General features: G+C 49.8%; 17 protein-coding genes across 17 annotated transcripts; 8 read left to right on the top strand and 9 right to left on the bottom strand.

The window, feature by feature from the left end:
• The first annotated feature begins 3 nt into the window (after positions 1 to 3).
• BC939DRAFT_462521 (Rrp15p-domain-containing protein) lies at positions 4 to 1376 on the top strand. Its single transcript, XM_051557139.1, has 4 exons — positions 4 to 615; positions 714 to 980; positions 1077 to 1172; positions 1258 to 1376. The coding sequence occupies exons 1-4, from the start codon at positions 96 to 98 to the stop codon at positions 1323 to 1325; spliced, it is 951 nt and encodes a 316-aa protein (XP_051408561.1). The 5' UTR covers positions 4 to 95; the 3' UTR covers positions 1326 to 1376.
• A 1-nt stretch (position 1377) lies between these two features.
• Positions 1378 to 4019, top strand: BC939DRAFT_462518 (amidase signature domain-containing protein). The gene is made up of 9 exons (XM_051557138.1): positions 1378 to 1610; positions 1764 to 1905; positions 1992 to 2090; positions 2186 to 2282; positions 2392 to 2544; positions 2625 to 2800; positions 2894 to 3229; positions 3328 to 3445; positions 3540 to 4019. The coding sequence occupies exons 1-9, from the start codon at positions 1404 to 1406 to the stop codon at positions 3937 to 3939; spliced, it is 1728 nt and encodes a 575-aa protein (XP_051408560.1). The 5' UTR covers positions 1378 to 1403; the 3' UTR covers positions 3940 to 4019.
• Positions 4020 to 4897: 878 nt separating this feature from the next.
• On the top strand, positions 4898 to 7031 carry BC939DRAFT_506425 (uncharacterized protein; the record flags this gene model as incomplete). Its single annotated transcript, XM_051560783.1, has 3 exons — positions 4898 to 5268; positions 6049 to 6694; positions 6777 to 7031. 3 exons carry the CDS (start codon positions 4898 to 4900, stop codon positions 7029 to 7031), a joined length of 1272 nt encoding a protein of 423 aa, XP_051408559.1.
• A 739-nt stretch (positions 7032 to 7770) lies between these two features.
• BC939DRAFT_480237 (thioredoxin-like protein) lies at positions 7771 to 8578 on the bottom strand (the record flags this gene model as incomplete). Its single annotated transcript, XM_051558920.1, has 3 exons — positions 7771 to 7818; positions 7857 to 8235; positions 8325 to 8578. The coding sequence occupies 3 exons, from the start codon at positions 8576 to 8578 to the stop codon at positions 7771 to 7773; spliced, it is 681 nt and encodes a 226-aa protein (XP_051408558.1).
• Positions 8579 to 8978: 400 nt separating this feature from the next.
• On the bottom strand, positions 8979 to 9525 carry BC939DRAFT_462512 (uncharacterized protein). Its single transcript, XM_051557137.1, has one exon. It carries the CDS (start codon positions 9374 to 9376, stop codon positions 9089 to 9091), a length of 288 nt encoding a protein of 95 aa, XP_051408557.1. The 5' UTR covers positions 9377 to 9525; the 3' UTR covers positions 8979 to 9088.
• A 557-nt stretch (positions 9526 to 10082) lies between these two features.
• On the bottom strand, positions 10083 to 11562 carry BC939DRAFT_506423 (uncharacterized protein; the record flags this gene model as incomplete). Its single annotated transcript, XM_051560782.1, has 4 exons — positions 10083 to 10171; positions 10293 to 10690; positions 10808 to 10879; positions 11123 to 11562. 4 exons carry the CDS (start codon positions 11560 to 11562, stop codon positions 10083 to 10085), a joined length of 999 nt encoding a protein of 332 aa, XP_051408556.1.
• Positions 11563 to 14318: 2756 nt separating this feature from the next.
• Positions 14319 to 22236, bottom strand: BC939DRAFT_289471 (SNF2 family N-terminal domain-containing protein). The gene is made up of 8 exons (XM_051551281.1): positions 20294 to 22236; positions 20060 to 20203; positions 19401 to 19970; positions 19247 to 19303; positions 19074 to 19154; positions 18844 to 18974; positions 15959 to 18761; positions 14319 to 15856 (listed from the first exon to the last, which is right to left on the bottom strand). The coding sequence occupies exons 1-8, from the start codon at positions 21869 to 21871 to the stop codon at positions 14351 to 14353; spliced, it is 6870 nt and encodes a 2289-aa protein (XP_051408555.1). The 5' UTR covers positions 21872 to 22236; the 3' UTR covers positions 14319 to 14350.
• Positions 22237 to 23353: 1117 nt separating this feature from the next.
• On the top strand, positions 23354 to 24120 carry BC939DRAFT_506421 (Tctex-1; the record flags this gene model as incomplete). Its single annotated transcript, XM_051560781.1, has 5 exons — positions 23354 to 23374; positions 23495 to 23539; positions 23647 to 23770; positions 23883 to 23960; positions 24050 to 24120. 5 exons carry the CDS (start codon positions 23354 to 23356, stop codon positions 24118 to 24120), a joined length of 339 nt encoding a protein of 112 aa, XP_051408554.1.
• A 385-nt stretch (positions 24121 to 24505) lies between these two features.
• Positions 24506 to 26784, bottom strand: BC939DRAFT_531886 (uncharacterized protein; the record flags this gene model as incomplete). The annotated part of the gene is made up of 4 exons (XM_051561638.1): positions 26418 to 26784; positions 25711 to 26036; positions 25233 to 25497; positions 24506 to 25128 (listed from the first exon to the last, which is right to left on the bottom strand). Exons 1-4 carry the CDS (start codon positions 26509 to 26511, stop codon positions 24506 to 24508), a joined length of 1308 nt encoding a protein of 435 aa, XP_051408553.1. The 5' UTR covers positions 26512 to 26784.
• Positions 26785 to 27097: 313 nt separating this feature from the next.
• Positions 27098 to 32330, bottom strand: BC939DRAFT_289312 (uncharacterized protein). The gene is made up of 7 exons (XM_051551280.1): positions 31865 to 32330; positions 31232 to 31374; positions 30919 to 31136; positions 30124 to 30747; positions 29778 to 30016; positions 28809 to 29689; positions 27098 to 28719 (listed from the first exon to the last, which is right to left on the bottom strand). The coding sequence occupies exons 1-7, from the start codon at positions 31957 to 31959 to the stop codon at positions 27110 to 27112; spliced, it is 3810 nt and encodes a 1269-aa protein (XP_051408552.1). The 5' UTR covers positions 31960 to 32330; the 3' UTR covers positions 27098 to 27109.
• A 4428-nt stretch (positions 32331 to 36758) lies between these two features.
• Positions 36759 to 41438, top strand: BC939DRAFT_480230 (uncharacterized protein; the record flags this gene model as incomplete). The annotated part of the gene is made up of 3 exons (XM_051558919.1): positions 36759 to 37014; positions 37165 to 39192; positions 39289 to 41438. The coding sequence occupies 3 exons, from the start codon at positions 36759 to 36761 to the stop codon at positions 41436 to 41438; spliced, it is 4434 nt and encodes a 1477-aa protein (XP_051408551.1).
• A 132-nt stretch (positions 41439 to 41570) lies between these two features.
• On the bottom strand, positions 41571 to 42559 carry BC939DRAFT_289273 (uncharacterized protein). Its single transcript, XM_051551279.1, has one exon. The coding sequence runs from the start codon at positions 42230 to 42232 to the stop codon at positions 41705 to 41707; it is 528 nt and encodes a 175-aa protein (XP_051408550.1). The 5' UTR covers positions 42233 to 42559; the 3' UTR covers positions 41571 to 41704.
• Positions 42560 to 42885: 326 nt separating this feature from the next.
• Positions 42886 to 44809, bottom strand: BC939DRAFT_289258 (P-loop containing nucleoside triphosphate hydrolase protein). Its single transcript, XM_051551278.1, has 2 exons — positions 44462 to 44809; positions 42886 to 44368 (listed from the first exon to the last, which is right to left on the bottom strand). The coding sequence occupies exons 1-2, from the start codon at positions 44626 to 44628 to the stop codon at positions 42979 to 42981; spliced, it is 1557 nt and encodes a 518-aa protein (XP_051408549.1). The 5' UTR covers positions 44629 to 44809; the 3' UTR covers positions 42886 to 42978.
• A 415-nt stretch (positions 44810 to 45224) lies between these two features.
• BC939DRAFT_462481 (kinase-like domain-containing protein) lies at positions 45225 to 48780 on the top strand. Its single transcript, XM_051557136.1, has 6 exons — positions 45225 to 46273; positions 46687 to 46755; positions 46950 to 47116; positions 47283 to 47453; positions 47548 to 47833; positions 47934 to 48780. Exons 1-6 carry the CDS (start codon positions 45581 to 45583, stop codon positions 48582 to 48584), a joined length of 2037 nt encoding a protein of 678 aa, XP_051408548.1. The 5' UTR covers positions 45225 to 45580; the 3' UTR covers positions 48585 to 48780.
• A 72-nt stretch (positions 48781 to 48852) lies between these two features.
• Positions 48853 to 57689, bottom strand: BC939DRAFT_506415 (armadillo-type protein; the record flags this gene model as incomplete). The annotated part of the gene is made up of 19 exons (XM_051560780.1): positions 48853 to 49046; positions 49160 to 49285; positions 49383 to 49608; positions 49691 to 50599; positions 50693 to 51397; positions 51488 to 52810; positions 52910 to 53296; positions 53372 to 53986; positions 54076 to 54315; positions 54408 to 55480; positions 55583 to 55782; positions 55884 to 56212; positions 56305 to 56499; positions 56586 to 56719; positions 56809 to 56889; positions 56984 to 57103; positions 57217 to 57346; positions 57448 to 57493; positions 57631 to 57689. 19 exons carry the CDS (start codon positions 57687 to 57689, stop codon positions 48853 to 48855), a joined length of 7092 nt encoding a protein of 2363 aa, XP_051408547.1.
• A 4136-nt stretch (positions 57690 to 61825) lies between these two features.
• BC939DRAFT_401303 (AAA domain-containing protein) lies at positions 61826 to 64639 on the top strand (the record flags this gene model as incomplete). Its single annotated transcript, XM_051552598.1, has 5 exons — positions 61826 to 62538; positions 62635 to 62847; positions 62933 to 63714; positions 63820 to 64196; positions 64283 to 64639. 5 exons carry the CDS (start codon positions 61826 to 61828, stop codon positions 64637 to 64639), a joined length of 2442 nt encoding a protein of 813 aa, XP_051408546.1.
• Positions 64528 to 65696, top strand: BC939DRAFT_289250 (uncharacterized protein). Its single transcript, XM_051551277.1, has one exon. It carries the CDS (start codon positions 64807 to 64809, stop codon positions 65575 to 65577), a length of 771 nt encoding a protein of 256 aa, XP_051408545.1. The 5' UTR covers positions 64528 to 64806; the 3' UTR covers positions 65578 to 65696.
• The last annotated feature ends 251 nt before the right edge of the window (positions 65697 to 65947 follow it).

Genomic DNA, 65947 nt, shown 5'->3' with positions numbered 1-65947 from the left:
TTTGTTTGAAAGGGACCTGGCTGGCATCAAGTTCATTCACGACCCCTTCACTCTCGTCGCTCAATTTTTTTCCGCATACCAAATCCATACGTATCATGAAACGCCCCTCGACAGCCGCTTTACCTGCACGAAAGGTCCGGAAGCAGGCACCCATGGACGACCATAAGGCCGCTGCCTCAAAATCTAGACTGGCTGCAACTGCTTCTACTTCAGAACCCAAATCGATTCTCAAGAAGCCCCTTCGACCAAAGTCTACGGATAGCAAAGCGACGGCATTATCATCATCGAAACCGAAAGCATCTATGTCGGGCGCAGCTATCCTGAAGGCCAACACCAGTGCCAACAAAACGTTTACATCATCAAAAGCAGGTTCAGCAAGAGACGGATCAAGAGCGCATGGAAAACCGAAGGCTGTGTTAAAGCAAGCTGTCATGGCCAGCAAAGGCGACATTACGGGAGGCATGGGCAAGAAGAGGAGAGCACCTGTGGAGAGAGAAGAGGCGAACAGTGGCGATGACAGCGATAGTGACAACGACAGCGAGGATGAAAGGGAGTCTGACGAGGATGAGGATGATGATGACCTTGAGGGACTGCCAAGCACCCGTACTGGAAAGAGTAAGAGATTTCGACTCTTGATCTGAGTAAGGGCGTTCTGTATCTATAGTGACAAGCAGGCTCACTCGATCTATCTGATAATTCTGTTTCCTCTCTAGAAACATCCAAGAAGCACACGGAAGAGAACATGGCGGAGGCCATGTCCAAGATTTTGGGCTCGGCTTTGCGCAAGGCGGATGCCAGTACACCAATTCTTGCCAGGTCGCGTGGTGTGGAGCGCAAGTTGGAGGAGGAAAAGATGGAGTCCAAGGCCAGGAAAGCTATCACCAATGAGAAGAGGCGCCTCGCTAACAGGGACCGCGTTAAGCCGGAGTATACAGGGATGGAGTACGAGAAGAAGTTGCGCAAGGTTGCGACCCGTGGTGGTAAGTGCCCAACTGCATTTCTGTTTGAGTATTAATTGGTTAGAGATCGTATGGTTGCAGCCGTCATCTGACATTCTGGTTTATGATCTGCTCTAGTGGTTCAACTGTTCAATGCGATCAAGGCACAGCAAAAGGCGACCGAGGACTTGACGGAAAAGGCGCGCCCCATCACAACTAATGCCAAGGATAAGGGTACGGGAAAATTATTTATCGATTGACATTGTTGCATACATGTATACAAATTCGCTAACTGTGAAACGTTTCTTCTTTCTGATAGTTGCTAATCTGACCAAGGCCAGTTTCTTGGACCTACTCAAGTCCGGCACCAAGGTTCCGACCGTATAATGCAGGATACGCATAGCAAAAAGATACATTCTCATCGTAATAAAAGCATTCAAAAAAGACGACTTTTCAAATGTTCAAATGCGAGGGTGTGACTGTGTAGGTGTAAGGGCTCACTTCGGGATCAAGCGCGAAAGGTGGCCCCATGCCTTCATTCGACTACTTCGACAACTCATTCCGATGCTCTCAACCTCCTTGTTGCGGCGCACTATCGGCACGCAGCCTCTGAGGCGCTTTTCCACAGGGACAGGAGCAGAAAAGGGCATGGCTCGACCTATTTTCAATGAGGTACAACTAGGAACGGTCGCCATGACTTTAGCCGATCAGCATGCCAAAGGAACACCTTACTACATGAATGAATACAGGACGTATCATAGAACCGTTACTTAAGCGAATATTGGTAGTAACACGCTCAGCTGCTTCTGGGAAACTCTGTATTAGTCATACACGCCGATATCTGCCGCCACAGCAGCCTTGGAGAACATTTCAAAGTACAACAAGTACTTGAACGCGTTTGTGGACGTCGCGGATCCGGAGACCGTTCGGGACCAGGCCAAGGAAGCTGCACATCGATGGGAAATTGGTATGCAACGTTTAATTGCTTGTCGAAAGGATGAGTTGCTGAAGCGATTATAGACGACTCACAAACCAACTCTTCTTGTACACTAGGTCAGGCCAAAAGTGCTCTGGATGGGACTATCATGGGATACAAAATGAATCTTTGTACAAAGGAGTTGCGAACGACGTGTGCGTCAGCTATGCTGGAAAGTACGTATCTACAGAATCGTTTGCGCTCAAAGACGGGATCGCCAAGTCAGCAACTCCAGGTCGATCTAATACACAAAATTTCGCCTTGAGCCTAGATTTCCAAGCACCCTATACCGCTACCGCTATTGAACTGCTTCAGGAAGCGGGTGCAATCACTGGCGGGAAAGCCAACATGGACGAGTTCGGAATGGGGTATGAAGGCACAGATATTCGAGTGGGAATCATGTACTGCGACGAAATTTTGCTCAACCAGAAGACAACTAATTTTGAAAGCGTTCATCAAAAATCGGGATCGGGATAGATCGCACAACGTCTTCAGTAATGCGGGTCCAACTAGGAACCCGCACGGCATCATGGGTCGTGCGATCGAAACCCTAGACGAGGTAGAGGGCCGCTCCCCTGGAGGAAGTTCAGGAGGAAGTGCTGCCGCTGTAGCCAGCAACATGTGTTTTGCGTAAGTAAGCTGGGTTATGGAAGCCCAAATGCCAGATTCAAGGATGGACATTAACCTGATCGCTATCGCGTTGTGAACAGGGCATTGGGATCAGATACTGGAGGATCTGTCAGATTGCCCGCATCGTACTGCGGCATTGTTGGATTCAAGCCTTCATACGGCCGGATATCCAGATGGGGTCTTGTTGCATATGCCAGCTCCCTGGATACCGTCGGCACTCTTACCAAGACTGTTGATGACGCCAAGACGATATATGGTACGGCAAGACATTGACGCGTACATTGGGTGCGCAATGATGGGCCAAACAATGCATGTTATTAACACGATGCCTTTTATTGCCAAATCGTAGACATCATTTCTAAAGAGGACTTAAAGGATTCAACATGCTTGACACAGCGGCAACGCGACTCGATTGAAAAAGCAAAAAAGCCTATCAGAGACACAAAGCAGGGATCCAAACCACTGTCAGGTATCAGAGTCGGCATCCCACAAGAGTTCAACGTTACAGAACTCTCACCTGCTACGAAGGCATTGTGGAGACGAGGTATCCAAACTTTGAAGGATGAAGGTGCCACGGTCGTTCCTGTTTCATTACCGAACACAAAGCTGGCAGTAGGAGCGTACTTCACATTGGCGACTGCAGAAGCGTCAAGTAATTTGCAGCGATATGATGGAATCCGATATGGTGAGTTTCTTTTGCGGACGAAATGTCTTGGCAGTGTGGTGAACAGGAGTCGATGAACAGAGGCAGTTGACAAAAATTTTATTTCTTTGTGTATTCAGGTCATCAAAGTGAAGAGCGGGATGAAAAAAATGCGCTATATTCTCATACGCGAAGTGAGGGCTTTGGCAAGGAGGTCAGGCGGCGAATTCTTTTGGGGACTTATGTACTCACATCAGGGTAAGCCGATTCTCGCTCTTGCGGGTTGAATGTCGATTCCGAGCGCCATTGAATGCTATGTGTACTAAATCTTGCCTTTCTCAATGGGATACAGGTCATTCGACAACTTCTTCTTGCGTGCACAAAAGATCCGGCAGATGATTCGTAGGGACTTTGATTCTATCTTTGCGCGCCCGAATATGATTACAGGCTCACTTGACGGAGAAGGCGACGCCTCAAGGGTCCATGCACTCCTGACACCGGTCGCGGTGACAGCGGCGCCGAAACTGGAGGACGTGGTCGGAGACCATATTGACCCAATCAATGCGTATATGGACGATATCCTGACTATTCCAGCGAGTCTTGCAGGATTGCCGGCCATGAGTGTACCGTTTGCTACTTATGGGGATGATGGCTTCCCTGTGGGGCTCCAGGTGATGAGCCAGTATGGCGACGAGGAGATGGTGTTCAAGGTCGCGCGGATCATAGAAAAGAAGGGACGTGAGACACTATAATCGTAAATAAAGTGAATCATAGAGAACGAGCACCTCTTGCGTTTTTCCAAAGGTACTCTCCGCAAGGTCCGTGTTCACGGTGAACAGAGGCGCGTTTGTATTCTACTTCATGCTTGTATGAGGCAAGAGCACCTATTGCTGTACGCTGGCCTAGCCCCCCCCCCCCCCCCCCCTACACACACATTCACACAGGGGAATAAATCAGGGAGGGGCATTGCGGCTCCAAGGCGTCGTGTGACGAGTTGGCAGGCTTGTCGTGTATGCAAGTGACCAAGGTCTGACAACTTGCCGCTTTGTTATAATTAAATAATTGACGCTAGAGAGGGGCTTCTTGAACTGGAGGGCAAAATGCGCATGCGACGCGCTGTAAAGCCTCAACATCAGACGCGACCCAGCCTCGCGTTGTCCGAACGCTCCAAAGGAAGCGGACAGATCAAATCCCTAGAAAAGAGGGCGTTGAGCGGAAAGACTGTGCACAGCCTCCCGGAGGAGGCGTGTGGCTGCATCTGAGCATTTCATACCCTGTGCCGCAAATTTCTCACAATTGTGTTGCCTGCGGCTGCGGGGCTAACAAACATCCGAGAAGGAAGGAGGGGAAGGAAGGAAAATGGGAGCCCACAGAAGGTGACGAGCAATTAAGCTCTCTGAGCACGTTGTTTTCAGGTACAACGAATTGTTCCTGAAAAATATCCTCTGTGTTCCTAGAGGATTGCGACTATGCAAACAGGCAGGCGGGCAGAGGCGATCGTTACTCTTTGCTCTAGATGAAAAGAACAAAACTAGGCTGGGGTTCTATCTCCTCGTGTCCATCGTCGGATCACTTTTCTGGTATAAAAACATTCTCTCCAAAAAGCAAAAGAACCCCTCGTTTTCTGCTCATTCATCAAATCACTCAGCCAACAATTCTCAGCCACTCTGTTCTACTCTATCCAGCCTACCTTAACTTTACACCTTCAAAATGACTTCAGTCTCCATCCACTCAGCCCTCCGCGCTCTGTCGGCCCTCGTTGTGGTCTCTGTCGCCGTCCTCCTCTCGTGCAGTTCCGGCGTCGTCCAGTCTACCCCTACTCCCGCCCTTGCCTCGGCCATCGCGGATATCGGCGGCATTTCGAGGACCCACGATACTGTCTCTCTGACCAAAGATGAAATTGAGAAGTCTACCATGATCATCAACGGTATTGGAGCCAAACCCAGGATGCGTCGCGCCCTTGAGCAAGAGGATCCAGTCCAGGTTATCAACGGTATTGGAGCCAAACCCAGGATGCGTCGCGCCCTTGAGCAAGAGGATCCAGTCCAGGTTATCAACGGTATTGGAGCCAAACCCAGGATGTAATTGTCCCCAGCATCGGAAGGGCAACCTAGGCCATCGATCTCACTCGTAAATCAGGCGTTCCCTGGCGGATACGAACGTACAGGCTAACGAATTCATATGGGATTATGTAGTAATAACTCATCAGTGGAATAAAATCTTCAGTGCTTCGAGCGTTCAACTGAAATGTTTAAGGTTGGTGATAACGCCAACAATCGACTTTCTTTCCATTGGGGTTTTGGCCACAGTAACTGAACATGTTTACTTGAGGATGGCAGGATGGGCGATGCGCCCGCTATCATCACCCTCTGAAATAGCGCACACCACCTTAGGGCTCCTCAACTTCATTGTCATCCTCATTCTCATCCTCATCTTTATCCTCATCTTCATCTTCATCAGCATGGAATCATCCTTCAAAACTCAGAACACACCAAGTACTAGACCGCGGTACTTCTACCAGCTGCGCCCAGCTCCCCTGGACCTCCCCGAGATTATTTGTAATATCGAATCCCACCTATCCTACAATGATGTTAAAAAATGCATCCTCGTCTCCTCCGTCTGGGCCGAGAAGTTCAAATCTTTCCTTTGAAAAACCTCTTATTACTTCCGCCTCCACTCAAAGGACGGCTCTTTACTTCGTCAAAACGTCAAAACGGGCATTTCGTCCAGCATCTGCATGCCCCTTTTCTCAAGGATCAGAGCCTCAGGGACATTGCGGCTCATTGCTGCAATTTGACGACCGTTACACTCTGGATCAGCCAAGTTCAAGACGCGAGCTCACTGTACGCATTCGTCCGCAGTAACAGTCGGCTTCAAAATCTGGCCTTCAAACTATTGGACCCAGTTCGTCTGGACACGATTCAATGCGGACTTCTGGAACCCATCGCTCGAGGCAGGCTTGACAAACTGACGGTTATCTGTCTGACCGGAGTCAATGATCGGATGAAGGCGTCAACTTACATGACAAGAACGCTTCTAAGGTGTCTCCAGGGCTGTCCGCTCCTACAGCTACTGGAACTGAATGCTATTCGATTGGTGGACACGGCCGAAGAATGGAGCAACGCAATCAAGCTTCCATTCAGCAGCCCCAAAAGCCCCCCTCCGTTCAAAGTTTTCCAGGATCTCTTGTCTCGGATACCGTGGAGGAGAAGCAGGCCAACTCCAAATGCGTCTGATGCACAGGTCGCAGATGTTGCAAATGTCAACGCTATCACACAACCTCGCCCGTCTGATATCTCGTCTCGATCCGAGGCTTTCCTGCCCTCCGACCCCCTTCAAGAGACTTCGGAACTCGATGAAGACTACAAGGCCAAATACCTCACAACCATAAAACTAATCAAAATTTTCACCAAGGGCCCACACAGGATACACCTTTACCCACAAACTGTTCAAACGGGCCCCAAATCTCACGCATCTGACCGTCAATTCAACGCCGACCAACATCGAGTTCCTGGCGACACTGTGTCCGGAATTGGAGGCGGTCTCCTTTGAAAAATGTTTTACTTTATTCTTTTCGTCCTATCCGCAGCTTCAGATCAGCGAATCTCTCAACGACAGCAGCAAGATCGTGGGCAGTAGTAGCGAGGACGCGCTATGGTCGAGATTGACAACGCTCAGACTGGTCCATTGTCAGGTCGACGATCAGATGCTAGAGAGTATTTCGGACGAGTTCAAACGATACCGACTCAAGCACCTTATGGTTACCGACTGTGCGCATCACAGCACTTGGTCTGGCAAGGTTCCTGGGACAGTGCTGGTCACTCGAGACGGCTTATGTCGGTGAGCTATTGATACTCGTACAGCTTCCTCAAGTACTACCGCGCCGCGATCGACACTCCATCATCGCCCCTGCAGGCTCTACTATCAACACTCTGCCGGACGCGATCCGGTGGGAATGTAATCAGATCCAGACTCTAGATGTGATTAGACCTGTCGGTGACCTGTGGTCGTTCGACCACATCTTTTTGGATCTGGTGCCAAGACTGCACCAACTCCAGCTCCTTCGGATCAACAGCATTCATGTTTCGTGGCTTATGAAACTCAAACCACTGCGGTACCCTGAACCGCAGACTCCCTTTGGTGAGGCGGACGAAAACGGAGATAGCACTGCGCACGGCGTAGAGGGTGATCGGACGTCGGAGGAGCAAGAACCGCTTGAACTTGGGCTTTTTGGATCTGTCAGGGTGTTGTGGCTCCAAACAGGGTATGATACGCCGTATCTACCTCATCAGCAAATGGGGGGTCCTGGGGCTCGATCAAGTGAAATACCTATACCATGCATTCCCGGCTCTGGAACGGATTCTATATAACTGCTCCACGTTCCCGTGTAGGCCCGTGGCGCGAGACTGGCTGCAGCAGAGTCCACGGCACATTATTATCGAGAGGGGCGACAATAGAGGACACGCCCAGATGGCAGCTTTGGGCATTTATTAAACAGACATAAAGACATAAAACGAATAGAAAAGTGTTTTTGAATCCCAGCATTTATTTTGTAGTTACATATACAATTGACACCATACCCTTTATTCAGCCTTGGGAAGGAACTTGCGGTAAAAGCCCTTGATGAATTCCTTTCAGGCGTAGCCGCTTGAACGCTAGGTCTGCTCACAGCAGCATCGCGCCATTCCAGGAACCTCTTCAACTTGGGGTTCTCTTGCAGGGTCTCCTCGAATTCGTCATAGGTGATATCGTTTTGGTAGGCCGTGACCAAGAAGAAGCGGGCCAGCAGGGGTGCGATAGCGAGGTCCGCGAAGGTAAATTTCGATCCCAAGAAGAAAGGCCCATGCTCCCGAGAAGGGCTGCGAACTGCGTTCTGGAGGAGCACATCGACCTTCTCGAGCTCGACAATGACCTCCTGACGGAGCTTTGCGGCCTCAACAGGGTCGAGGGTGATGGTCGCCCTGTGGATCGCGGCCTGGGTACGTGCACCCCAGTGATGGATCAGGTAGCGGGCCTGGGCACGCTGCAATGGGTCCGCAGGGAGCAGTCTGAACCAATAAAAGAAGCTCGTGTTAGCACTTGAACAAATAGATCGAAACTATTTCATTTTTTTCTGGGTACATGGGGTAGCACTTACCCAACCTCGGGATGGAGGTCAGCAATGTACTCTGCGACAATGAGGGACTCGAGAATAATGTGGTTGTCGTCGATCTTGAGCGAGGGGACTTGGCCGTACGGGTTGATGTCCTTGAGGTACCAGTCAGGACGGGGAACTGTGATGTCAATTTCGACAGCCTCGTGCTCCTGTTGCGTCTCGGCCATGGCGAGGACCGCACGGGCTGCGTAGGGGCAGTATCTGCATTTGTAAAGAGTGAGCTTTGGGGGCGCCATGGCTGCTGTCTGTGTAGAGTGAAATAAGCGAAGAATGAAGGGAAGGGAGAAGGAAAGGTGGTGGGGGTGCGTGAGGAGACTATCAGCCACGAATCCGTGACAGAGCACCGCGATTCCATGACTGCGAAACAACTTTGCTGGACCCATAACCAGTTTAGGTTCAGTGCTGTTTTCCCATGAGCAATAGAGCCCCAGTGAACAGCTACGTAAGAGGCACTGTCGCGTAGAGGGAACAAGACCAGAGATTTTCGCCAATTTGCAGGCGTCTCTTTCTTTCATAGTCCAACGAATCTGACAAGGTAGAGGATGAACGATTGTTCAGTACACTTCAGAACGATGCGGCTGAAAAGGACCTAGAAGCACAGTTGCCTCGATGCTGCTGTTTTTTTTTTTTTTTTTTTTTTTTTTTTATTTACAAGTATATCGCAGGTGGATTGTCCATGACAGAGGCGATATTGATTTTGATAGCTACTGCTACTGCTATCGCCGCCGCTGTTGCTGCCTGGTCGACTAAGCGTACTTCTCGTCGTAGATGCGCTCGGCGTTCGCCCGGGCTTGTCGCTTGGCTTTCTCTTTGTCCATATAGTCAAGGCCCTTGGTCTCAATCAGCCTGTCGGCTTCAGCGCCGGCAATGGCAGCAAAGGCCTCCTTGGTCAACTGGTGCTTGTCGGTCGAGCCATTTTCAACAGACTTCATGGCTTCGAAGGCAGCGGCGCCTGCAATGAGTTCGTGGGACCAGGAGGACTTGTTGGATGTCTCGTTGTAGACCTCATCGTGGTGGCTTTCGAATCCGAACATGGTGGATGTGCTTTCTTGGGTGTGGTGTGGGAGAGAGTGAGAGAGGCAGGGGAGGGGTGGGAAGTGAAGAGCGAGTTGGAGAATGGAATGATGAAGCTGAGGAGGGCAGGGTTGAGGGCTTTTATACGTAGGCAAGGACAGTGGCGAGGGAGTGAACGGAAATAATTGCCTCACTCCCGCTCGGATGATGGGCCCATTCGAGGGGCCTAATCGCTTCTGGTTCCATCCACGCTTTCGTCATTGGCCGCATGAATAGGTCGTATTAGTTGAAAAACAAAAATCCGTCGAGCCCAAAACGCGAACTGGGGCAAATCACTCCTATTCTGGACTGTCTATCTACGATCGCAGGATTAAAGTTCGCGCTTAGCACAAATAAGGAGAGGACGGGCCACAAGACCCGGGCCAGTGCCACTGCTCGCACCAGTGCTTCTCTCTGTCTGCCCAAAACTCCAAATGGACCGCCTTCCTTGCTTTCCTTGCCTTCCTTATTTGCGGGTATATATATCCATTACGTCCTCCAACCTGTGGCTGCTGTGGTTTTCCCGGGACCCAGCCCGTATATTTAGCACATTCTGGACATGGGCTAACGATGTGCAGGCCCTTATCTCGATGGGCCACAAGGCGCGTACTATATCAAGAACCCGGTCTATATTGAGGGCTTTGTCTATAAGATATTTCTATGCAGCAACAAGACGAGATCACGCCGCTATACGCTCAGTAGCCCACGCTTGACCATGTAGTCTTCTGAATATCTATACAGCCTTTCCTGTAGCTCCTTGTTCATCGCGTATGGCCCTATTCAAACACACAAAAGAAGACCCTCCTGATGGTCAGTGGCCAATGATCATTGGCGATTGTAGCAACACACACACTGTAATGCTAAGAAAGACAGATATAGTGAATGCGGAATAAGTACCTGGGCGAAGCTCATGTCCGTCTGGAACGAAATAGCGTCCTGATAACATTTTTTCCTCGATTTCCGGACTTGCTGCACAATACAGTTGTGTCAGAGCCCCGTCTTCAGGTTTCCGTCCAAACCATTCCCTTGTTGTAGACAGGACCTTCGAGACCACTTCTCCCACGGTCGATTCTGCTTCGCCGTCGATCCCTGTGACACAGTATCCTGGATTGACTGCATTTACAAAGACTCTGTCATGACCTGCGCTAGCCAGTCGACGTGCAAGTGCCTTTACATAGAGAATGTTGGCGAGTTTGGACCGGTTGTAGTTGACAAGAGGCGACTCCGCGTCGGGTTGGCTAAGCTTTCCAAATTGTATGCCTCCTAGCGGTAAATTCAACTCGTGCGCTGCCGAACTACATAATGCGAGTGACATTGAAATAAACACTGCTAAGTCTTCTGAGCATGGCCTCATCATGACTATCTTAAAATTTCACTGCTCCGTATTATAATCATGTGCATTTTTCCTTTACCTGACGGATACAATCCTGGATGGTTGCGACTCGATGAGCTTGGGGAGAAGCAATTGAGTAAGAAGAAAGTGACTAGGGTTCCGTATGGGAGAGAAACAAAGACATGGCGTTAGTTACGCAATGATCCACGCGAGAACAAACTGTAAACGGCGTCACTGTGTGACCCTCCAATAAATGCAAGCGTGCAAATGCGGGATGCATGATAACGATTGCCGATCATAATTACAAAGGCCTGTTTGTTTGTTTGGTCCGTCCCATGATTGCGAGGATAAATATTGCTGGGGCGAAAAGGGGGACAAGTTCGGATAGCTTTACCCCATATGATTGACTGCAAAGACCAGTTCGATCCCGTCCTTGCTTAGCTTTGGTGGCGATAGTCCCAAGCCGGCATTGTTCACTAGGATATGGAGCTGGAGACCCTTGGATAAAAATTCTCTGGCTGATCGGACCACAGACCGCAGGTCGGACAGATCCAAGTATAAAAAATCGAGTTTTGGCCAAATATGCGGCGCGGTCTCGGCCAGCTCCCGCTCTAAGCGCTCAATTGCCTCAAGGACTTTGGCTTTGTTGCGACAGGCGAGGAAGACGTGTGCGCCATGGGATGCCAGGGCAAGGGCGGTTTCGTATCCGAGTCCAGTATTCGCACCAGTGACAATGGCTACTTTTGAGGAGAGGTCTGGGATCTGGTCCTGTGTAAAGTTGCCTGGTAGGACGAGGGTCTTCCAAAAGTCGATGTCATATACACATTCGAGCATAGCGTGGCTGAAGTACTGAGTGCTTGGAAGCGAGCGATGGAAAAGTGAGAGATGGAGGGTGATTCGACGATGAGATGACAAGGAGGAATGAAAAATAAGGAGTGCTTACAGGTTGCCACCAAAAGGACAATAAAAATTGACTGATGCCGCCGCCCCTCCATGATCGCAGCCTCCCCATGAGCACTATGAAGCAACTCATCTCCACTTCCACAAAAAAACCAAGTTCAGCCGGGAATCAACCTACCTTACTTATTTCAAAGCAACTTTTCTCCCGGAATGGGTTATATCAATTGCATTAGAGCACGACGTGCTTGTCTTTCGAGCCATAACGCGCGTTGGTCAACCAGACACTCGTGTCCGCGCTATACACTATACCTTCAGCTTCATTAACAGGGTCGCGTGCCATCAGGTCGTTGGAATAGAACAAAGCAGCATGCATCTACTTGTGTGGAGCGAACTATGCGGATGTCGCGAAAAATTGAATTGCAATAGATGTGGATTCGATAATGCTTCCTCCTGTATTCATTCCCATTAGAGAAAAGTACGACGAGTGAGTAGTCCACGATATAAATAGTCGACCAGAAAGAGATGCCAGCTGTGGAATCCTCATCCTCTCATATCAGATCTTATACTGAGACTTGAGCTGAGCTGGACTGAGCAGCTCTACGCATCAGTGAACGCAAAATAAGGCTTAAAGGTTTCTCGATATATCATCCTCCTCTACGCCCTTGAACTCCCGAAAAGCGGCCTTCTCCGATCCGTCCTCGTCTTCAGCGCCCCCGTAAATGACAGTCGCCTTCGCCAGCACCAAGCTCCCAACAAACTAACCGCACGGGAAGGGCGCAACCATTCGTCTTCACTGCAGAACACGAGGCATTCATTGCTGAATAGATGGCACTTCCCGATAATTGGCGTATCTTAACAGCTAGAGGCGAACTTACAAAACAGAGGTGATCTTTACACAGATATCGCCGAGGATTACAGCAAGCGTTTCGCGGTGTCACTGGTAGAAAACCAATTGAAAAACAAAAATCGAGAATATGTACAGGATCTTTAACGACTACGCGAAACGCTACGGCACGACTGGCAACGACAAACACACTTGACGGCCCAACATTGGGTGAGGAGACCATCAGCCATTGTCGCTACTTTCTCACCCTGTTCAATGCCGGCAAGCTAAACACAGAGAAAATCAACTCGTCATTCCAACGAAAGCCTCTCCGCCATGAAGTCCAAGGACCAACGCTATATCCGCCCCTAAATCTGCTCCTAAAGCCACCGCCCCGCGTGAGATTGACGACGCCTTTGGTGATGTGGGGCTGCTTGTGGATCTTATGCGTCAACAGTCCGCTGATATAAATGAAATTCTGCGCATACGGATGGAACGGGAATGCTTGGTGGACGAGGCCAGACTTAACTTGGAGCGAGAGAAGCCTGATCAGGAGGTGGAGCTGCTCCAGCTGAGAATCCGGAGAGAGGAGTATGAGCTTGAGGAGTTAAGACTGAGGAACCTGGAGAGAAAATTGGAGCTGGAAGAGAAAAGACAAAGGGTGCGATTGAGAAAGGAGGGGGATAGTTTTTAGGGAACATGGATGAGGGGTGGACGACCAAGTCAGGCTGATAAGTAAAGTGAGATATGAGCGCACTGCTTGAGATAAGTCTGTGCACTGTGGGCGATACATGTGGCTGAAGTGGTCAATTATCCAAGGGGTACTTTATACTACGACCGGAAATCATCGAATTGTCCTTTGGCACTGGCTCCCTTGGTATGTCTTTATGAGATAGAAATATAGAGAAGCCATATCTCGACCTATGTGGGATAACAAGAGAGGAGGCCAGCCTATGTTATCCTCCACTAGTCATAGTGTCTGACGTGTTGTGGTGACAGGAGGGGATTGCCCAAAAGGAAAAAATTCATCCACACTTTTCTAGAACCTTATTCTGTACCACTGTCGCGAATCAACCAAAAATAAGATTTTTGAAGGCGAAGCACTTTTGACAATCACACATGAGAAGGAGGCAAAGCAGAAAAGAAAAAAATAACGGGTGCGGAGGGGTGGTTTCGAACCCCTCGGGTCGATTGCTGCTTCTGCCAGTTTGGCGAAGAAGAATGTTCTGAATGAACTGAAGGTGTGATTGGCTAACGCATCCTGGCATACAGTTTCGTCTTTTCAGGTTATATAGCGCTCACTTCTTGCGTCGGAGGCGAAGTCGTTAACTATTACGGGGCAGATCTGTAACAACTGGCGATGATAGATTCACAGAGTCAATTGACTCGAGAGACAGATTGTTATAAAAAAAACCAGTTGTTACTCCGTATGATACCTTGATAGTGATGTACTGTCCACTGCGGCGGTGACCCTGGGCCCTTGAGCAAGTCAATGTTGCGTAGAGTTCCATCACGTTCTGGGCGATCCCCTTGCGCGCCGGGTCGTCCAGTCTGGAAATCCTACAGCGTTAGGATCTGGTATGCCTCTGGATCAACTGCGACGACGCTTGTAGTATATCTTTCGATCGATCTATGCCATCTCGAAGACTTTCAAATTGACATTCATTTCTGCTGTATTGACAGGGGTCCCTATTTCACGTTGCCTTTACAAACGATGTCGATGGGCAAAGACTCCGACGGCAACTACAACTCCTTATTTCTTTCATCGCTTCCAAAAGAGCATATATCATAGTAACAATGAATGCTGGTACAAACGCGTACAATCAAATCAGTAGGATAAAAGGATCCTTTTTTAATGAGAGCAAGTACAGCACAACGGTCAAAAAGCAAACACGAAGTTTAGTCTGAGTAGGATCTATGGGACGACGACCTAGACGACGCCGACCGCCGCGACCGCGAAGAAGAGGCATTCGACCTGCCTCGAGAATACGACCTAGAGCGCGACCTACCCCTGTCCCTGCCCCTGCCCCTGCCACGGCTTCTACTCCTACTCCTGCTCCTGCTCCTGCTCATGCTCATGCTCATGCTCATGCTCATACTCTTACCCTTACTCATAGCTCTACCTCTGCCCCTGCCCCTGTCTCTGCTTCGACTCCTGCTTCGACTCCTGGTTCTGCTTCTAGAAGACGACCGCGAAGACGACCGTGACGACGAAGTAGACGAAGAAGATGAAGACGTCGGTGACCGTCCTCTCGGACTGACCGCACGGAGCCGTTTCTTCTCATTGATCTTGCGCTGGAGATACTCGACCTGCTTGCTCGCTATCTGCATCATCTCATCCGTGTCACTCCCGCTCGAACTGCTGGTACTTCTGTTCCTACCCCTGCTGCGGCTTCTACTGCCATTTCTTGCGGCGTGGCCCTTCCCATTGCCATCGCGTCCGCGCTTTAGACTAGCTGACGGTGGTGGCGCCTTCTTGACCTCAGGGCCCTTCCTGCTAATGCTCGTACGGCTGACTCCGGTGCTGTTGCTAATACCAGAAGCCGCCGCATTGGCAGCCGCATTGGCAGCCGCATTGGCAGCCGCATTGGCCGCAGCAGCGGCGACAACACTCGGAATTTTGTTCAGCCTGATCGTTAACTTGAGTCCAGACGACTTGACCAACGCATTACCATCCTCGTAATCCCCATTGCTCTCCTTCGAAATCGTGACCAAAGGCGACGTCTGCTTCTTGGGAGCACCCACTCCTCTAGATTTCTTCTCAATCACCACCGCAGCCAGCTTCTTTTTCTTGATAGCATTGGTGTCTGCAAACTCCAGAGTCGCTACGTGGTCGCCTTCCCGATCGCTGTGTTCCACCTCGGTTTCGTAGCTCCCTCCCTGGCGCGACGATGACGCCTTGCCCTTGCCACGGTGGTTCACTGTATCCGGATTATTGCTGTTCATCGCCATCTGGGCTTCATAATACTTGCGCTTTTTTTTGGACACAGGCTTTGGATTCAGTACAATGTCGATCAAGTGTTCGATCCGGCGCATCACAACTGCCTCCTTGAGCCACACAAACTCCTCGGGTTCGGCAGGGGCTGTGGGCTTGGGCTTGGCGATAGATCCAGCTGGCGTAGCGTCCTCTTCTCGTTTTACCTCAGCCAATGATCCTTGCACAGTCTCCTTCTTGTGCTTTGGGTCTTCAGTGGTCTCGGTCTTTACGAGATGTCGTTCTTTTTGCAACTCTGCAAAGTGTCGGCTGATGGCCGCGAAAGGCAGGTCTTCGTCCTCAACAATCAAGTCCTGACGGTTAACACCATGCTTGGCAAGACCTTCCAGGAACGGTCGATCGTGAACCCCAGTTATCCACCAGCTCGGTAATCCAGGCGAGCGTCGCCCTGCAGCCAACAGAGCATCCACCTATTCACAGTCAGAAATAAAAGGCAATGTGTTAGACCTTCATCAAAAAGCGAGGTGTCCACATGTAGCCATGTTTCTTTCTTTGGCTAGACGGAAAAGTACCTTTGGATTAGTGAGAATCTGATCGCGAATGATGCTCATCACCTCAATGCGTTTCAGTGCACGTTTGGCTCGATCCAACGGTGGGACATCTCCTCCGCCATCATCCTTATCTTCTTTGTCCTCCTCGTCTTCCACTTTCGGGTGCGCGGATGAAAGACTCGACTCTCGACTCTGTCGATTCTGAGCGCTACTGCTGCTCTTGTCCACGACCTGTTGGCAGACTTTGACAAAGTCGTAATAAAACTCCTCCATCACCTCATCCGGCTTCTTCGTCAGCCCTGCCAGTTCCTTGAACCTGCTCCAATCATGGCCAACAGATCCATGCTTTTGCTTACGAATATGGGAGCTGAAGGAGCCCGCCTTGGAACGACCATTCTGGCCCTGAGTGCTGTAACTATTTGGTGTTCCTGGATCCGAGTATGAGGCTGCATTGTCCCGCAGACGAACCACGCCGAATGAGGCAATAGTCTTGTAGAACTCTGCCTTGTCCTTCTTGGTCCAGCGAGAAGCGATCTCGATCTCCTTTTGATGCTTCTTCTCCTGCGCCGCCTGCTCCCGCTGCAGCTGCCGGTCGTGTCGTTGCTTTTCCTTGGTCCTGTCCTTTTCTACTAGTGTGTTCTTGCGCGCGTCAAAATGGTGTTTGCGCTGAAGAGCGGACAAAATACGACGCAAACGGAGTCCGATGTCGGATTTCGAAGGCCACACTAACACTTTGCTATCGTTGCTACATCCATAGCTGACAACCCTCGGCTGTTTAGGTTGCTTGGGCTGTTTAGGCTGCTTTGATTTCGATGGCCGTCCATGGTCGTCCACATCATCGTCGTCATCCTTCGAATCCTTGGCGTTCAGCTCATATCTTCTGCCATAGAATGAAAACTCGGGGTCATTCCTGACTGCCTCATACTGGGGCTCCGTCACCAGATACCCATACTTAATAATCGCCAACATCAAATCCCGATCCTGATCATCTCCCCACCAAGGTGCTGGCGGTACTCCAGACACTGGCGGAATCTCCATCTGCTTGGCCAGATCCCAGTCCCGAGGGATAAGCTTCTGGATAGCGTCGATGAGCTGCACACGGAGGATGAGATTGCGACCCTTCTTCTGGATGTGATCCTTGTATTCCGCCGATGCCTCCAGGAGAAACGACCTGAACTCGATTGTCGCTTTTTTGCTCGCCTTCTCGTACGGAATATACTCAATTGAGGGTGTCTCATAGCCATTACTCATGTCACTTTCAGCCAAAATCGCCTCCAGCTCCTTGATCAGCTTCTGGTCATCCGCAGAGATGGACGCTCCTGTCGACATGCCTCGAAGGATTTCTCGCACCATGCAGTGGGCCACAGCGTTGAGATCCTTAACGGTTCGACGTGGAAAGAACACTCCCATCTGGTCCCAGCGTCCGTATCCGTAAATCATCAGCTTGCGTTCAAAGAGCTGTCGTTCTGCCATGCTCCATTGCCGGGGTGCCTCACGCTTCTTGCCTCCGTCTTTCGAATCCTTCTCATCCTTTTCGTCCTCAAAGTCCAGGTCCGAGACATAATCCTTTTCCTCAGAATCTGAATCTCCTTGTTCCTTTCCAAATCGCTGGACTTGTCGACGGCTACGTGGGGCGTTCAGGATTAGCTGGTCCTTAGTCGTGATATCTTGGATATTGACATTCGCACGTTCTGCCCATTTGTCCCAGAACTGCGGATCATTGACATCGAATTCCTCGCCAATGGGTGTTGACGAAAAGGTCGCCTTCGAAAACACAGATCCCTTCTCGTTTCCAGTGTGCTTGATCACCGTAGTACGGCGCTCCAGGATCTGGTCAATATCTTCCTCGCAGAACCTGGCACTAGTCTCATCATCGTCCAGAAGGGCACCATACGCACCCTTCTTGAGCAATTCTTCGACCTCTTTCTTGCTCAAGGACGAAGGCGGCTTGGGCATATCCGAGAGATCATCTGGATTGGGGGCAACATCCATCTTTTGCAGCACAGCCTTATCGAGTCCTAGCTTGATGCTTGCACGGTCAAACATCTCTTTCTCGTACGTGTTGCGGGTCACCAGCCGATAAATCTGCACAGGCTTGGTCTGTCCGATACGATGACAACGTGCTGTCGCCTGGAGGTCGTTCTGTGGGTTCCAATCGCTGTCAAAAATGACAACGGTATCCGCCGCCGTCAAGTTAATGCCGACACCACCTGCACGGGTACACAATAAAAAGATGAACGAGTCGGGTTGGGTCGAAAACCGATCGATCGCCGCCTGTCTCAAGTCCCCGCGAATCGATCCATCGATCCGCTCATTTACATACCCTCGTCCACGAATATAATCCTGCAACAGATCCAGACACCTGGTCATCTGCGAAAAGATCAACACCTTGTGCCCACCCTCCTTCAGCTTCTTCAGCAGTTTGTCGATCAGCACTAACTTTCCGGATGCTTCAATCAAGCACTGATACTTGGCCTCCGGGGTCACAGCGTTTTTTTCTGCAACAATGCGATCCTCTGCGCCGGAGATGAGATAAGGATGGATACAGCACTTGCGCAACTCCATCATCACATTGATTAAGCTGGGTCCTGCAGAGCGGCCCTTCTTTAGGAATCCAAAATTCTTCTCCAGGATGGCTCGATAGTAGGCCTTCTGGGTTGTCGTCAATTCGACCTCAATAATCGTTTCTTCTTTGACGGGAATCGACTTTTCAACATCCTCTTTGAACCGCCGCAGCATGAGGGGCTTCAGCAGTTCCTGCAATCGTTTCACTTCCTCCTCAGTCTTCAGGTTACCATATTCTGCCAGGAACGCTTTCTCGTTGCTAATCAAGATTGGATATTCAGAGCGTTAGAAACAAAGTTTTCAATACGAAATTGCTCTTAAGAAAGCATGTGAACACATACACAAAGCGCGAAGGCTCCAGAAAATTGAGAAGCGCAAACAGTTCATCGAGAGAATTCTGAAGCGGCGTTCCAGTCAACAGTACACGGTGCTCCAGACTATAAGTCTTCAAGATCTCGGATACTTTCGAAGCCTATTGGTAATATCAACAAAGGCCACAAGTATTACTATCTCAATTTTTCTCTGGAATAGATTGCGATATCGTGACCCTTCACGCACCAACAGCACTCACCGAGTTCTTCAATTTGTGTGCTTCATCGACAATAATAGCCCTCCACGCGACCGGTTTGAGCTGTGCAGATGCTGCGACAATCTGTGAGGGAGACGTAGACAGAAAAAGAACATGAAGTCAGCCTCAGGCTTTTGTTAGGACGCGATTAAGTTCTACAGACATTGCACGCATACCATCTCATATGTCGTGATCAAAACATCGAACTTGAATAGGTACGGCACAATCGCCCCCTGTCAACATGGAAAATGTAAGCGGTTAGCTCTAATGAACTTCAAGCACATGGATGCTCTTCGCTGGCACCACGAAGTCCCTGCTTCATCATCATACCTGGGCGTCCTTGTAATAATACTCCGCATCGCAGATCAAATTCCGCGACGTCAAGTTCCCGTGGAAGACTACAACATTCATATCCGTCCATGCCTCAAACTCGCGTTGCCAATGCGGTATCGTTGACAACGGTGCAATCACCAAGAACGGTCCCCGAATCCGGTACGTATTATGTATCTCGTTCAAAAACGACACCGACTGAACCGTCTTTCCGAGTCCCATCTCGTCTGCCATGATACACGACTGCTCATTGAACCAACAGTCCAACAACCAGTTCAAGCCCTCCAGCTGATACTGTCGCAGCAGGTTGCCGTGTTTAAAGGCCGGAGATTCTTGCAGTCTGCGAAACGCGCCTCGTGGTGGCCGGGGCAACTGTCGGGCCGCGCTGGCGTCTGGGATGATCTTACGTGCATAAAACTCGTGCACTTTCGTCGGATCCAGAGCCAAGACGTCGTCGCGCTTTTCCCAAGTTGAACCGTCATAAGGCGTATTGCACCATTTGACCAAGAAATAAATCTCGATTTCGCCTTCCAGTGTTTTTAGCTCTCCTTCATCAACAATGCGCTCGACCTATCACATCCAGGGACAATTAATATTGTTAGTTTGATTGCTTTAGCAACCTTCCTATAACGAAGCCTTAATATCGGATGCCAACTAACCCTGGTGAAAGCCGGGTTGAATGGCTCCCAGTCGATGTACTGTTGCCGCTTCTCCATGAACTTCATCACTCGATTTTTTCCTAAATGCTCGCCATCCTCGATTCGTTTTCTCCGCACCCATTCCACATGCAGATAACTCGAGTACTACGATCGTAAGTATGGTTCAATCCATATATTAGCAGCTAGGCAACAGATCACATTTTGAATGCCTCACAACCGTACTACTTCACGTACCTTATACTTGATCAAAAGTTCCTCTGTTCCATTATTCACCCTCCAATCCAAAATCTTTTCCAGTGTCCTGCTGGCCATAGGGATCACCACAGGGTCATAAGGCACCGCCCACCGCGCAGTGCTCCCTCCAGCTTTGGCTGCATTCTTCTTCCTCCCAGCGGGCTTCTTGGCTGGCGGGGACGTCTTCCCATTAAACTCTTGATCAGATTCTGAAGACGAGGATGACGACTCGGACGAAGATGACGATGACGACTCGCCGTCCTCTGAGCTCGATGATCCAGAATCCGAATTCGAATCGTCACTGTAATATGGTTTTTTTGCCTTGGTTGGCTTTTGTGTAGAGTGCTGCTTCTGTGATTGCTGTTTTGCCGTCTGTTTTTGAGCTAGTGAGAATGCCTGCTGATGCTGTTGTTGACTTTGAAACTGATGCTGTTGTTGCTGCCGGATTGGTTGATGCTGCTGTTGTACATTGTGGATATATTGCTGTGGTTTTTGTAGCTGGAGCCCCAGTTGTTGCTGTTGGTACAGCTGTGACGACTGGTGCAACTGATTCGGAAGTGATGTTAATGTCTGCTGTTGGGCTGCTTGTGGTAGGGGTTGCTGAGCCGGCTGTTTCTTGGTAGCCTCGGCTAGTTTCACTCCCTTGACACGGCTCGCACCCTGTTGCCGAGGGGACTTGATGTTTGAAGGCATAGGTGTAGCTGGCGACGTGACCTCAGACAAGAGTACCCCATTAAGTGTCGCAGATGGCTGGTTTTGATGCTGCAATTTCTGTTGGTGTTGCGCAGGATGTGTCGGCAGCTGGGTATATGGGGTCGCAGACACTACCATCGATTGCTGTAGCATAGACTGCGTATGAGCCGTCAAGTACTGGACATGAGCTTGCGCCTGCGTTTGTGCTAATACCTGCTGTGCCTGGTGTGCCTGTGCTTGAGCGAATACCTGAGCCTGTAACGCTCGTGCTGTCTTTGCCGCTTGTGCCTGCGCACGCGCCTGTGCTTGTGCTTGTGCTTGTGCCTGTGCCTGCTGCATCACCAGCTCCTGTTGCTGCTGTTGTTGCTGTTGCTGTTGTCGAGCAAGTTCCTGGGCCTGTGCTAATGCCAACGACTGTGCCTGCACTTGGATCTGGGGCGACCCCAAAATGGAGGACGTCAAGGGCGCCTGGCTTAGGTGAGGTGATGTCAAGTGCGACTGATCCATGGCCCCAAGCACTGCTGCCGTCGTTGTATCGTACGTCAATGCCTGACTGAACGCCATTGTCGTCGCATTACTGAACTGTAGAGGCGAAGCGAATCCAAAGCTGTGCTGCTGCTGTTGCTGTTGTGGTTGTGGAGGTTGTGCTTGCGGTTGCGGAGTCTGCTGCTGCTGCTGATGCTGTTGTAGAAACAGTTGTTGGTGTTGCTGTTGCTGATACTGGTATTGTGTTTGTTGCTGTTGTAGGTACAGCTGATGCTGATGCGTCAAACCGGTGGCCGCGTGGAGATCCATCTGCTGTAGCGGCTGATGCGATGATGCAAAGGATTGTGTGTGGAAGGCCTGTTGCTGGAACTGTTGGAGCGGTGAGTATACCTGCTGCATCTGCAACTGCTGCTGCTGCTGTTGTGGGAGTGGCGGCGGTGGTTGCTGCTGCTGCTGCTGCTGCTGTTGAAGATGCTGCTGGCTCTGTTGTGGTTGGAGCAGGATCTGACTTGCAGGCAAGTGTGCCTATGGTAACATGTATGATAAAGACACCATTGTGTCAGCGATTTTTGTTTGCCATTTTGTAGGACGCGTTCGGAGGTAACTTTAAATGGCGTCCGGAGCGGACCCCAGAGGCTGGGTTTCATTCTGGTACGCCTCGACGTGAAACAAAGTTAAGGACGTTCAGAACAGCACGGGGTGGGCGGTGCACAGCGAAAATGACGGCGCCCTTTCAGTCCGGCTAACGTGCACACAACATTGCCACTGCCAAAGCGTCCTTGACTGGGCACAGCCTGGAAAAGGTGGACTTGCCTGATAGTTGAAATTCGCGTCCATGGCTCCACGGGTATTTGTCTTGGAATAGAGAGGGTGGAACCAGCAGGGCTGCAAAGAAGACTTGAGGTCGAGATGAACAAACGGGTCCGAGATGAGTTTTGGGGCAATGTCAGTGAGTGATTTGGGCGAGTGCCTCCTTACTTCATTTTTCGAGTGCAACCAATGCCTCGCAGGCAGGGACCGCTCTCTTGCTCCTCCTTGGCTGGCCTGAACTGGGCTGTCATCCCTCCCAAGTACCCGCACTGCTGCATCCTCTTCTCTTCTCTCTCCATTTTTCTTCTTCTTTTTCTCTTGCCCCTTGTGTCCACGTCCTTCTCTTTCATTCCTCTGTCCTCCTCTTACTCCCGGTCTTCATCCACGCAACCTCGAACATTCCCTCGCACTTGCCACCTTGTTCTTCGCTTCCAGCACGCTCCCCTACAACAAGAAAAACACATACCTATGGTCCGTCCTTAGTTCCTGCAGTGTGCTGTTGCTGTTGAGGGGAGGTGGGTAGGGAGAGATGTGTGTTGGGCCTTTGTGCATCATCATCGGCAGCCCCCAAAAAGAGATTCCTAAAAAAAAATTGGCCAGAGAGGCGAAACGCGCAGCTTGTACGATAATAAAAATTTCTTTTATTCATGCGGATGGGGATGAACATGGATGTTGATCACTAGTGAGGTATATGACGATGTGAAATCTGAGGAATGGTCCATGGCTCGGTGGAGGCGTATAAGTTTCCTTCCTGAGTGGAGTACGTGCGACCCCCAGGGTCTGCGCAAGGAACTTGCGCGTATTGCGGGGAAAAGAAGGACCAAAAACAAAAAAAGAAAAAAAGTAACAGCTGGCTGTGCCTGAGCTCTCGGGTGTGGTGTGGTGTGGAGTGTAGAATGAGCGAGAGAGTGGGCTGCCCATTGAAACAAGTGCTTGTTTGCTCGTGACAGTTTATGCAAGACCAAGGCCGCCAAAAGGAAGCCGCTTCCTTCCTCCCCCTCCGCCATCTCGATTCCGCTCCTCCTTCAACTTCCCACGCCAGATTCTCTTCACAACGCTGCATCAACAGCAATGGCCATGGCACCCGATGAAGTATGAACACCACCCAACATCGCAGCAAGAACTGAGCATGAAAAATGGCGTCCGTGGGAAACCGTATTAACCTGCAGCAACTGGAATACCTTGCCTTCATTCTTTTTTTGGTGGCAATAGAAACAAAAGTTCGACATCAAGGCAGCAACAGTCATCCTCGAGGAGGTATGTACAGCTCCTGGATACTTATCCTCCTTTAGCAATTGGATAAATGGAAACCCAACCCTTTTTTGAACACTCGATGGATTACTTATACTATGATGACATTCTAGGTTGTGAAAAAGGTCCTCAAGGATGCCGAATATCGCGCTGATCTCGTCCCAGAGTGGCAGGCTGCCATCTACAAAGAAGCTATTGCGCGTCTCATCCAGCTCAAAGGGACCTTCAAGTATATCGGTAAAGGCGCCTTTCGATGCATACTCAGGAACATAGCATAATCTACCCCTGAAGAACACAACTGCCCACCTATCAACCTAAACTCGGTACCTCTCTTTCTCAATCGAACTAGTTACGAGCACAATCTTGGAGTCCGTAGGAGCTGGCGTGCACATATCCTCCACAAGTTTATGGGACGCAGAATCTGATGGTATGTTTCTGCTTTGTTTTAATGCCCTTTATACCATCAAAACTGGCCTTAATTTAACAACAACCGGTCGATCTTATACTATGTTATAGGCTCTGCCGTCTTCCGCTTCGAGAACAAGACCATGATTGCCTTTGTCTATGCATTCGGACTGTCAGTCTAGTCACGAATTCGTATTCCCTTTCCTCTCAGTAATAAGACATAACTCCTGCGGTTAAACTGCATCCGAAGGCCAATGCGTCGTGTGTGAGGGGGGATATATATTTTATTTTACAGTGTTTACAGAAGCAGGTGGCAATCGTAGGGGGAGAAGAGGACTGAGGAATGGGACAACCTTGAGAAGCAAAAAGGGATAAGCTGGAGAAGCAAAGAAGAAAACTTGAGAACAAGTTGAAAAAAGCAAAAGGGATAGATCGAAAAGGCGAAGAGGACAACTTGAAGGAGCAAAAACGGAGCGCCATAAAAGAAATGAAAACGGATTAAAATGATCAGCGCGAAAGGACCATAAAAGCGACCTAAAGAGATAAAGGGCGCTATGGGGATCCTCTTTACACCACGACATGTCGCTGCGCGAGCTCCAACTCCCGAATCTTCTCCAGAAACGACCTCACATTTCCTTCATTCAGCCCCTTCAAACTCTGTTGCTGCTGCTGCTGGGATTGTTGTTGTTCCCGACCCTGACCATGCATCTGCCCATACTGCTCCTCTCCACTCTCCACATCATCCACCTCCATGCGATCGCCATCCAAATGACTCACCGTCGTCTTATACGATGAGCCATACCCTCCTGTCTCTCCTCCATCTCCTCCAGCAGACTCCGTTCCAGATGCGGTACCCGAAGATGACGACGATGACAATGTCCTCGGCGGCGGTGGTGGCCGCTGCCGTGGTGATGATAGTTTCCTCACAATATCGACCGCCAGCAGACTCATATCTCTCAGCTGGCTCTTCCGGAACTGAATCTCATCCAAACTCGTCCTCAGGCCCTGCCGGCTTATCTGTAGCTGATTATCGAGCTCTTGCAAATGCCACGTTGCTCGGTTGTTGTTGTCCGTCATCTCCTGAACGGCCTGATGCAAATCGTTCGCCATCTTATTCCGCGCCTGATGTTGCGACTTGAACTCGGGCGTGAAGGGTGAGTACGGCCACTTGAACGTCTCTAATGGGTGGTCTTTTTTCATAATGAATAAATGGATGGAAAACACATTAGCCATGAGCACAATGGAATGCCATGAATTTTCGCATAGCAAACGCACAAATCGGGCGAAAACTCACCTATATCGACCTGGGTATTCAAAAATCCAAACCGTCCTGATACTGAAGCTTCCGCCTGCTTCTGTCGAACTGCCTCCGTCTCTGCCTCTGCCGCCGCCGCTGCTGCTGCCGCCGCCGCCTTCTTCGTCATCTTCGATGCCTTTGGTGTCTTTCCTGCTGGTTTGGATCCATCCGCTGCTACAGCCGGTGTCCTCTTTTTATATTTCGTCCCTTTCTTCGGTCCCTTCTTCTTTTTTGCGACCTCGCCCGGAGCAGGAGCATTAGACTAAAGGAGTGTAAAAAAAAATCAATTTTGTCACGACGCTTATCGAAGGTAATATGTGGTGAGCACAGCAAACAAACGTGGAGTGAAAGAAGAAAAATTGTTTGGCGTCAAAAGAGAGAGGTGCAGATGCATAACACTACATGTAGCACAAAAGGAGGGGAGGAAGGAACTTGCGCGGTTTTGATTTTATGCAAGTGTTTTTGCTTTGCTTACATCGTTAGCGCTAAGAGGCGCCCCCGGTGCTGGCGCTGCTGCCTCGGCCGTTGCATTTACTGCTACTCCTGCTGACGGGACTACGTCCTGCATTGGTGCTGCTGTTGATGTTGCAGATGTTGCAGGTGTTGCAGTTGCTGGTACAGATATAGCAGATGCATCCGGTGTAACCGCTTTAGTTACTGCTGAAGCTGGAGTACCCTTCTTTCGCGTCTTTTTTGCCGGTTTCGCAAACAAGTCTTCTACGACGGTATCGCCGTTCATAACTTCATCCTCGACAATTTCATCGCCCATTGTCTCATCCATATCTGGTCCGCTGTCGCTATCTGCAAAGTGGTATCGCAAGAAGTAATAACAAAAAGAGCATTTTTTTTTTGTTACGCACTTGATCGATGGCAAACGTGTTCTTTCGAAAAAAATAAACGTTCCTCAAGTCGAGTGGACGATGTATGGCCCCTGCAATAAAAAATGCTCGGGCATATAAAAAATTCAACTCAGATATTCATAGAACCCAAGAAATTGGAGCCTGGGATGAAAACGCTCTACAGTAGAGCAGTTGAAGCGGGAAAAAAGGGAAACTTGTTGTTGTAGTTGTTGTTCAAGGATCCATCCCTGTACCTCATTACTTGATAACGGAACAAAAAAAATAAGGAGGGAAGGCGGGAAGGCTAATTAAAATATGTGGATATGTGGGTGGCTGTTCATACCTGAACCTGAGCTGGCTCCGCTGGCGGGTTCAAAGTCAAGATCATCAGCAGAATCTGAGTCCGAGTCATACTGCATCGACATAAAGGATGCCATGGTGCTTGGAGGTCTGCTGAGCGAATTGAGTGGAGTGTGCTTGAGGGAGTACTTGTATTCTGGACTATGTATGTAGTTGAATTTTATTTTATGGATCCTTCCTTGAAGGAGAGCGAGGCAAGAGTAAAGACTTATCGATGAGGATGGCTCGGTGGAGTAGGAAAAGGAACTGGGGCGATTGAACGAGAGCTGATGCGTGTAGGAAAGAAAACAGAGGGATGAAGGAGCGATTGAGGAGAGCCGTTTTCCACTCTGCAGATCCGCCCTTTTCCCTTTTCCCTTTTCCCCTTCCCTCCTCACCACTCACTTTCCCTCCTTGCAGACTCATCGCTTCTGGTCGAGAACCGTCACTTGGCCAGGACAAGCCACCAGTCGCGCCTACATTCTGCCAGCGTGTAGTAGCCTACAGACGCGACGCGTGCTACACGCGGCTCGGACCCTTTGAGAACCGTATTGTGTAAACACTCCAAACTCCGCATTTTATTCTCTTTCCACTCGCCACGTTCAAGAAGGATTATTACAGTGTACAGACCGGTGTTTTCGTGGTAGAACAAAAAAAAAAAAAAAAAAAGACAAATATCTATATATCATGAATGCCCTACGGGAAGTTGCTCATATCGATCTCAGGGTTGGCATGCTGGTGCTGTTGTTCCTGCACAATGGCAGTCAGCGTCGATGCTGGAGGCTGGGACTGTGCAGGGCTGGTGGATGCAGACTGCTGAGGGGTTCCAGAGATAGACGTCTGCTGCTGCTGCTGATGCTCGAAATCAACGTCGTTATCTCGTTGTTGTTGTTGTTGTTCGCGCTGCTGCTGCTCGCGCTGTTGTTGTTCACGTTGCTGGTGTTCACGCTCGCGCTGCTGCTGCTCACGTTGCTGCTGGTCGCGTTGCTTCAACTGTTGCAGTGTTTGATGCTGAGGCGGCTGGAACTGCTGTGGACGATAGAATTGCTGCTGGTATTGGTACTGGTGTTGCTGCTGATGGAAATGTTGTTGCTGCTGTTGTTGTTGTTGTTGTTGTTGCTGTTGTTGCTGTTGTTGTTGTTGCTGCTGTTGTTGTTGTTGTTGTTGTTGTTGTTGAAGATGGCCCATGGTCGGTATAGCGTCACCAGAGCTCGATCGGGGTGGTAATACTGGTGTAAATATACCATTCTCCTGTGACATCACTGGGGACGGTACATGGCCAGGCATACGACGTGGAGGAGGTGCTGGGTTCTGGCTAAGACTTCCGACCGATCCTTGACGTTGACCTGTAAATCCGTTCGGCGATCCATTCATCGCTGGTGATGCTGCCGCTGCCACTGGCACGACTGCGGGTGCTGCGGTCGAAGATGCAGGTGCAGCTGCTGGCGCGGCAGCGGATGATGGCGATGCTGGCGACGCTGTGTCAATACCAGTCTGACCGTTCTGTCCTGCACCATTGTTGATTTCGTTAGTCGCACTACTGAACGAAGGCCTCTCGCTCCTGATAAACAACTCCGAGGTATTGACAATCAAGAACTCGACAGTCATGTTCTTGTAGGACATGTCCATGATCTCTCTGCTCGGATCTGGGTTCCTCATCAGTGTTGGACCAAAGACTACAGACAAGTTCTTGGCATGCATCAAGTTTACGCTCTCCAGCTCAGTGACTCTGTTTAGATGCTCGAGCAGCACCTTGAGCGTCAGGTAGTGAGCATAGGGCATGCGGTCCAGGAGATCGTGGAAGACTTGGAACTTTGCCTCATTGTGTGGCAAGCCTACGGCGTCCAAGAATTCGGTGTACAGGTCGTAAGGCACAAGGGGCTCAGGCAAGCTACGGAGGTACTGCTTCAACACGGAGGTGATGGAGCAAATATCCTGATATAGTGAGGAGTCCATCAAGTCAGGGTAAAGTCCAACATCATACGCCTGAACGAGCTGTCGTGCTTCGGCAGCCATACCCGAGCGACGGTAGATACCCTCAACATCTAGACCTCTCTGATCTACGGCCTCGATACATTTCTCGACCACAAGAGGGATGTCTCGTTGCTCGAGCTCGAGTTGATCCAGCAGATTGTTACCAAACATGATCTGCTTAGCGGGCGGGGAGGGTGGAGCTCCGTAGCTGCTGCCGCCGCTACCGCTGGCAGGGAAGTTGCGAAGGCTCGAAGAATCTGAATCCTTCAACTTGCCAGAGCAGGCTGGCACGATCTCGTTAGTACACCGGCTGTGAATCTGGAACCCGCATCCTATATAATCACAAATTAAAGGTCAGATTTGCCACAAATTGTACTGAAACACACGAATATGGACACCAGACAGATCCAGGATAACTTACCGCGACACCTGTATTCTCGGCCCCACAACTTGTCGTCGCAGCAATCGCACCGCACTGGCTTGAGGTAGTTGTACTGGATAAAGTAGTGCTGCTCTGTGGAGCGTCCGTTGATAGAGCCGGTCTCGCTGTTGACGGAAAAAGACCTTGTAGGGGGGAGGATCTGTCCGTTGCTACTTCCTGTGTCTGACATCATCTGGCCGTTCCTACCGTTAGTTGCCTCGGCACCGTAGCCTGGGCCCTCGACCATCAGCTTTCCGAACATGGCGCCAACCGACTTCACCGTGCTGGCACCCGCGCCGAGAGTGTTCATTGCGCCTTTCTTCCAGTTGAACTTTTTGGGTGAGATGATCTCTTCGCCAAAGATGTCCTCTTGGATCTCTTCCCTTTTATTCCTGATGCTACGCAATGGATCGTCCGAATTGGTCGAGTTGAACGAATAGGTCGAATCGCTGCTGCGTGCAACTGCCAGCTGAGGCGCCTTGAGTTCCTGTTGGCTGCCTCCGCTCACCTGCCGCTGCCTCCTTTTGCCTGAGGAGAACCAGCCCCCGCCGGCGTTGGCAGTTGAGGATGGTGCTGCCGGAGGTGTTGGCTTGTTGTCTTTGCGCTCATACATTTCCCTCATCATGTCATTGTTCATGGTCGATAGCTCGGCGTTGCGAACACTGAGGATCTGCATTTCATCAAGAACACCATCGCGCTGCTCGACGTACGTCTGAATCTCACGCTGCAGACGCTCCTTCTGCTCCTGAAGCGCCTTCACCTCTGACTGATAGGCTTGCTTCATGAAATCATGGCTGGTGCTCATGCGAGGGTTGGAAGTTAGGGGCATTGAGGGCTGCAATTTGTCTAGGTCGTTACTTGCAATGGCCTCCTCTTTCGTTCTGTAGATAAAAACAAGTTGATTTGTCAGCCAATCCGCCAGTGATTTCCGCTCTGTCGATGATGCGACCAATGGCACTGGCGACTTACCTGAGCTCCTCATTCATTGCCTCAAGATCCATTCCCAGCAAATCCTTTTCGATGTACAGGTCTCGTACAGCTTTCTCAAGCTGTGTATGTTTCTGCGTCAGTTTCTCAATCTTTTCGTGCAAAAGTCCATATTCTTGCTGGGGCGTTCCATGGATCAGAGGGCTCATAGGGTTATACTTGGCCAGCTCAACGCGCAGCTCTCGGATTAGTACAGCAGCTTCTGCTGGGTTCATATTCTCCTGATCGATGATCCCATAAAACGAATGCAAAGAATTAGATACACCATTCCGAACATGGATGTGCAGAATATTTGTCAGTGTGCAAAGGCATGAAACATTCAACTTACCTCTGATGGCTCGGAGGTCGCTGGTGAATGGGGCATCGGGTTAAGGAAGCGATCAGATATGCGTTTGGGAGCAGTGATAGATGTAGATCCCGAGACCTCAGACATGGAAGAAGACGAAGAGGAGAGAGGCTTGAGTCCGTCTCCAAAGCTAGGCTTCTCGGTTAAGGTCAAAGTTGATGTACTCAAACGCGCATCTGCGCGGGCGATGCTCAACCTGTACGAGCCGCGGTCCTGTCCATTGACCAGCTCCACATCCTTGGACGAGGGTGTTGAAGGGGATGAGCCCTTGCTATCCTTTTCAGATTCGCTCAGCATGTCTCCCAAATCAAATCCACTGGTTACAGCTTCATCCAATCCGAAAAGAAGCGGTGGAAGGAATGGTGGTCCAACATCGAGAGAGGGAAGGCCAGTACCGTTTGGCTTTGGACGACTATCTGAGCGAGGCGTAGGCCCAGATTGTGCATTATTGTAGCCATTAGTGCCATAGCGATTGGACTGTATGGGCTGTTGAGGTCGTGTCATGTCGGGTTGAGCGCGTCTGTCGGGGACCGGTTCTGGTTGGTGATACCGGCTGGCCGGATTACTGTTTGGCCTTGGGGATTGGGATTCATGAGGCTGCTTGTGCTGAAGAGGATACAAAGGGCCGGATGTAGCGGGTAAGAATCATATTATCTGTTACAGGCAACAGAAGGTAGAATGGATGCTTATCCGCGGAGAAGCAAAGCCCAGGGCGGATGTATCAATCGTCATCAAAAATGCTGTTTCAGATAACATTCCTTCGCCGTTGGCACATACCTCTGATTCAGGGATTGTTGGCAGTGATTTCTCCATTGCCCTCTCGGCGCGCTCCATGCGTTCGCGCTCTTCTCGCTCTCGCTGGCGTTTAGCTTCCTTGCGTTCCTGATGACATTTCATACAGTATATACCCTGTGATGTCTTTGCAAACACCAGGTCTTCGATCTTGGAGTCGCATTGTGTGCATCGGAAACAGTCAGCATGGTATGCCTCGTCGCCTGTATGATATGGATGAACATAAAAGTGGAATAAATACGTGAAGAGCGAAATTCTTCTCGTTAGCCTAGTACAATGCCGCGGAGAAAGCTCTTACCAGTCATGATAGCCTCGTCGAGGATAGGCCTCCGACAGAAGCTGCAGCTGTACGAGCACTGCTCACAGATGGGGCTGCCATCTGAGAGCAAGAGCAGGTTGCTGTCGCACTCGACCCTGAGCTTGCATTTTGCGCACCGGAAGCTGTTGTGGATGGTTTATAATCCGCAGGACCATAGTTGGATGTGGAGGAGGCCATCGTGAATAGATTTGAATGCATTAAAGAGTGCAGGAGAGAGGTACCACGAGGGGTGCATTAAAGAAAAAAATTGAGCAGCACGTCCTTGGTTAGTGTTGGCAATTTGTTTCATTTTTTTTTTTTTTTTTTATAATTCAGGTACCATCCTGGTAACACCTTTTTTTGCTGAAAAAATAATTCCTTCTGTCGATCACAAAGAAAGACCGCGAAGCAATTGGAGGAAAGCCCGCAACTGTAAGCGCACTTGCCGCTGATGAGATGAGGAGAGAGGAGGGTGGTCGGATTTGCTTATAAAATAAACGTATGTAAATGCGTGTTCCTGGCTGCACACATGCACAAGCAGCAATTGAAGGCAGAAGTGAAATGGACCCTTCGCATATTCTCCTCGGGCCAAATAGCCTGTGTTCTTGATGTTGTAGCTTTCATTTTACTTGCCATTGAACATGCCATAGTCCCTCTCCAAAGGCGACTACGCTGCCCTCTTCAATAGAGCTGTGACAGCCCAGACAGACGGGATCCTGATCTTCCATTGGATGATGGGTTCGAATGAGAAAGTGCGCAATGTACTGATGACAAGGTGAGACGGAGTATTAAAAAATTGGTAATCGAGAGGAAATAAGAGCTCGAGAAACGAATGGGGAGTGTTCATGCAGTTTGGTCGAGAAGGAGTGAGCGAGCGAGTGAGAAGGAGAGTGCGCTAGAAGGGGTGGTAGAGATTGAATGGGTCAGTCAAGTCTTTGTGGTTTCGTCACTGGCGACAAGAGAAAGGGCTAGTGTTACGCAGGTACAAGTGAAATATGAAGGTGAGGATGAGGACAAGTGGATAAAGGGATGATGAAGGAAGGAAGGGATGGGCAAGATGAGACGGATGAGGAAAGAGATTGCTCCGCTGAAAGGAGAGAGGAAAAGGAGCAACAAAAAAAAAATGAGAGCAGAAGACGAATAAACCCTAACGAAGATGAGGTGCGACCTGAGCGCGTGTTCTACCAACAACGCTCTACGACGAGTTCTAAGGACTTGTAGGAAAATACCCGCACCATCTCCCACCATCCTCTTCCTCTGGCATGGTGACAATGGTCGCATGCATGGACTACTTGCTCGCATGGATTTTGTACCTCGCACAAAGATGCTTGTGATGCAATTTGTAAAAGATCGCGAAATGCACAACCACTTAAGACAGGGCTGCCTGCTACCGAGGGTGGCATTCAGGTCCTTCTTTCTCCATACCCATCCTCATCAGGGCAATTGCAGGCAGCTTTGCAACAATTGGGACCAAAGATGCCAAAACAAAAGTAATTCAAAAACACAACAACAACGACATCAACAGCAAAAGTAATCTGCCTGCCAACACTGAAAGGGCTCTTTTACACAAACTATCTATTCGTCAGCATATTTTCACTTTTTTTGTTCGTAGTCGTGTTGTTCGTTGTTCATTCCCCTGGCTGTTCTGAGCTCGTTCGCATAACCTCTTTTGTATTCATTTCTATTTTTTATTTTATTTTCTTCGTCCAGGCGTTCCTCAACCTTGCTTGGTCAGCGCCCTGTTCCTGCATATAGACATCTATGCTATTTTCGCAACCCGAGGATCGCTTTTGCTCCTGCTCTTGTTGAACGCCATGTCTATCATTACTGCTCCTTGACGCCCAACTCGGAGTGAGGGGAAGAAGTACGTATTAGCCTGATGAAATAACCACATCCAGCTCTAATCACTTCTCTTTTGTCTCTAGCTGTAGACGAATGGTTTAGCCTGTGCGACATTGGTGGAGTCCTTTGCTGAGCCCGATGTAAATATAAGTTCACCAACCCACCCTTCTTTAACTCACCACTCGCCAATAAGTGCAAGAAATTCCTGTTGTTTGGTGGCTCCTGATTACCGGATAATGTACTGTGTAGAACCATCTTTGGACTGTCAAAGATCTTCGAACTCACCAATCGGCTGGCGATTAGTCCTGCGAAAGGACCATAACTACTCGACAAATCGATAACTGGCGAAGTCCGCATGCAGAAGGTTTAGACGTGCATTCCACGGGTGATCGTATGGGATCCTCAGATGTATCTCGGCCCGTCTGGACCAAAGCGCGTCAGCAGGAAGAAATATTGTGTTAGCTTCGGATAATGATTTAACGAAAATTAAGGTAGGTGGGAAAAGAGCCACTCCTTTCGCTTGGAGTAAAACGAGTATAATTGTACCGAGATCGAATAGTCAAGAGCCACTAGATAGGGGACGCGATAGCTAGTTCAATCGCAAGAAAAAAACCGTGCGCTCATGTACGCTAGCGCCAGATGCTTACAAAAGCACAAAGAAACCCTAGAGGAATATACTAATAGTCATGAAGTACTGAACGCCTGAAGATGATTGGCTCAATCATGTTACTATGGTCATCATAATCGGCATAGACTGGTTGATGGATACCGGGACAGCTTGGACTCTCTCGAATGAAATGAACCAACAGGGACAGAAGTTGATTTCTTCCGAGGTCCTTCGCACGCGAGGACAGTATTGTTCCATGGTGAAAATGACCACCAGCAACGAGAAAAGAAGGTTTAATATCAATCAATCACTGCAATATGAAATTCAGGGGTAAACTCCGGTTACTCTTGTTTCATGTCTCCGCAGGCAGTTGAGCAGAGCCCAGTCTACCAGGCAGACATACCCAAACCCACACACTGCGCACACGTAGACCATTCCGTACACGACAACTGCAGGTCAAATATGACCTCTTTTATCACATGGCCAAAAGAATGCCCCTAATCTCTGCTGTTTCCTGGCAGCAGAGACCTCGGCAACGAGCTTCCTCTCAGGAGACTTGACCCTCCTTGGTAACTACGATGACGAAAACTGGTTTGTGTTGTCCGTGCTCGATTCATGTTTATGTGTTTACGGGAATACTTACACTCCTCTTGTTTCCCCCTCCACTTGTTTTCCTGATGGACGTGTGGTTACACTCGCAGCTTGGTCTAGGAAATTTCTCAGGCCACCACGCGTCAGCCAATCAAATGGCAGGATTCGACTCCTATTTTTCTACGCATTTTTATGTTGTAGTAGGGGATACCTGGATCCATGGCTCGCGTGGCCTATGTGGCCTGGACAACGACGTAGCTTAGTTGACATGCCTTCAAGCAATTGAGATTTAGAGCATCCCTGTTTCTTTGCTGCTTCTATTTGCTCTGCATACATCTTCGCCAGAAGGAATAAAAGGAACTTCAGGAGAGGATTCTGCTGCATATAACCCCCGTCCATCCTACCTTGCTTGCTATCTATGCAAGGGAGTCCATCTTCCTTCCGTCTTTAGCATGCAAGAGGTTCTGACAAAGGATGGTGCATTCCTTTTTTTGAAGGGCTTTTTGAGTACAATCTGGGATTGGAGGGAGTCAATTGGGATGGTTTAAAAAGATAAGTCTCTGACAACTGGATCTTGAGATATTGGACGACCTAGTTTACATCAGTGAACGGGGCGTACATGTATCAAAAGTTCTTTTTAGGGACGCTGCTCAAGTCAGAGGAGTACGCCTTTAGTTTACGATACATTAGATATACTACCGACCACGCCCTGGAATCCCTGTCACCAAATAAAAATAGATACACCCGGGTTAGACGGTCCGTTCTATTAGGCAGCACGCGTGCCTTTGTTCTATCAGATGTGTGAAATGATAGCCGACCTGGTACCGATAGCCAATAGCCGCCATATGATGGTGGCCTGTTTGGCATTGCTTTATGGTGTTAACAGCAGATGTCCTGTTCAAGCCAATGGACACAAGGATACGATACTTTATTGCACTCCAGTGAGCTGGTCGTGTGCTCTCATCTAAGAACACCTTATTTCAAGTAGAGTTGCAAGATGGGCGGATTGGCACTGTGGAATCAGACTACAATTAATCATGCCATGGTCTACCCTTGCCCGCAAAAGGGAAACCTGTTTATTCCACATGGAGCGGAGAGCATGGACAGTGGAAAAAAAGTGAGCACACGAATATCGCGCATGTAGTGAGGGATCTACCAAAGGTGGAGTGAGTGCTTGTGTGCTTTGCCGACATAAACACATCCGCACACGAGTTGCTGCCATTGACGGGCGCTGTTGTTTTACTCGCTCCACTTTTCCTCTCTACTTTCTTCGCCTTTCGGAATGACGACTGTAACCTTTCATTCACTGTTGTACCTCTATTCCTGTATAATGCACCTTTCTCTTCACAAACACCTCTGAAATATCAGGCCACCGATCCCCTTTTTTCGACTCTCTTTTCCATGGTATGCACCCCTTGGGTTGCTTCATTGAGAACACATTACGCACCCCACTTTTCTTCTCCACTGCACACTTTCTTCATTGCATACCTTCCTCATTGCACACCTTTACTCATTCCTTTTCTGAATTAGCATCACTTTAATTACGCTTTAGCTCCCGCCCTTCAGCTTCCCCTCAGACGACAATAACAAAGCACAGCAACGGCTCCATCACCTTCAGTCATTCCTCTTCCTGATCCCTGTCTTTTCTTTTTGTAGCACAAGCAGAGAACCTATCTCCAGCCCACCGCACACTTCTCTCTCTCTCTTTTCCACCTCATATCCACACTTTATTCCACAGCTTAAACAACTTAACCGTCTGATTGGACTACAGCCCACACGCATACCAATTGGGCGAATCCTTCTTCCCCTTCCAATCAAATCCACTCACTGGGCACTAGAGAGGATCTCTATAATTTTGCCCTGAAAGGACCGTAACCAAGTCAGTGGGGCCCTCTTCACCCAAAGCTGTAGCCAAGAGCCGCCACCATGGACCCACGCATGGATGCGGTAAGGACAAAACAACAAAAAACATTCATACTCATTGCAGTTTGAAGCATTACTTTCCGCCCTGGCTACCCCCTCTCTCGCCGAAATTAACACAAGCAAACAGTGCACCGCAACAACAACAGCCCCAACGGATGAAGGAAGCATTCTTCCATGGCCCGTTCCTTCCGCTTGTTTATGACATTTTTATCTTCTGCTGCTTTTACATCATTATACCGCATCCCTCTATGTTGACCCTTTTCTCTTTTCTTGGCTCAAGTATGTCTATCCCTCCTACTGCAAAGCATCTACATAAACCGTGGCTGACCCTTTGATTCTTTACCGTTTCCTCCCCCCTCCCCCCCCCCCTTTTTTTTTTGAATATCTCAGCTTCTTGCAGCGAGTCCGAGTCCGAGTCCAACCTTCGATACTAATGGCACAACCAACGGCAATGATAATAACCAAAATCTGAAGCCGACACAGCGTGTCTTTGGCTTCCTGCGGAAGAAATCAGGTACGGCATCTCTTCCTTCTTTGGTCTCGGGAAGAGACCGTGCCAAGCCGATGCACATCCCCTTGAAATCTGAATCCGAACGCGAATCCGCATCGGCCCTGCCTAGTCCGACGTCTAGTTCTTCGTCGGCATCGAATTCTGCAGGGGCGTCGGTCGTATCGAGGCCTGGATCGCCACGTACTTTGACTGGAGGAAGCGGGAACACGATTAAGGATATTATTCGGCGCAGGAGTGCTGAGCTAGGGCGGCTCCTGGAGGGTGACCGCACAGGCGCAGGGGTCAAGCGTGGTAACACAAATAGCTGCAGTAAGGATTGATTGGAAAATCGGCGATCAGAAAAGTCGACAGGGGGGAACACAGTTGTTCCTGAACGGATTCTTCGCACGCTGCGCTGTGCTGAGCAACGGCGAGCTAAAAGCCTCCTTCTACCCTCTTTCTTCCTCTTTTTCTCTTTAGACGACGACAGCAGAACAAGTCTGGAGCAAGAGATCCTTCAGCCGCACCCGCGACCGAAGTTCGCCATGCACGATCGAGGCGTCAGTAACGTCGAATTCACACGCCCCTCATCCCCCCAGCCTACCGTAGTCCGTGCTTCTACCACATCTATTCATGCCCCTATTCCCACTACCCCGACTCGTCGCTCAAACTTCTCGCTCACTCTCCCCTGGCGCCCTCAATCCGAATATTTCAGCAACACCTCCTCCTCAGGTCTCAGCTCGAGTCTCACAAAACCCCAGCGTCGCTTCATCCGCGCGTTTCCGGAACTGGCAAATTTGGTCATGGTGCCATCTTCGTATTGTGCCCCTTGTTTGGCGACTCCTCCGCCGACACCACCAAGTGTATCGACCATCTCACCATCGGCTTCGATGACGACTTCGCATACGGCGAATACGGTTTCGACGGCGTCGTCAGATTTCTCGTCGAGCTGGACATTGGCCAACAATAACAACATGAATGGCTGCCCGGGACACTTTGATGACTTTGCGTGTGCACTCGAGCGCGAGATCTTGTGGCAAGGGACGTTATATCTGACAGCGACGCATGTGTGTTTTTATGGACGGCATTTCGGAAAGACGGTGAGAATCATGGTTGATTATATGGATGTGGTCGCGATCGAGAAGGAGAAGAAGATGGGCGTGTTCCCGAGTTCGATTAGGATCCGCGTCAGGGTTCCGCCAACGACGGCTGCGGCGGGCGATGACAGCAACACGAAAGAGGAACCCGTCAAGGATGGGAAACAGCCCATTAAGGATTACGTCTTCACCAGTCTGATGAGCCGTGAGCAGGCATATTCAATCATGGAACGAAACTGGACGGTGCATCGACAGGTCATGCAAACCCTCGTCCACACAGGGCTCGAGTCCCCGCCAGTGGAAGGCCTTGAGGCTGAAAATCAAACGATGGATGCTTTTAATTTGACGCTGAAGCCGCGCGGCAAGTTGAGCAGTCTGAGGGCTCAGCGCAAGGGCGCGCCCAGGACGTACTCTGTGGTCACGGACGAGACGTTTTCGAGCACGGAGAATGTGGATCGACCGACATTGCATAATCGATTCTCGTCCGCGCTGTCACGTCCATCCACACCGACGCAAATACAAGGGACTGGATACGAGGGTTCATCAGAGTTCTGGAACAGCGCTACTACGGAAGAGGTTCTTCAGAAGAGCGAGGATTCGTCCGTCCGTACGGACAGTCGGAGGAACTCTGTTGCAAGCAGTGCCGGGTCTTCTTCAGAAAAGCAGCAGTTAAATACAGGATTGATCGGTTTCCTGCAGATGCGGTCCAACCAGGGCAACAAGCGCAATAAATCCGACAGCGGCAGCACAGCTGACCAGCAGCAACAGCAACAGGGAGGTATTGCTCTGAATGCTGTCGCCACCGCCGCATATCCTTCTCCACCGAGTAGCTCTCCTATCATGGTGCAGGCATCTTTGTCCTCAGAATTGAGTCGAGACAACGATATGAAGCTATCGTGTACGCCTCCGCCGGTACTGATTTCGCCATCTTTGATGACAACAAAGATGTTGTACTCATCGTCCGCAGTTCAGAGTGTTGCGCTGCCGAGCAGTGTCAGAAACGCGAGTGTTCATATTCGTAAGGAGGGTGCGGGCGCATCACTGGACCCATCATTAGGCGATGCAGAGGTTGCGGCTGCAGCTAAAAAGAAACCAGCAGCACTCCTTCCCACGGCTCCAGTGTCATGCGGGTGTCAGCGACACTACAAGAATGCGGTTGTGTCGGCTGTGATTCCCTTGCCGCTGGAACTGTGCTTTGAGATCTTGTTTTCAGGGAAGGGCGCAGGGCAGGGCGATAAATTGGGCTGTGAGACGCATCGGATCAAGGATGGGTCAACGGAGATCAAGATCATGCCCTGGCAGGAGTGTGAGGCTAAGGAACTGAAATCAGGAAGCAAGAAGACGATATCGGCATTATGGGAATCTCAGAAACGTAACCTGGAGTACTCAGTCTCGTTCAAAGTTCCTATGCGTAAGTGCTCTCTCTCTTTTATTTATTTATTTATTTCCCTGGATTTGTCATCTTCAAATGCAACCATTAACATAATGACTGATCTGCTTCAAATAGTGGCGAAGACATCGACACCATGCTTCGAGATACAACAGGTCACTCACTACAGCGATTTTATGATCCTCGTCCACTCCGAATCACGGACACCCAACGTCCCCTACGGCGAGCACTTCTCGACCGTGAACCAAATTTGTATGACGTGGGAAGCACCCGGTCAGACCAAAATCAAGTGCTTCACCGAGGTCAAGTTCAAGAAATCGATCATGTGGAGTAGCAAGGTCGAAGCTGGATCTTTGGAGGGATCGGGCGGGTTTTACAAGGAGTTCATTCGACAGCTGCAGGATCTGGCAGAGACCCAGGGCACGCAGCTTCTCGCTGAGGCTGCTGCTGCTTCGGCACCAGAGGTGTCGCCAGAAGCGAACAGCGCTTTGGATGTACCGACGCTTGGGCTGACAAAGCAGAGTGGGCAAACCGCTATAGACAAAAGCCTGAATGCCATTACCAGTCATACCGCTGCCGCCTCGCCAGCCCTGCCAGCATCCTCGTTGCCCGGACCATCACGAGCATCAGCAGGAGCAACGACGACAACGTCCTCCTTACAGGCCTCGGAAATGATTCAAGCACACACTCTTCTTACACGACAGTTCTTCCGCAGCACCTCACCGCCTATAAGCGAACCCACCCCCGCCGAACCGCCAGTTCGCCCCTCTCTGAGCTTTGCACGCCCGCAGTCCGAACCGTCGACGATCTTGGAGGTCAAGGACCAATTGGCACCACTCCTGCCCTCGGAGAAGAAATCAGCTCTGTCTGTACTCCTCGAATCGTTCGCCCCGCCAGGGTCCCCGATCATCACGGTTGCAGCGGCAGCGGACGTAGTCTGGCAGCACGAGAATAAGGCTGCGTTGCTGCCGACGCAAGTTAAGGACAACAGGATGGCTGTTTCAAACGCAGAAACGGTTACAGCAACAGCGATAGCAACGAGCGCGCCGAGCAGCCCGCTTTGGGGAGGCTTCGTGCGCCGCGGCTGGACGTTCTTTGGTCGATCGACGACCGTTACGGCCGCTTCGGAGCCGTCAACGCCGACTACATCTATTGACCGCGCCGCTACGGATTCGGGCCCACTCTCCACGATAACCTCGTCGTCCGTAACCTTCCAGGAGTCGAAGCAGAATGATTCTGTGCGCGTGAAGTTTGCTCTTCCAGCGGCGTCCAGGCGGTCATTTGCGCGGTCGACAGATGATGGAAGTAGTCGGTTGTCGACCTCGTCGTCAGTAAGGTCGTTCGCATCTGTACCGTCGTTGGCCTCGTCGTTCAGGGAACATGGACAGCGTGGCCTACAGGGACAACAACCACAACAACAACAGTGGCAGTATCAGTCATCGTCGTTGGCGCAGCCTACTGCGTTGTCGCTTACGAAAGACATGGCCCAGCAGCAGCAGCAGCAGCAGCAGCGCGACCCTCTGTCGCGTCTACTGTCGAGAGCGATTTTTGCGTTCGTGGTGCTGGGCATGATGGTGACGACGTTGAACGCGTGGCATTTGTTTTCGATCGTGGAGTCGATGGTTGAGGTGGTGCAGCAACGGCATGATCTAATCGTGCATCAGCTACCGCAGCATCACCATCAGCAGTATCCACATCGGCTGCACTCGCGTCTGCAAATGACCCATCGCCATGGGTACGCTCCTCAATGTGGAGACCGATACGTCGACCGCCGAGGCCCTTATGAGTCCTATAACCGATATTATTACTTGCAACAGCAACAGCAACGACGGGAGGATGATTCCTGGAAGAGACACGATGACCTTGCTACTTGGGAGCAGAACCAGAGATCTACGTCTGAGTACGAGTTTTTGGATACCGAACCGAACTTAGATATGGATATGGAGCCTGAGGCACAGAAGTATACTGTCGATCGCCCACCGCCCTCGTCCTCGTCCTCGCCTTCGCCTTCGTCTTTCCCTGCGCCAAAGCGCCCGGCTGTAGATGAGCAACCGCAAGAGGAGGAGCAGGAGCAGGAGCAGTACGAGTCTGAGTCTCGAATGGGATCTCATGTCGAGGAATTAAGGCAGAAGCAGAACCGGCACCAGCAGACACTGGACCCATTGAATACACAGAAGGAGCTGCTGATGGCCGAGATTGTCGAGCTCTTTGCGTTGTTGGAGCATGCCCGCCGGGAACTTAGCCAGACATCATCCTCTCACAACTAATCACTTTACTACTACTACCCTTCTTATTATCTACCATTCTTAATCTCCGCGTGTAATTATAAAGACTGTATGATATAAAACTGGAGACCGTAATGGCTCCGTCAACCAAATAATCAACTAAAAGATGTTTTTGTACAATTGTTTATTCATTACTTATTTTATTGAGGAGCGGGATGTCTGTCTATTGTGAAACTTAGAAGTAAAAATTCGCCAAGGTGCTGCCACCAATACAAGCTCACACCCTCACAAGGATTCTTCCTTGGCACTTAGTATCTGGATCCATATCCACCACCACCGCCGCCGCCATACGACGCTCCACCACCATACCCACCACCACCACCACCACCACCATATCCACCGCCATATCCACCACGACCGCCGCGTCCACCACCGCGTCCACCACCACGACCGCGTCCTCCTCCTCCGCCACCACCACCCATATGCATCATATCGATCAAGCGTGGGTCGATCTCCTGGTTGGCCTCCTTGAGGATGCCGACAAGCTCCTTGGCCTGCTTAGCGTTTTCCATCGTGAAGAACGTAAAGGACGAGCCGGTGTTGCCTCCACGGCCTGTACGACCGATACGGTGAACATAATCCTCGACGTTGTTCGGGAAGTCGTAGTTGATTACGAACTTGACATCCTTGACATCTGAAACAGAAAGAGAGAAACAAGAGAGGAGAAAGAGACTGTAAGGAAATAGTTTACAGTAGGTCAAATTGACATAGTACTCTTTACACAGTGTCCATCGGCTGTGTATTATCATCTGCTTGGCGATGTTGCTGAGTATCATCAATAGACCATCGAACTATCCTTTTCTTCCTTTATATTCGCATTCGTTGTCGATGTCGATGTCACTGTTATTGTCTGCTGATCGGCATATCACGCTTCGTTTCAGTAAATCGAATCGAGTTGAGCATCGAGTTGAGCATCGAGTTGAGCGTCGAGTTGAGAGTCGAGTTGGGCGTCGAATTGAGCGTCGAATTGAGCGTCGAGTTGAGCGTCAAAGCATAGGGGGCAAGGGGTCAAAAGGAAAGAAATAAAAACGCATTCATCTGTCTGCGTAAACAGCATCGCGAAAGAAGTGCAATTGTTTACTTTAACTCTAAAACTTCATTTTTTATTTGATTGCCAAGGTAATCCCCTACTTTCTATGATTGCGCGAGTATATATCAAGATATCGTATGCGCGACCAACAGAAAAATTGGAAGAGTCCGTAGAATGGCAACCAAAATGAAGTTCCAGAGCCCCATCATGCCTTCGAAGATGGTTCCGTTGCTGTAGATGGCAGCAGCAGATGGAATAGGAAGAGACGCTGCACTGGACGAAGAAGGAAGAGGCGCCTCGAGCCATTGTAAGAACGATGGGAGGACCCACCGCTCGATGACATAGCAATCCTCCTCAAAAAGACCATCCGGCGCAAACAAAGCTGCATCCAAACGCTTATGTTATGTGGGCGAGAACATTGGCAATAGGGATCCTTTGAGTGTGTGACGCCGAATTGCAAATGCAGATGTGCTCAGCTCCCAGTCCTGATAATCATTTCCATATTCTATGGTGTGTCCACGTTGAAATAAAGGCGTTCCGATGGTAGGGAGCGAACAATGGCGAAATCGGTGATAACCGTGGTGGTGATAGCGGCAAATTGTTGTAGCATCTGCAAGAAATCAAAAACAAGGTAAACTTACCGATACCACGGGAGGCAACGTCTGTGGCAACCATGATAGGGGACTTCCCAGTTTTGAACTCGTTCAATACCCAATCACGCTCGTTCTGGGCCTTGTCACCATGAATAGCAAGGGCTGGCCAGCCGTCCTGACGGAGATACTTGGTGATATCATCGGCAGTGCGCTTCGTTCCAGTGAAAATCAGGGTCTTGTGCTCACGTTCGTCCATAATACGCTCGAGATGCTTGATGAGCTTTCCGCGCTTCTCGTGCTCGGCACAGACCTCGACAGCCTGCGAGATGTTGTGAGACGCAGACAGGCTGAGAGATCCGACGTTGACCTGAATATAGTCCTTCAAGTAGTCCTGGGCAAGCCTTTGGACATCCTTAGGCCATGTGGCGCTCCACATGAGCGTCTGACGATCGGGACGAATCTGGTCAACAATCTTGCGAATCTGGGGTTCAAAACCCATATCCAGCATACGGTCAGCCTCATCCAACACCAAGTAGGTCACACGGCGGAGGTTCGTCTTGCGCGACTCCAGCATGTCGATCAAACGTCCAGGGGTGGCAATGCAAATTTCCACACCGCGAGACAGATCACGAATCTGAGGACCACGGGGAACACCACCATAGACGCAAGTGTTCTTGATGCGCGACGAACTTCCGAACTTCGTGCACTCCTGCTGAATTTGGACTGCCAATTCACGAGTAGGGGCCAGGATGAGAACAATGGGTCCATCACCGGGCTCCAGGTAGGGCTGTGCATTGATATGAACGATCGAGGGCAAGCAGTAAGCCAGGGTCTTGCCCGAACCAGTCTCGGCGATACCAACGACATCACGTCCAGAAAGGGCCATGGGCCATCCCTGGGCCTGAATAGCGGTGGGCGCCTTAAAGCCCATCTCCATAACCTCTTTCAACACATATGGAGGAAAACCAGCCTCCTCAAAGGTCTCGATCGGCTTGGGAATGTTGGGTCCATAGAGAGTCATCTCGTGCTTGGCGCGGAAGGCATCGACTTCGGCCTGGCTTCTGGCTGTGACGATAGGGTCTTCCTGGTAAAAGTTCTTTTCGAACTTTGGAAGGGTGTTCAGATCATACTGGGGTTTAGCCAGGGTATTACCAAGGTTGCTCATTCGGTCCCCGCCACCGCCACCGCCACCACCAAAACTACTACTTCCGTAACCGCTGCTACCACCATAACTGTTACCGCTGTATCCACCGCTACCACCATAGGCTCCGCGGCTGTCCGAGTCGTATCTGAAGAAAATAAAAAATTCGATCAGTGAGATTAAAGAATAGCTTGAGATGATAAATCAGGGCTGATAGCTTCCAGAGCATTGAGATACGTACGGCTTGCGGTCGCGCCTGCTGTTGTCATCGTAGGAGCGGTCGTTACCTCGCTCATGACTGGAGCTGCCGTAGCTTGAGCTGCCATGACTGGAGCTACCGTAGCGAGAAGCGGAGTGGCCAGCACCGGCACCGCTGTAGGAAGATCCACCACCGTAATAGCTTGACATTGTTTAAAGGAATAGATGTAATAGACGAAGTGGAAGTGAAATAAGAGGACAGCAGTGAGCAAAGGGGGAGAGGGAAGTAGGGAAAAAAAGGGGGCAGAGAGGGGAGGGGAAGAGGAAGGAAGGTGGATGAAGAAAGAAATAAAGAATGATGCTAAAAAAAATGTAAACAGGGATACGTCACTTTTTTTTTTTTTATTGTTACAGTCCCATTTTACCGTACATTCGCATTATATATACGTGGAATATAAGATTCGCCACCAGTGCTGCTCTAAATAGGTATATGGGACTGGAGTACTGCAACAACATGCGTTGCAGGCTAAGGGTACAAATGGTTTCGTCCTGCGGACAGTTGCTCGCTCCGAGAGTGACAACGGGGACATGCCTCTGAGTCGCAATGTGGATGGATAGGGGATTAGGATCGGATATGTAGGAGGTGGAGCTGGGTTTCCAGTGTCTGTTTTTAGCCGAGGAAGAGTGCGCCGTGGCCTGCCATTGAGCCATTGGTGTCTAGTCTATCATTTTCCTAGTGTTGTTGTAAGTGCATAGAATGTGTGTGCAAAGAGTGCCTACTTCGAAATGAGAGCTGCTCAAGTTTATATATTTTCATCGGGGCCTTTGTGCCCAGTGTAAGTGTAGGAGATAAACACGATGATCGTTCATACTATTGCTGTTCTTTTTTCTGTTCTTGCTCATCCCTCCTTTCCTTCTCTTTGACCATCACGCTCATTGCGCCATTCTTTCATTCCACTCTCATCCACATTACTTTGCTATTCCATCCTAATGGGCCAATAGATACTTTCTACCACACTTGAAAAAAAGAAAGGTTTTTCTTGCACACCACACATTTTTTATTTTTCTTACTCCACTTCACATCTCCGCACCTTACACCTTTATTCAAACGTGGTTGTCGCAACCCCTTCGCGAGTCATCAATATACATTTTCATCCCCACCATGGCCGATGTATCTCAAGGACAGGGACAACCTCAGGGGCAACAGCAACCGCAACCGCGACCGCACAAGGCCCTCCACAAAAAGACCTCTTTCTTCTTCATGCCTCATGCCCGCACAACCGCACCGCCAACACCAACGTCGCCTCCTTCGCCCACCCTCACCAAACCGCTAACGCCCATGACTACCACCAAAAATATCTCCTCCTCCTTCCCGGGCGCGTCTTTAGTTCAGCACGCCTGGCCAAAGGCCACTGTCGCTGTCCAGTACCTCTCATCACGCTCCCCTACTGCCACCTCTCATTCAAACTCATCTTCGAAGACATATCTACATACCCACGTACGATCCCTCTCCTGTGCCTCCACAACAACGCTCGTCCCTTCGTCTCCTATAACAGGTGCACACAGCAGCTACATCAACAGCAGTAGTAGTGGTAGTAGTCCGAAGCATGAGGTCTGTCTCCCACCAACACCTCAACAGGACAACCCCGGCTACGCCCTGGCAGCATCTGCAATCCCTTTAAACGAAAGCACCAACAGTATCAACAATAGTAGCAGTAGTCAACAAAGCACAATATATCAGAGCAGCAATCTGCCGGTCGCACGATCGATGGATCAATTTGTAGTACTGGAGGAGCTGGGCAACGGCTCGTTTGGGTCGGTCTTCAAGGCGCGGCACAAGGTGTCGGGCGAGCTGGTACGTGTGAAACCGCATGTCAGTGTATGGTCGGACAAAGTTATCTTATTACAGACAAACAGGGGCCCCATGTCCCCCCCACAACCTCCGTTTCCTATTATCGTGCCTGTTTGCCATAATTCGACAACAATAATAATAATAGTAATAACAACAACAACAACAACAACAACAAATGCCCAACCCTCACCTCGCATTGCCCACGCGACATGCTCACATATCACACTCGTATACATCTTTATATCGTCGTTACTACACTTGTTTGTTGCTGTCCTTGCCGTTGTCTATGCATTTGTGCATGTGCATGCGCATGCTCTGTGCCATTTATTGTTGTCTGTTGTTTTCGCGGTGGTTACAACGCATCACTGTAGTATAGGTCCGTTACTGATGGATGCCAAAACATCCTCCTCTCTTAGGTTGCCATCAAGAAGATGAAGAAAAGGTTCACGTCCCAAAGCGAATGTCGCTCTTTACTGGAGGTTAAGGCAAGTTAACAAAAAAAACCCCGAAATTGCGTCTGAACCGAGGGGGGAGGGGAGAAGGGGATTGCTGTTAAAAACATTATAATGGCATTCGATGGAGGAGCGCTGTGTTTGCTTGCTCCCAGTCGACTAACGCTCTTGTTTCTCTTCTCTTTTTGTTTCTCTTCTCTTGTTTCTCTTCTCTTCTTGTTTCTTAGGCCCTTGAAGCGCTTCGCTCTGGACCCAATATCGTTAAACTGCATCACTTCTTTTTAGAGAAAAAGGAGCTTCACATGGTCTTTGAGCTCATGGAGGGAAACCTCTACCAATTGATCAAGGATCGGAACGGGGTCAAGTTAGAGGAGTCTCGGGTCAAGAGCATGGTGTATGTCGATCCTTGTCTATCAATTGCTGTTGTTTGTTCTGTCATGCAACTTCTATCCCCATGCAAATGCACGCATGGTTTGGCTTTAATAATGACCCATGCTCAATTTCTTTCTATCATCAATGCAAAACGGCTTGATTCATTTCTGTTCACCCTCCGATCTTAGTTTCCAAGTCCTCCGCGGGCTACAGCACATGCACTCCAAAGGAATTATGCATCGCGATATGAAGCCGGAGAATATCTTGGTTTCAGGGGATATGGTCAAGGTCGCAGACTTGGGCCTCGCAAGAGAGCTCAAGAGTCGGCCACCCTATACAACTTATGTCAGCACGCGGTGGTAAGCAACTTCAACTGACATCGATTTATAAACCCCATATTGCAACATTTTTCTTTTGTATCTCTTTGCTCACATCCCAATCGGTCGATTACAGGTATCGAGCTCCAGAGGTGTTATTGAGATCATCGGCTTATACTTGTGCGGTCGATCTGTGGGCAGCTGGAACCATCGCTGCAGAGTTGATTACCTTGAAACCACTTTTCCCGGGCAACAGTGATGTGGATCAAGTGAGTCGGATAGGCAACATCCTTGGCAACCCTACTCCTCGTTCTCCAGTGGATATGACCAACGAGACGCTCTGCGGTCAGACGGGGAAGATTGGTGGTGAATGGAAAGACGGTGTTCAGCTCGCTGTCCGTATGGGCTTCACATTTCCTGTTGTAAGTCGAGAGAAAATATCGGCGCACCATGATTATCTCAGCCTCACGCAAGGACAAGACCACTAACTGAAAAGACTTTCACTATTCGTCTCATAATTAGGCGCCGGTGCGCTCATTACGGGATATTATGCCTAACGCACCCGAGGAAGCGCTCGAATTAATCACAGGATTGCTACAATACGAACCCAAGGGTCGTCTCACTGCCTATCAAGCACTTCATGCCAACTGGTACAAGGATTTACCCGAGGCAGAAGACCTGAAGTTCTTGACGGATATCATTCAGCAATCACCGGACAAGCGGAGGAGTATGTTTGCGGCCCTGCGACCTGCGGCATTCAAGAAGGAGAGCAAACAAAGCAAGGACAGGAAGCGAGGGTTGTCGCTGCCGAGCAATATCGACAAACCGACCATAGCAGCCATGGTTCTACGACCGGAATCGCTACACATGCCAGAGAGTCGGAATGAGACAGTATCCGATGCAGTATTGCAGCACCGGCAACAACAACAACTACAGCAGCAGCAACAACAACAACTACAGCAGCAGCAACAACAACAACAACAACAACAACAACAACAACAACAGCAACATCTACAGCAACATATACAGCAACAACAGCACTCGCAGCAGCAACGGGAGGTTGAGGAGCACCAGCGGTTTCTACTGCTGCAGCCGCAACAGGTCGGAACCTTGGACCCGGAATTCGACCTTCCTATCATCTCACCTACATCACCATTTTGGAACGATGGTTAAGCTCGTACTTTTCTGAGTGATTTCAGACAAGACATCGATGCCTGCATGAAGGATTCTTCATAGCAACTTGTACAGTACCGAGGCCAATATCGGCCTCACGCACTGGGATCTTCATTCGCCAATCTTTTTTGAAGAATGACATGCCCACCATTGTAATGATAGACAATTCGCATGGTTAATATAAACCATATATACCCTTGTAAATCACCGGTAGTGAGATATCATTTATTATGTACAAACAGACACCCATAAACCAGCACTAAAAAAACTACCAGAAAGCGCACCATCCAATCCAGCATTGACACAGGTTCTCGTACGAAGACGCCTGCTGGATCAATTTCTCAACCTGAGATGGCACATCGAGCGGTCGATCTGGCTTGAAATCCCTTCCTGTCAACTTGTTGGTGACACGGTTGATGATCGACACTGCACGCTCGTTCAACTGCTCGGGCTGGTTCTCCACTAAAGTGTAGCACACACATTGAGAAGCGGATCAGGCGCGTTAGGCTGGTACTGAGTAATCATCGTGCACAGTTATCACCATCACCATTCTCCGTGTTGGAGAAGCAACTTACTCTTCATATTATCACGGACGAGCTCACGCTCACTTGGCAACACCCTTCTCATGTTACGGGCCTGTTCATCCATCACAGACTCATTCGCTCCGTTCGCTTGGTTGCCTCCTTGCCCATTCTCCATAGCTGTGATAGAAAAGAAAAGGCATCGTATCAATATGAATTTACTGACATCACAAGCATTAGGTGGCAAGACTCATCGCTCGCAGCAGGCTCTACTTACGTTGTCGGGGACTAGTTGTCAAGATTCTCCAGTTGATCAGGGGGTCATACACAAAGGCCTCCAGCACAGCCATCAAACTCTCTTTGTTCTCGCGAAGAACGCGCATGACGTTCTCGCAGGTGTTTCTGAAATTACCCTCGATACCACTGACCTCCATAGCGTTCGTGAGCATGCGCGTCAATCGGAAGGGAATTTGCTCAGGGAATTTCTCACGATGCATAGCAACCTATGAACAGGAGCAGAGAAGCGTGGTTAATCTCAAATACATGATATACCAACGTACTCAGAAGCAATCGTTGTCAATATACCTCGAAGCAGTCGCCGAAATCAATATGCACAATTTTGCCAGAGTTCCTGTCTAGCATTAAATTCGATGGATGTCTGTCACCCAGTCCAAGAATGTATCCAACCATAGACATCACCGCCAAGGACCTCGTGTAGTTCGTCCTTCGGTCCAACCATGCCTCCGAATTTCTGCTCTTCAACCACAACACCTTGTATAGATCCTGTCCTCCTGTGTTGTTCAGCGCATACTCAAACACCTCAACCTTCTGCATAAGCGTCAAGTTGTCATAATCAGGCGCCATCTGCAACATGATGCGGTGCTCAATATTCAAAAGGATCCTTCGGCTCTCGCGGTAATCGCGGATCAAGGTATGGAGCGTATCCGTGTCGGGCAACCATCCAATTAGACCTGAGTTAGGCGAAAGAGGGATGACAGGATAGCGCTGAATACCAAGATACCGCTTGAAGGTTTCGGGGTCGATCGAGAGCAAGGTATTGACGAGTCCGAAAAGCTGCATCACGCGCTCATCCTGACGCAGATCCTCGTGGCCCTTCAGCAGATATTGGTAATCGCGTCCGTCACTTCCCTTGACAGTCAGGCGACGAGGACGTTGCTTCGACGTCATGACCGTGAGTGTGGGCACAAACGACGAAATCTTGACAATGGGCTCGCCACTCTTGTAAGTGCCCGGAATAGCGAGCTCCAGATCTCGAGCACCCTGCAGCTGTGGTGAGACGTAGGGTAAGTCCAGAGTACTGAGCTGTGGAAGCTGTTTGGCGATGCGACGGAAGACTTGGTAGTAAATATCCCAGGCTTGGTTAAGGTCATTGATATCCTGGGTCTGACCGTAACGAATGCAGCACTCCTGGGCCTCCTTCAAGTCTCGACCGAATGCCTGATTGAACGAGATCTCGCGCAGCGTCTCAGGGCCCTAGATCATCATATAGCGGAATATTAAAACTCAGTCCTTGCCATGTTTGAATGAATGAAGCAATACTGGCCATCAAGTTAACTCAGAACTTACTCTCTGCAACATCATATGAAGCGGCTCCAGCTGTGCCAACATTCCGTTGATGTTGCGGTCTCCGAAGTAAAGCCTAGATGCCTCCTCCAGACCTTCGTGCCACATCTCGTGCCACAGAATGGCTACACGGATCAGCTCCTGACTGACTAATAGCGCCTGCTCGACCAACAAAGGACTGTGAAGTCTCATCTTCTCCATGATTGCCAACGCTGCATTCTTTCGCAGGACACTGGGCGATTTTGATGCAACTGTCAAAGAATACACAAGCGCCTGAGGGTGCTCCTTTCCGACATCGGCCAGGAGCTGGTGAATGAGTCGATGGACATTCGGGCTGGGTGCATGGATACGCGCGATTAATTGTGGAATGACTTGCAGCCATGTATCAATGCTGACTGTCGAAAACCCGTCGCTTAGGGATGCACTGATCTCAGCGCGATGACCAAACTTAAACCACAGCGTAAGCAGACGCAATGTGTCCTGTAGCGAGTTTCCACGCGAGAGTGCAATCGACTTAAAGAAGCCCTTGACCGATGGAATAACATATTGAAGCCATGGATCGCGTCCAACATGATTGGGCGGTGAGTTCTTTTCGTAGAAAGTGATCACTTCAAAATTCGCTAAGGCCCAGGTATGCCATGCTTTGTACCAATCCTTATCCAAGTGGGTAGCATAGAGATATGGTGTCAGAATACTCTCGATGGAATCCTAAATTTTGATACCATAAAAATGGGAGATCAGTACATGATCTACCAATATGACCTACATGCAATGTTTCTGCAATTCTCTTAGGCTTACATGTGTCCATCCGTCTTGAAGAGCAAACTGCCATTCTCCCTGCTTGAGATAGCAGCGGGCAAGTAACCTAGAGTAATCAGCAACATTTCCGTTTGACTGGTTGGCGCCCGTCATTGCGATGCCTACATCCTCCGCAGTTCCAAGACCGAGATCCGACGCTAAACGATCCGTGAACTGGCGCAGACAATCCAGCGTCTGCTCCCGAACGCCAGTTGCCCACATGTACTTCAATTTGGCGTACACAATCTGTGGTGGAGTAACCTGCGTCATTGCTGTGAAGCTCATGTCCGCAGTCTCTGGTCCCATAAGAGTGCTCATCGTGTTCTCCGCCAACTTGAGTCGACCGTTCTTGCGGCACAGGTTCATAAACTTGATTCGCATTTCCATGTCCTGAGCTGGCGAAATCACAATTGCATGGACTTTGATCAACTTCTGCCAAACCTCTACGTTTCTCTGGCATCCTTTCAGTCGCTTCATCCATGTGCGGCGGATAGTCGCCTGTCGATCGGGCTGGTCGTGGTACTGCTTGTAGGTGATAATCTCCTCCAGTTCAGCCATCATTTGAACACGAACCACGGTTGCGTACGCTCGGTTGTAGCTCTCGCCCACAAGCGCGGTCAGCTCTGTATCCAACATGTTGCGGGTCTTGTCGATGTATTTCTCCGCCTCTGGAAATTGGTTGCGGTGAAGCGCCAAAATGGCCTTGAAAAAGGCCCTATCCGAGTTATCCTGCATCGCGGAGATGTATTCGTCCAAGAGTTCCCACTGGCCCAATCCCCATGCAGCCGCAGCAGCAAAGGACGCCATCCTTTGACGCACCTTAGTTGGCGAGCTACCCCACTTGGTCTGAGCTAGAGACGAAAGAGCATCCCATTCTCCGAGTGCATGCAGGCATCGCATGCGCTGGACCGTCAGTGTAAGATCATCTGGATTCTCCTGCTGTTTCCGCTCATACGCTGCAAGCGCATCCTCCCACCGCTGGAGTCGTTCATACCACGCCTCCTTGAGCTCAAAGTCATGGTGCAGCTGAGCATGTGTGAGAATGCCCGCAGCGGCGTCAGGTTGCTGAAGATTATTGTTGATTCCAATCAGATCCTCAATCGCATTCGTTGAGGGTTCAGTCAAGAATTCGAGCTCCTTGTAGTGCAACGCTTTAGCGAACGCATGGCTCTTGGCAGCATATTCGCCCAAAGTCCGAATGTCGATCGGAAGTGGTTTGTCGTCATGTTCCATGAACTCGGCGAGGTTGAGAAGAATCTGAATAATTTCAGGCGAAATGTTGGACGCAGTCAATGCTGTTACCAAAGCTCTCGCCAATTCCTCCTATAGGTTATTCAGGGACATATAAAGGATAAAACATATATCAGTCTTATTGCAATTGGCATTGCTCGCGAATCACCTCAATGAAAGAGCGATATATACCTGATATTGGTCCAATAGCTCACTCCAGCACGAAACGAACGCAGCATTAAAAAGCTCTCTGGCCAAGGGGTGGTACGAAATTGCCATGTCCGCGCACGCTCTGAGTGCATGTGAAGGTGTTTCCTTGAGCATCTCCAAGCAAAGTCGTCGGATCCAGTCTGCCCAGTCGTCCTTGGTTGAACGGGGTTGGGTGTCCCATGCTCTGCGCAGTGAGGCCTGGTTGACAGGGAGCTTGCGGATTCCGGATTCAGCCTGAGGCACATCTGCCATGACCACATATCGATCGTCACCCAATCCAGGTAAGTCCGAGGGCAGCGGTTCGCGTTTCAAAAGCTTCGACACCAAGTTATCGTACGTTGCATGGCTAATTCTCGCGCGGATCAAAACCTATTATGATGTATCAAAATGTTAATTTCGCGTCAAGGATCAAAAGGAATGTGTTAACATGGAGCAGCGACTAACCTTCTTGATCATTGGAATAAAGTTCACGTAGTCTTGTCCAAGTTGCAGAACTAAGGAGCACAGCGCATCCATAGTAGGCATCCTCAGTTCAGGTCCGGGCAAGGCAAGGATACGAGCGAATGGATGTATGATCCTGGACGCATAATCAGAAAAGTTGACTCTCTTTGCCAATGTGCCGATCGTGTTGATGGCAGCTCTACGCAGATGCATGGGCGAATCTGGCTTTTCAAACGTCTTGACAAGGACGGGGATGACAAGATGCATGTACTCCTCAATATTGGACCCGAACTTGACAAACGCCTGCAGCACACGAAGGGATGCATCATGTCTTTCTGTCATGTCGTTGTCAAACACGGCGAGGAAGGATTGCAGAAGGTTCGGCAGGTATGCCTTGAATTCTCCATCGAGGGCAACGGCAATGCTCTCCACCAGTCCAATAATGCGCTCCTGCAATCTTGTGTGGCTCCAGTTGTCTCTAACGAGCTGCAGCAAATCCGGAAGGTACGGGCGGATGTGAAGCTTGACAATCAAGACAAGGAACCCCATCTTCTCAAAGTAAAAGTCGAGGTTGAGAAGAGTGCCGGACTGCATAATGCTTAGGTACACTGGCATAATCTATAGAAACAATAGATTATTTGAGCTGTTAGCGTTCCGTGTAATGATCAACGCCCTGCTAAAACACTCTTGAGTAGTCGACCCCGTACCTGCGGCAAGAAGGGAACCATCTTCAGCTGTAACGCCTGGAAGATGTTTAAAATGGCTTGAGTGGCAGGTTGGTACTGCTGGCTCAGAGATGGATCCTTCAAAATCTTCAGTAGCGCATTGATCACAACTGTGGGGTAGTAGTCCTCTGACGAAGGTCCAAGTCCCGCCATTAGAAGCGATACATCTGAGCTCTGCGATTTATCTGCTTGGTTATCGTCCACAGATTCGATGATCATTTGCTAGTTTAGCGAGAAATAAAAAAGGAAGTATGTCAGATACGGATTCCATCACTGCAGCAGACCCGAATCAAGTGCCTGTAATCAATGAATACCTTGTGACGGTAAGGGTCGAGGGCTCCGAGGATACCCAGCAGCTTGATGGTCTCCTTCCGAATGTTGGCAGACTGTTCTGTCTTCAAAATTGTCATCAGGGTGTCCAAAAGTCCCGGATACTTGATATACGGGTCGATCACATATCCCGTGTTACTTGCCAACTGCCCGAGTGTCTTCAGTGCAGCACTTCTCTTTGTTAAGGAGCTCTGGTCTTGGAGTGTATCAATGATCAATGGCATGAGCTGATCCATGAAAGGAAGAAGGTCTTCACCACCAACTCGAGCGAGCTCTCCGAGTGCCGCCAAGATGCTTGAGACAACTCCTGCGCTTTGGTCCTTGGCCTTGGGCAGCAAAACTTTGATGATGGACTCGACATACGGTTTTACAAGACGCTGCGACGCAATCACCAGCAATGCCAACAGTCGCGCACTCTCCTCCTTATTACGACTCACACCCGAGTACTCAATTTCCGTCAGGAGTTGAATTAGCGTCTTTCGCAGCGATGGCATGACATAGGCGGGGTTGTGCGCTGAGAGTCGACCGATTGTCGTGATAGCGTACTCACGGATCGTAAAGACCTCGTCGTTCAAGGCAATAAACAGCGAGCGGACGTTCTCTGCTTGAGCAAGATGGCGATCGAATCTCTCATCCAGGGACGCCATGACAGTCTGCCGGATAACAGGATCTGGATCTGCAATGCCCACAGTGAGCAGCTTTTCCAGAACTTCGCCCACAACCTGGACAGCGTGAGTACTGATTTGAAAACAAATAGGGTCCCGAACAAATAACTGGCAGCAAGTTTGAGCAGCCGATCTTCTGATGTCCGGGTTGTCATCCTCCAGATATGGGATGCAACAATCACGCACAAACTCGTTCAGGGGATGTCCAGAGAAGTTAAAGGATCCCAGTGTCGTGAGCGCAAGGATGATCAGTTCCACATCCTTCGGTTCTGCGGATTGAATATCGCGCCGGACAGGTGAGTTCGACAGCCCTGTCCGTGCCGAGCTTGGAGCTCCGAGAGGCTTATACGGTTGTCCGCCAAGAATCACAGAGAGCATGTTGAGAAGGCGGTCTATAAATTTGATGACATAAAAATGCCGAGTCAGCCTTACGAACATAGATCCAAAGGGAAGCATTGCGGACATTAATACCAGCTATGATGTAGCCATCGTACCTTGGATGACGGGTAGCAATGGGGGTATACAGTTCGAAAGGTCGGCCAGCGACTGACGCAGTGGTTCACTCAGCCCCGTAGCAAACATCAGCTCCAGCAGTTCGTGCGCCTGGACGTGTTTTGTGAGCGCTAACCCAACCGCGTTAGCCAGCATACTAATGCAACTGAATATTGGCGTATCTGTTTGGATGCGGTTTTTGCTAATGAAGAACGCAGATCGAGCGAGCGTGTCAAGTTTATAGCTGTAACATCTGTAGAATTTAACCTACTATCCTCGGAACCCTGATATTCTTGCACATACCTCTTTAGCCTGAGTCCATCCTTTATGCAGATGAGGATATCGTCAAGAAACTCCCCCATGTCCGCTCCAGCTACGAGCGCAACCTTTCCGATGGCGATGAAAGCATTCGACCGATCCTTTTCCTTCATTATTGAGCGCTCCTTGTCCTTGCGAAGCTGGCTGAGGATATGAATCATGGACCGATGCAGATAGACGCTCGCGAATTCTGTAGGGTTATACGATGCCAGATCGGGGATTAGCGAGATTACCGCTCGGCGAACAAGACCATCTCGGTGATCCCTGTACTGGAATACAGTCTCACAGGTGCTTTTGTATCGCTCATGCATAAACTGTTCCGCGAACAATTCAAAGGAAGGAGTTCAGCAATCTTTTTTATCTATGAGCCGAGTTAAACATCTCAAATGTTTGCTTCTCCACTCACCATTCCAGCATGGAGCAGTAGCTCACGGTAAATCAAGAGTGAACCATGAATACTTTCGGTCGAGGCAATCCGTAGGCCACGCTGTGCTTCCTCGTTAATCCTGTTGTACCAATCGGTTTTTTTTGTACTGTTGCGGTCTGAGACGATAAGCAGGACAGCGCTTAGAGCATCTGCGGCTGCAATCCGGATGTTTTGCTAATAGATAATAGACGAGAAAGATTCAATATGGCGGCATTTTGACGCGTTGCCCGCGTATTATTAGGCTCATGACGAACACGTACATTTGGATCCCTGAATGCGACCCAGATATGATCCAATATGGAAGGAACATATTGATAAACAATGACATCTGCATGGCGGACGAGCTCAGCAAGAACTAACACACTAGCATGGCGTCGTGCTTCCTGCCGATCTCCTATGTGATGCGAATACGGAGAACTTAGACGAGAGAAAACCGGCAAAGCTCAAGCAAATTATAAGTTTATCTTGTCCCTGCGCCTCTACCTGTGAGCCATTCGATTGCCCTTTTCAGCTCAAACTCGACAAACTCTGTGGTGAATGTTCCTCCCTGTTGCGCCAATTTTCCTAATTATGGACCCAGAGCAGATAGAAGGTTGTCAGGTGCCATTCTTACAAACTTGATCAGCCCTACATTGGCAACAAATATTCATGCACATACCTAATGCTCTTGCAGCGACTGTCATAGTCTTTACGTCTGCAGGGAACAGCTGTCGCAAGTAATTTGCGAACCGGGTTTCCTGCGTCGTGTTTTCCTCGCCTTCAATCCCAATCAACTTGTCTAGATCGAATAAAGACAAATAAAATAAAGTAAAGAGCCTTGGTGAATCTAGGCGTACATATCAAATGTCTGAAGAATGAGTGCGATCTGTAGGAGGTTATTGATGCAATTACCAATAATCATGACACCGCATAGTTTGTCATTATTGTCAACGCTCTGTACAAGTGTCCAGATGATACTATTGACCTCGCCGTAAAATCTAGTCAGGTCCTGCCCCGATAGCTCCCTCGACATGACAGCGACCTACACAGGATTTCAGTTGTTTCAATAAATGAGTAAACCAGGTCCAGTAAAGATTCAACCGCAACGAAAATTCCCACAGTTTTGCTTGTCAAAAGCCTTACATATTCCTTCAAGGCCTGTGCCGACAGTGACCTGACCTCCTCATTTCTAGCGAAAGCAGTTGAATGAGCAAGTAATACGGGACAATACATAAGTCAGCCTTTGTACAGAAGCGAAAAATAATAATAATAATAATAATAAAAACGCAATATTCATGGATCCCTATAGTCCTCCTCACGTCTTACTTTGACTTGAGGTCGTTCGTCAGCTTCGATAGGGTATCTGGGGGCGGTGCCGTCGCCATGGTATGTAACAAGGTCAGTATGTGACCTTCGGATGGCAAAGGCTGCTCTGTCTTATGTGTCTGTCGGCAATGGCGTGGTGGTTGCGCAGCTCTGTTTCCCCGTAGGTGAGAATGAGTCCCGGTTGCTGCTGCTGCTGCTACTGCTGCTTCTGTTTCCCTTCAAGGTCCTGTTTGTGGGTAAGTTATGCTCCGGTTGAGATGATCGTTTTGGGGTGGGAAGTGGGAGCGTCGTCGCGACCGTGGTAGTGAAAAAGGGGACGGGCACAACACGTACGTGTACGTGAGTAATCGTACACTCGACCCCTCTGCCCTGGGCAAATGAAAAATGCAAAAAATGGTGGCGCAAATGAAGCGTCGAGGTTGAATACCACACCGACTCTTTCCTTAACATCCCCTGCTCCTTTGTCTTTCCTGTTCACCATTCTGGTGATTCTGCTCATCTTCACCTAGCCAAATATGGAACACGACGACCATGCATTGACCGTGAACAACAGGAACATCAAGCAATTCACTGCCAATTCCACGTCGTCAAACCATCTCCTCACCACCTGTAATGACGGCCCCTCTTCTGAACTTGTCCGAGAGCTAAATGCCCTTCTGGAGCGGCATAACCAGCCCAATGCACCTCCAGAAGCATTGCATGAACTCCTATCTGAATCCTTGGCGCAAGTCCTCCAACAATCGACCCTCCATTGGTGGTGCCATCCCGACTTACGGCCGATATCAATTGAGCTGCTACACATCTTCTCCCTCGACACAAACAGCTCGTTGGAGCAATTCAAACAAATCATGGAGGGGATTCTCAGCGGCTGTTTGGACTGTACAGAATCGTATCAGCAGGATAGGAGGGTGTATCTGGCTAGGTAACATGCATTTCTCAGAAAAGACGATTTTGTGGTACTTTTTCTGTATCTAATTGCAGTTTCATAACTTCTAGGTTACTCAAGCAGTATGATGAGGATGTGGTCAATGTCTTCTTTCATACGCTGCTCGAGTGGGATTGTACCCGTCTGGAGAAAAGGATGGAAAGCCTGATGGGAGCCTTGTCTTCACCAGAGACTCAAAAACGGAAAAAGATATGCGTCTGCGAGGTCTTGCTCGATCCATCGTTATTGTTCCTCCCAAACTACTCGGAACGGATCTCGGAGCCATTGGCAGCCTTGATTAGCCAGTTGTTGGCCCACAAGAAGATCAAGATCCTTTCTGTACTTCCAGGGCTTTGGCTGCTTATGCTGCACAGTGATGTCGCCATCCAATCCTGGGCAATCTATACGAGTAACCTTGCTGCAGCCGGTGATTCCTTACTTCCTGAGAGGTGGAACGGTTGGGAGCAATTTCCGGTGGTTTGGAAAATAGCCCTGGACATGTCGAGTGGATCGCTAATTGGAGTCGATAGGACAAGCATGCCTCTTTCGACCGATTCGGCTCGCATCTGGAGGGCGATTCGAACAATGCTATCTAACATGGGGCGCGACGTGATTCATTTGGCGATCAAAAATGACAAGGCCTCGTGGATGACACTTCGTACTCAGCTCTTGAAATCGATCAAAGATTCAGAAACGCCATCAGCGATATTTCTTGAGACATGTCGCATTGCATTTCATCTAGTCGGGAATTTGAAACAGGACTTCTGGAGAAATGATGCAGGACAAATGCCCGAAGGTCTAGAGGGGCCGGAGGAAATTCTCCGGTCTGCATTTAAGCATCGCGGAACACTGGAGTACATCACAGCACTTGTCACAAAGGAGCAAGCTACCAAGGATGCGCTGACCACCCAAGCTCTTTCTCGAGTATACGCGGAGTACACAACCTGGATATCGCACTTCATCAACTCTCTCTCTGGAATCTTTCATCTATCAGAGATTCTGATATCCACAGCAAGCGATCTTCTGAGTGTTATTAGCCGACGCATCGCCATTAGAACAGCAGACGCAGCACCAGCCCCCGAGATGGACCACATTCCAAACAACGAATACCTGGAATTCGACCTCGAGATGATCAGCATTGTCTTTCAGCTACTCAGCGGGCGGCAGGATGACGGTCTCTTGGGAGCAATTGTGGAAACACTATCGGAGCATTTGACGTGGCTCGGACCGATTTGTGCCCTGGGATCAGGCGCGCTCAATATGTCGGGGCTGGCTCCTCATACCGCACAACGTATCGCTGGGTTAGCAGCGCGCACGTCGGCTGCTGGCAGGAGGTTCACGTTCGCATTACTAGAGCGTGAGTCGGGGATTATGTGGCGAAATTACGGAACTGCCACCATTACCGCTAAGGCTGAGGTGGTCGGTAGAATAGATAAGGCAAACCCGGTGCTCTGGCTGCGTCTGGCACAAACGACATCATCCATCGGACGTCCGGATCATCGGGACCGACTGGATCCAGAATATCATGAGCAGCTCATGGAGTGGCAAACCTGCATGCTGGAGCATTTTGCAAAGCTGACGCTGTTACCCAAGCTGGAGATCAAGCCTCGCTTTAGTGAGGACACTCTCCGCATGTCTGGGTTATTCAACGACGACTTGGACGTTGTATTTCGGGCCAACTCGATTCTGCTCCAGGGATTTGCCACACAGGGAGAGGAATGGCTTAAGAGACTCACCAATCATGATAACAAGCGATTCTTGGTCAAGCTGCTGAAATTGTGGTGTAGCCCTGACCCTGAGACGAAAACACAGGCTCTGTTCATCATGCGGTTCGCCTGGCAAGAAGTGACGCGACCATCCTGTCTTAGACTTGCGTACCAGCTCGGAGGCGAAAGAAGCATGGAGGAGCTGGATAGCATCTTGGCGGATTTTCGCGACCGAGGCAGTCCCGGAGGAGCTACCCCACCGGCACTGTTTGAGCTTCTGTTGGACTCTGTGACAACCCTCTTTCTTAACAACTCAATTGACGGCGAAGGAGGGCTCTATCTTCAAATTTTCTTAGACCTCACATCATCACAGGACGTGGCACAGCATGTATCCTTGATAAAAACGCTCTGGAATTCGATATGGCTATCGCTCAAGGCCGCTTTTGTCGCTGGCAGGACAACATGGGCTGATTTACAGGATCGACAAGAGACTATCAGGACAATGAAGGTCGTGGCGAATGTTGGACTTTTGATCATCGGAAAGATCCGTTACTTTGAGCGCCTTTTGGAGTTTGAAAAGCAGGGGTTGGATGCTAATGGTCTGGATCAGGACATGGTGGACGAATTCGACGAGCAGAAGCCATCTACTAGAATAGAGACCATGCCGCTGGAAGCCATGAAAGACGGACTACCGCGCATTGCAGACTGGACCTATGCTCAAGACACGACTCTTTGCACTTCGGCTATCGAGCTGGTTTGCGCTGTCTTAAATCTGCTAGCCGACCATAGCAGCTTTATCGGCGACAAGACGAACGCATATTTGACAGGAATTGCAGAAGGGAACCCCAAGATTAAGAGCCTGCTTACGCCGGAACAGCGCGAGACTCTCTGGATCACACTTAGTCGGCACGTCGCCTACGCAAATGGAGCAGCTCCATCCTCGCTCCAAAAGACACCCCTTATGCAGGAAACAAGCGTGTCAGCGGCCAAAAATGAACCTATCGAGATTTCGGATGATGATTTTGACGATATTAACGAGGTCGATCTGGTTGAACTGGACTTTGACGAGGATGACAAAGACGATATGGAGAATCAATCCTCGGCTTCGGTATCTAAGGATCAGAACAAGACACTGACGGTGACTACTCCCTCTGTTGCTCCTGCCTCTTCTACACGGCCGAATTTCTTTTATCAACTTACGTCTGAGAACAACCCTTACCAAACAAAGTTGAACTTCACCTCCATTGGATCAAGCGGCGGGATTCCTGCAGGAGGTTCGACGACGGCGCGTCGACTTCCTGCGTCTTTGAACCGCTTCGGCAACCTCGCTCAGAAACTTACCTTCAAACCTACCCCGAAGGCACTGGAGGTCAAAAAGGGAAGCAAGCTGAGCCAGATGAGAGCGGATCACAGAAGGGAGCGCATGGATATGGCAGCCGCCACTAAAATAGCCCGCGAGATAGCGAAGCGACCACCGATCCCTAACCCTGCTGTAGCAGCTGCCATCGTATCTAAGCCATCTGTATCTGAGAGCGAGAGCGAGAGCGGCAGCGAATCTGATGATATGGATAGTGGACTAAGCAGCTTGGTCGATGCGGAGGAGAAGTGGAACAACAGGAACAACAAGGCTCAGGAGCCAAGGAAGACTAAACTCTTGGATTTGAAAGAAGTAATTGGCCCCGCCAAATTTGTGGACACAGTCGCCATTCGTCGCCAGAAGGTCATCGAGGACGCTCAGAGACAAAATAGGCTGGCGCCCAACCTTGCCGCGCTGCACGCTCAAATCTTGAAGTGGGATGTCTCTTCTGCTGGCGATCGACCACCTGGTGACAGGGAGTATACGACCATTCCATCAAGATTCAACTCTGTCAACGACTACATCAAGGCGTTCGAACCTCTGCTGGTACTCGAGTGTTGGCAGCAGCTCATGGGTGCGCGAGAGGAGGCCAACCAGTCGTCCGATTCAGTCCTGGCCCAGTTTATCAACCGTGTCTCCATCGACAACTTTCAGGACATACACATGAAGATCCCGCTGGATAGAGCAAGTAGCTTAATGGTCGAGGATGTTGTCGTGGTTTCGGACCCCGTTATCAAGGATGTGTTTAGTGCGACAGGGAATGCTGCAAGAGCCAAGCCATTTTTCGCCAAAGTTCAGTCCATCACAAAGGCCAAGGGCGAATGCGAGGTGATCTTCCGAACGTATTTGAAAATCGAAGAATCGAGCCCACTCATGTTTATGCGCCCAAAGACGACTTGGTCCGTGCTCAAGATGCTGAAGTAAGTCCCCTTTGTTTTCTCTTCAAGTTTCGCCTATATATTAGTCTGTGTAAACCTGGCACTTACCCTCGCCTTATTGGTATTGCTTTCCTTCAGCTTAACTACGACGCACCGCGAGTACGCCGCTCTGGCCGCCATGCGATACTATGAGCTCTGCAACGACATTCTTAATCCACCCAACACACCAGTCAAGAAGCCCTCACTCGAGAACACCCAGAAGGTTATGGACATTTACCAGGTCAACACTCCACAAGCCCAGGCAATTGTCGCAGCAATTGAAAAACCAATAGGATTTACGTTGATTCAAGGGTAGGCTTCCCATTTATGGAGGTAGACGGTACCACATGAAGAGAATGCATTTTTAACAATTTATATGTTTTCACTCTCCCTTCAGTCCCCCTGGTACAGGAAAGACGAAGACGATTCTCGGATTAGTTGGAGCGCTTCTAGCCGACGGCTCTCGCCAGCGTGCAGCACCTGTTGTTCAATCGTCGCGAGTATCGGAGCGTCCTTTACAGACCGGCACCGTTAGCCGCATTCTCGTCTGTGCTCCTTCGAATGCAGCCATTGACGAAATTGTAAAGCGACTGAAGGGTGGTATTCGGAATACCGTTGGGCAGATTTACATACCTAAAGTCGTGCGCGTTGGAACACTCGAGACCGTCAATGCCGAAGTGAGGGATGTGGCGCTGGATACGCTCATTGCAAAAGAACTAGAATCAAGCAGTTCTTCGAAGGAAGAGTTTCAATCTGTTTCCCAGTCATTGGTTTCGATGCGCGAGAAGATGCGGCAGCTGCAACAGGACCTCGAAAAGGCGCGATTGGAGCTAGTGCAGGCCAAAGATGCCAGTGACCCTATGTCGATCACCAATGCACAGTCCAAGGTCAAGGCGATCAACAAGTCGAAATGGCAGCTAGGTCAGGAACTAGATAGTGCCCGCTCCAACCAACAAGAGGCTTCACAAAAGAAGGATCAGGCAAGGAAGGACGCACGAAACAAGATTCTGGGCGAAGCGGATGTCATTTGCTCGACCCTGAGTGCCAGTGGCCACGATCTGCTCACGACGTCGGTTTTCACCTTTGAGAGTGTTATTATCGATGAGGCAGCCCAATCAGTCGAAATCAGCTCATTGATCCCGTTGAAATATGGCTGCAAGCGGTGTATCTTGGTCGGAGGTAGGCTTCTAGTGTGCTGAGCTGCTGTTATTGCTTTACTATTGCAGTTGAAGATCCATAACATTAACGAATGGCTTTATTTTTACCTCTTTCTTTCTGGAATAGACCCTAACCAGCTTCCGCCCACAGTGATATCCCAATTGGCAGCTCAGTACGCGTATAATCAAAGTCTTTTCGTCCGCATCCAGAGACTCGCACCGACTTCGGTTCACTTGCTCAGTATCCAGTATCGTATGCATCCCGACATCAGTATATTCCCCTCACGAGAATTTTACAAGGCACTTCTGAAGGACGGTCCTGACATGGAAATCAAAACCAAGGCAGAGTGGCATCGCAACCCAATTACCCCCCCATACCGCTTCTTTGACGTATATGCAGGTCGAGAAGAGATCGGATTGTCTCATTCTCAGCACAACCCTATCGAGGCTGAAGCCGCCGTCGCGCTTTTGGAGGGGCTCTGCAACGGCAATCCAACGCTGAACGTAAGTAGCACTTGTACAGCTTCGATGTATTTAGGTTTCTATCATTCCTAACGCTCTAGGTCTCTTGTATCTGTGCGATTTTGCAGTTTTTTAGACGAGTCGGTGTTATTTCGCCATACAAGCAGCAAGTTCGGACATTGAAAGAGTATTTCCAGAGGGTGTTCGACAAGGGCATTCTTGAAGCAGTTGATTTCAACACAGTTGACGGTTTCCAGGGTCAAGAAAAGGACATCATCATCTTCTCATGTGTCCGTGCTTCTGCAAGGGGGTCAGTAGGGTTTTTGGCTGATATCAGGCGCATGAACGTCGCATTAACGCGTGCGCGTCAGTCCCTGTTCATCCTGGGACATGCTAATACTCTACGGCGTGAAGAGATTTGGGGTGATCTTGTGAGGGATGCCGAAGACCGCGGGTTGTTCACCAGGGTATGTGCTGTTAGTTGAGCAAGAGCCCCACATTCGTATCTTCACTTTTGCTGACACACGCAACGAACCTGTGTGGCGCTATTATACTTTATTATTAGGTTGTACCGGGTATCTTTGGACGAAGAGGAGCCACATCACCTCAGAATATCTTAAAGCCCAATATCACGGCCGATCGCAGGAACGAGATGTATGGTCGAGTTGCCGACACCAGGCTTGCGACCGCTATTGAACGGCCGATGGCTACTATCGACGACATCATGGAGGTCTCCGTTTATCCAACTCTACCGGAACCTGGCAAGAACCTAGAACAGCAAGACCGATCTCTTTTGCAAAATAGCGTCTCAAGAGGGGATGAGGGAGAATCGCAGAATAGGGAGAATGATCACAAGAGAGGTATGGGACCTTCTGATAACAGATACTGGACAGGCCAAGGACCTCCCGAGGACGAGTACAAGGGAGGGCGAGCGCCTAGACCTTCAGGTCGAATGGACTCCTATCAGCCCCACCCCCCTCAGGATTATCGACGCGAATTTGATGATCATCGTCGCATGGACGGGAATAAGGATCACTCGCACAATCCCTCACCCAGACGTCAACACCACTCCAGCGACGGACTTCCGCCATATCCGAGCGATTCTGAGAGCGGTTATGGTGGCCAATCTGGCCACTTAAATAGACCTCCCTCGCCTAAGCGATCGAAGGCGACCCCGAGCCTATTCCTGAAGAGCAAGCCCAGGGATATGAGGACAGCACCAGGTTCATCGCGGCAGTCTGACCCGCGCGAAAGGCTTGCTGCTCAGGTGATTCCGATCAGGAAGAGCTATCCCGCTAGACCAAACTATTCATCTGGGTCTTCTCGACCAGCCCAGCCTCCACCACATTACAGCAAGCGTCCCTCGGCGCCGTCGCTTGATGATATTTTGAACACTATGAACAAGAAGCCTCGTGGAACTTAGTTTCTCAGACTATATTTGCTGCATCTCCTTTCTTTCATTTTCGCTGGTATTCATTTGCATTTCCTACACACATTCGTACATGTACAATAAACGCGCCTATAGGCAAGCTGCACCGTATACAACGTTAAATAGTCTATAGTGAATACAACCTAATGGATCCTATAGCTCAAAGGTACTTGCGACGGTGCTAAAGTGCGTCAGGGCAACAAAGTCTGGCGTAGCTTTAATCAACTTGCGCATGACACCAATCTCGCCCGTCCCTATGAGCTCGCGTTCCTTCTCAACGCGCCAGTCGAATCCCTCGGTTTCCATCGACATGATCTCGACCCGGAGTTTGTCCTCAGGACTTGTGCCCCGGTATTCCAGATCC

The sequence above is a fragment of the Gamsiella multidivaricata genome (genome assembly GCF_025024155.1).
Source record: "Gamsiella multidivaricata strain RSA 2152 chromosome Unknown BC939scaffold_72, whole genome shotgun sequence".
Taxonomy (NCBI): domain Eukaryota; kingdom Fungi; phylum Mortierellomycota; class Mortierellomycetes; order Mortierellales; family Mortierellaceae; genus Gamsiella; species Gamsiella multidivaricata.
The sequence above is the reverse complement of the archived record's forward strand: the minus strand, read 5'-3'. Positions and strand labels throughout refer to the sequence as shown.

Bases quoted from the DNA above. Each gene is read 5' to 3' on its own strand.
- BC939DRAFT_462521 (XM_051557139.1), top strand. From the start codon at position 96: ATGAAACGCCCCTCGACAGCCGCTTTACCTGCACGAAAGGTCCGGAAG. The intron at 981-1,076 runs GTAAGTGCCCAA...GATCTGCTCTAG, and splicing joins CAAGGTTGCGACCCGTGGTG to TGGTTCAACTGTTCAATGCG. The intron at 1,173-1,257 runs GTACGGGAAAAT...TCTTTCTGATAG, and splicing joins AACTAATGCCAAGGATAAGG to TTGCTAATCTGACCAAGGCC.
- BC939DRAFT_462518 (XM_051557138.1), top strand. From the start codon at position 1,404: ATGCGAGGGTGTGACTGTGTAGGTGTAAGGGCTCACTTCGGGATCAAG. The intron at 2,545-2,624 runs GTAAGTAAGCTG...CGTTGTGAACAG, and splicing joins GCCAGCAACATGTGTTTTGC to GGCATTGGGATCAGATACTG. The intron at 3,446-3,539 runs GTAAGCCGATTC...AATGGGATACAG, and splicing joins ACTTATGTACTCACATCAGG to GTCATTCGACAACTTCTTCT.
- BC939DRAFT_462512 (XM_051557137.1), bottom strand. From the start codon at position 9,376: ATGTTCGGATTCGAAAGCCACCACGATGAGGTCTACAACGAGACATCC.
- BC939DRAFT_289471 (XM_051551281.1), bottom strand. From the start codon at position 21,871: ATGCAGCAGGTATACTCACCGCTCCAACAGTTCCAGCAACAGGCCTTC. The intron at 19,155-19,246 runs GTATGCGTGCAA...TCTCCCTCACAG, and splicing joins TGATCACGACATATGAGATG to ATTGTCGCAGCATCTGCACA. The intron at 18,975-19,073 runs GTGAGTGCTGTT...TATTACCAATAG, and splicing joins CACACAAATTGAAGAACTCG to GCTTCGAAAGTATCCGAGAT.
- BC939DRAFT_289312 (XM_051551280.1), bottom strand. From the start codon at position 31,959: ATGGAAGATCAGGATCCCGTCTGTCTGGGCTGTCACAGCTCTATTGAA. The intron at 31,375-31,864 runs GCAAGTAAAATG...CATCCACAACAG, and splicing joins GGACTATGGCATGTTCAATG to CTTCCGGTGCGCAAAATGCA. The intron at 29,690-29,777 runs GTAAGTCGCCAG...TTTTATCTACAG, and splicing joins GCAATGAATGAGGAGCTCAG to AACGAAAGAGGAGGCCATTG.
- BC939DRAFT_289273 (XM_051551279.1), bottom strand. From the start codon at position 42,232: ATGATACTCAGCAACATCGCCAAGCAGATGATAATACACAGCCGATGG.
- BC939DRAFT_289258 (XM_051551278.1), bottom strand. From the start codon at position 44,628: ATGTCAAGCTATTACGGTGGTGGATCTTCCTACAGCGGTGCCGGTGCT. The intron at 44,369-44,461 runs GTACGTATCTCA...TATTTTCTTCAG, and splicing joins AGCAGGCGCGACCGCAAGCC to ATACGACTCGGACAGCCGCG.
- BC939DRAFT_462481 (XM_051557136.1), top strand. From the start codon at position 45,581: ATGGCCGATGTATCTCAAGGACAGGGACAACCTCAGGGGCAACAGCAA. The intron at 46,756-46,949 runs GCAAGTTAACAA...CTTGTTTCTTAG, and splicing joins GCTCTTTACTGGAGGTTAAG to GCCCTTGAAGCGCTTCGCTC. The intron at 47,834-47,933 runs GTAAGTCGAGAG...TCTCATAATTAG, and splicing joins TGGGCTTCACATTTCCTGTT to GCGCCGGTGCGCTCATTACG.
- BC939DRAFT_289250 (XM_051551277.1), top strand. From the start codon at position 64,807: ATGTATGGTCGAGTTGCCGACACCAGGCTTGCGACCGCTATTGAACGG.